This window comes from Chiloscyllium punctatum, chromosome 3 (genome assembly GCF_047496795.1).
Source record: "Chiloscyllium punctatum isolate Juve2018m chromosome 3, sChiPun1.3, whole genome shotgun sequence".
In the NCBI taxonomy this organism is placed as follows: domain Eukaryota; kingdom Metazoa; phylum Chordata; class Chondrichthyes; order Orectolobiformes; family Hemiscylliidae; genus Chiloscyllium; species Chiloscyllium punctatum.
The window spans coordinates 126,125,171-126,197,259 of NC_092741.1; the positions used below are offsets into that span (position 1 = coordinate 126,125,171).

The 72,089-nt window shown below is 43.0% G+C and overlaps 1 protein-coding gene across 5 annotated transcripts; it reads right to left on the minus strand.

Moving 5' to 3' along the window:
* Positions 1–26,719: 26,719 nt before the first annotated feature.
* Positions 26,720–56,741, minus strand: LOC140464892 (uncharacterized). Of its 5 annotated transcripts, none has more exons than XM_072560498.1 (3): positions 55,722–56,741; positions 34,076–34,144; positions 26,720–29,261 (listed from the first exon to the last, which is right to left on the minus strand). In XM_072560498.1, the coding sequence occupies exon 3, from the start codon at positions 28,109–28,111 to the stop codon at positions 26,720–26,722; it is 1,392 nt and encodes a 463-aa protein (XP_072416599.1). In that variant the 5' UTR covers positions 28,112–29,261; positions 34,076–34,144; positions 55,722–56,741. The 5 variants fall into 5 exon arrangements, with proteins under 5 accessions (XP_072416599.1, XP_072416582.1, XP_072416608.1 ...); XM_072560481.1 differs by having other exon boundaries at positions 55,710–56,741; XM_072560507.1 differs by lacking the exon at positions 34,076–34,144.
* Between the last annotated feature and the right edge of the window lie 15,348 nt (positions 56,742–72,089).

Consider the following 72,089-nt stretch of genomic DNA (forward strand, 5'->3'; position numbering starts at 1 on the left):
TGGGGGCAGTTATACAGTTGCTGATGCTAAAGGGTTGTAGATTTGTGCAAAATACGATTATAATACACGTTGTAAGGCGAACCGTGTGAACAGGACACCATTTTTAGTTTCATTCAACTGGATCCTTAGAATTGACCAAAGTTTCACGATATTTCCAAGTTTTATGGCACTTTTTTATACTTTGATATGAAGATTAAATTTATTCTATTGATATTGTATGTCCTGGGGAAAAATACTGACTATATTTGTACAAAAACAAAATATGTTGGATACTGGACATTTGAAATAAAAATAGGAAGTGCTGGAGAAACTCAGCAGGTCTGGAAGCCTGTGGTGAGAGAAACAGAGATAGTGATGAAGCTCAATAACAAACCTGACATGCTGATTTTTTTTTCTCTCACCACTGATGCTGCCAGAACTGTTGAGTTTCTCCAGCACTTTCTATTTGTACACCATCTTTGTATGCCTCACAGAAGTGATCATTTATCCCAGAAATAATTGAATAACTTTTATTTGTTCAAACAAATGTGGGCATTGCTCACTGGGACAACATTTACTGCCCATTATTAATTGTCCTGGAGAAGGTGGGTGAGTTATCTTCTTGAAGTGTTTAGATGTAGGAGCACCAATAGTGTTTTTAGGAGAGTTCCAGGATTTTGACCAATGTAGAAGCAGAAATATAGTTTCAGTTGAGGATGGTGCATGACTTCAAGGCAACTTGCAGGTTGTGATGTTTCCATGTATGTGCTGCCCTTGTCTTTTGAAGTGGTAGAGGTTCCTGGTTTGGCAGGTGCTGACCTAAGGACCCTTGGTGAGGTATTGCAATGCAGCTCATGGACACTGCTGCCACTCTGCATCTTTGGTGAAGGAAGTGAATGCTCAAGTAGTTGGATGGAGTGCAAATCAAGTGAGCTGTTTTGGCCTGGGTGGTGTCAATATCTTGAATGTTATTGGAGCTGTAACACCTCCAGAAAGTGGCACGTATCCCATCACACTTCTGAATTGCTTTGTGTAGGCTTGTCCAGTTCAGTTTCTGGCCAATGGTATCTGACAGGATATTGTTAGTGGGGGTTTCAATGATGGTTATATTCGTGAACATCAAAGAGTGATGTTTAGATTCTCTTTTGTTGGAGTTGGTCATTACCTGACACTTGTGTGGGATAAATGTTACTTGCCACATTAGATTTTTTCCAGATCTTGCTGCAACTGGATAAAGTGCTGCACCTTGCTTAAGTAACTAAGGAGTTTTGAATGGTGCCAAACACCATGAAGTCATCAATGAGCATTCCCTCTTCTGATGTTATGATTGAGGCAGGACATTGATGAAGCAGCAGAAGATGGCTAGTGCTAGGACACTACACTGTGGAACTCCTGCAGAGATGTGCTAGAGCTGAGATGACTGATCTCCAACAACAATGACCATTTTCTTATGTGCCATTTTCCCTGAAATGTCAGAGGCTGAGGGGTGACCTTATAGAGGATTATAAAATCACGAGGGGCATGGATAGGATAAATAGACAAAGTCTTTTCCCTGGGGTGGGAGAGTCAAGAACTAAAGGACATAGGTTTAGGTTGAAAGGGGAAAGATATAAAAGGGACCTAAGGGGCAACTTATTCACGCAGAGGATGGTGCGTGCATGGATTGAGCGGCCAGAGGAAGTGGTAGAGGCTGGTATAACTGTAGCATTTAAAAGGCATCTGGAGAGGTATATGAATAGGAAAGGTTTAGAGGCAAATGGGCCTAGTGTTGGCAAATTGGACTAGATTAGGTTAAGATACCTGGTCAGCATGGAAAAGTTGAACTGAAGGGACTGTTTCCATGCTGAACATCTCTATGACTCTATGACTCCAACCAGTGAAGAGTTTTTTTTCCCTCAGATTCTCATTGACTCCAAATTTGCTCAGGCACCTTGATGATACACTTGGTCAAAATGGCCTTAATGTCAAGACTAATGATTCTGCCTCACCTTTGGAGTTCAACTTGTCACAACACAAAGACAGAGAGCAAAACCAAATCAGCCTTTCTGCCTCTGTATTCACAACACGGTAGAAATAAACCATCGAAGACCCCCAAATAGTCACTCCAATAGTTTCTAATCAGACTTTTGAATAACTGATCCCAGACTCTATGAATAATTAATTTCCACATCCTGGTTTTGTATCTTAAACAAAAGATTTATTAAACAAAACAATTTATGAAATGCACAATAATTTTAGGAGAGAGAAAATGAAAGAACATGATGAGCTGATTGACATCCATACTTTCAATCAAAATCTTTGTTTTCAGCCCCATTCACACAGAAGACAGGCAGACAAATAAATACAGTTAAGGGATAAATACAAGAAAATAACAAAACTGGCCAGGTTACTTAAAGTGTTTTCATGATGTGTTGTTTCACAGGCAAAGACATGAACTCCTAGAGTGTTCTTCTAAAAAAGGACTGCTTTCGTAACAAGGAGTAGATCAGGGTCATCTTCTCAATTCAACCAATCAATGACAGCAATGCTTTTAACTCAGCTTTCTACTCTTTGGATTTCTGGAAGCTGATGTATCAGATTCAATAGGGAGCTTTCAAATCTTCCTGCTGTCTCAGCAGCAACCCAGAACAATCTCTCAGATAACATAGTTAAAAAAAAACTTTAATTTTGATTTCACCCTGACAGACCGATTGACTCTTCCCAAAACTTCATTTAATGTTTACCACATGAACATTGGTTCCATAGGTCAACACAACATTGAGGGCCGAAGGACCTGTACTGCGCTGTAATGTTCTATGTTCTAATGTTCTATGTTCTATGTCTGCTTCAGACTTGCTCGAACCAATTCTCAGGTATTGGCCTCCTTAATGGCCAACTTCTGCTATCTATTTAAACAGATAACCCCTTTCTTTTAAGGGTTTCTGTGTCTATTTGAACCTTTTTAATCAAGGCTTACCCTATATTTAGGCCCTAGGCCTGGCCTCACAAATGAAAAAAAGTTTATTTGGTCTGTTTTCCTCTTTTTAACACAAACCGTCCCAAAGTCCACCAGCCATTTTGAGTTTACAATTAAAAACTCACAATAAAATAAAAATAAAAATAATGGAAAATCAGCAAGAATTTTGATAAGCTTTTTGATCTACATTTGGTCTAAGGTTATATTACATCAGAAGCTGAGTGACTTTGGCAGGAACTAAATTAACCATCAGTTATTTTGTTTGTAAGTACTGCTTTTCAGCATCATTGATGACACATTCCACCACATTACTGATGACTGAGAGTAGGTAGATACGGTGATATTTGTCCAGGTTTGATTTGTCCTGGTTTTGTGGTTTGGGAAATTTACATATTGCCGTGTAGATGCTAGTGTTGTAGCTGCACCAGAACAACTTGGCTTGGGTGCAGCTAGTTCTGGAGACCATGTTGTCAGTACCACTGTTGGAAAATTATCAGAGTCTACAGCCACTGCAGTATCCAGTGTCTTCTACAATCTTTAAATTGGCTTAAGACTGACGTCTGGGGTGTGGAGAATCTCAGGAGGAAATGGGATGACAGTATAATTCAGTTTAAAATAATACTATTTCCATTATGTAGCAATCTGATTTTTAAGTTTCAATGAAATTGGTATTCCTTATTGAACATTATAATATGTCAGCAGAATGATTAGCTTCTTCATTTTCTTGCATTTTATTTCTTTAATATGTGTCACCTATGCAAAATACAATTTTACAATGCTTTATCATGACCACCGCCCATTTAATATGAATTAAATTGTCACCTTGTACAGCTGGTTAGGACTACAATTAAACTTGTTTATGAGATTGATACAGTAAAACACATTTGTTAAAATTATGCTCTGTTCTACACCGTAAGCTCTTAATACCCATTAGCACAATCCCACTAAACATATTTGGATCGTTATTCTTTTTTCCACAGATAGATCTTTTAAGCTTGTGTCTAGGATGATTTGTGGAGCCATTGTCATTCCAGACAATTTATAACTATTGAGATTTATGTAGTTGCATTGTTGCCAACCTAGAAAACAACTAACCTTAATTGGACGAGAACCATCAGTAGTAGTTCCTCATTATTCATCCGCATAATTCTGTCCCAGTTTGGGTGTTACTGTGAACGAGCTGCTTTTCTTTTTTTTAATTCATTCCTGGGAAATGTCCATCATTGACAGAGTAAACATTTATTGTACATCTCTAATTGCCCTTGGGGAGGTGATAACCTAATGGTATTATAACCAGACTATTAATCCAGAAATGTAATTAATATTCTGGGGACCTGAGTTGGAATTCTCCCAGGGCAGAGAGTGGAATTTTAATTCAATAAAAATTATCTGGAATTAAGAATCTACTGATGGCCATGAAACCATTGCTGATTGTCAGAAAAACCCATCTGGCTCACTAATGTCCTTCAGGGAAGGAAATCTGACATCGGCACCAGGTATACATGTGACTCCAGATCCATAGCAATATGGTTAACACTCAACTGTCCCCTGAAATGGCCTAGCAAGCCACTCAGTTGTATCAATTGCTACAAAGTCTTAAGAAAGAAACGAAACCAGCTGTCACCATTCCTGGATATGTCCTATCCACCCGGCAGGACAGGCCCAGCAGAGGTGGTGCAACAGTGGTATGCAGTTGGGAGGGAGTTGACCTGGCAGTCCTCAACATTGACACAGAACTCTATCAAGTCTCATCAATTCAAGTTAAACAGGGAGGAGGAAGCCTCCTGCTGCTTGCCATGTACAGATGATGCATGAGTACCCCTCTACGTGGAACAATATTTGGAGGAAGCAAGGAGGCTGGTATGGGAGCAAAAGTGGGGGATTTCAATGCTCACCATCAAGAGTGACTTGGCAGCTGTGCTACTGATCGAGGTCGTCAGGTCCAAAAGGAATAGCAGCTCACCTGGGTCTACGGCATGTGGTGAGGGAACCAACAAGAGGGAAAGACATAATTGACCTCATCCTCACCAATCTGCCAGTTACAGGTAGACCTGTCCAGGACCCTATCAGTAGGAGGGACCACTGCACAGTCCTTGTGGAGACAAAGTTCTGTCTTCACATTGAATACATCCTCTACTTGTTGTGTGGCATTATCATCGTGCTAAATGGGAGAGACTTTGAACAGTTCCAGCAACTCAAGAAAGGACATTCATCAACAGAAGGAGAACTGTATTCCCCAGCACAATCTCCAACCTCACTTTCCGGCAAATCCCCTATTCGACCATTGTCATCAAGCCGGGGATCAACCCTGCATTAGCAGCAAGTGACAGACGGAGCTAAGTGATCCCACAATTAATGGATCAGATCTAAGCTCTGCAGTCCTGTAACATCCAGTTGTGAATGGTGATGGACAATTAATAAACTCACTGGAGGAAAAGGCTCCACAAATATCCCCATCCTCAATGATGGATGATTCCAGCACATCAGTGCAAACAATAAAGCTGAAGCAACCACGGCAATCTTCAGCCAGAAGTTCCAAGTGGATGATATATCTCAGGTTCCTCCAATTGATCCCAGAATTACAGATACTAGCCTTCAGTTAATTCAAATCACTTCGCACGAGCGACCGGATACTGCAAGGTTTATGGGCCCTGACAACACTCTGGCAATAGTACTGAGGACTTGTGCTCCAGAACCTGCTGCTCCCCCAGCCAAACTCTTCCTGTGCAGTTATAACACTGGCATCTACCCAGCAATGTGGAAAATAGCCCAGGTTATGCCATGTACATAAAAAGCAGGACAAATCCAATCCAGCCAATTACCACCCCATCAATCTACTCTCGATCACCAATAAAGCGATGGAAGGTGACATCAATAGTGCTTTCAAGCTCATTGTGAATCAGGTTCACCTAATTCCAGGACAGCAACTATAACCCATAAAATAAAAAGTTAACACTACAAACAAGAATGCCAGACAGCATCAATAATGCATGCAGCAATCAATTACACCTTCAATTATGTCATCATCATGAGCTCTGGAATAATGAATCATCATAGAATTCCAATAGTGTGGAAGCAGATCATTTGGCCCAGACCTTCCTCCAAACAGCATCCCACCCACTCCCACCCTTTACCCTATCCCTGTAACCCTGCATTTCCCAGGGCTAATACACCTAGCCTGCACATCCTTGGACTGTGGGAGGAAACTGGAACACCCAGAGGAAATCCACACAGATGTGGGGAGAATGTTCAAACACCACACAGATTGTCATTGAGTCAGAGAGTCATAGAGATGTACAGCACAGAAACAGATCCTTCAGTCCATGCCGATCAGATATCCCAACCCAATCTAGTCCCACCTGCCAGCACCTAGCCCATATCCCTCCAAACCCTTCCTATTCATATACCCATCCAGATACATTTTAAATGTTGCAATTGCACCAGCCTCCACTACTTCCACTGTGTGAAAGAGTTGCCGCTTAGGTCTCTTTGATGTCTTTTCCCTCTCACCTTAAACCTAGACCTCTAATTCTGGACTCCCCCAACCCAGAGAAAAAACTTTGTCTATTGATCCTATCCATGCCCCTCATGATTTTATAAACCTCTATAAGGTCACCCCTCAGCCTCCAACGCTCCAGGGAAAACAGCCCCAGCCTAATCAACCTCTCCCTATAGCTCTAATCCTCCAACCTTGGCAACATCCTTGTAAATCTTTTCTGAACCCTTTCAAGTTTCACAACATCTTTCCAATAGGAAGGAGACCAGAATTGCACGCTTAATCAATGTCCTGTACAGTGGCAACATGACCTCCCAACTCCTGTACTCAATACTCTGACCAATAAAGGAAAGCATAACAAATGCCTTCTTCCCTATCATATCTACCTGTGACTCTACTTTCAAGGATATATGAACCTGCATGCCAAGGTCTCTTTGTTCAGCCACACTCCCCAGGACCTTCCCATTAAGTGTATAAGTCCTGCTAAGATTTGCTTTCACAAAATGCAGCACCTCGCATTTATCTAAATTGAACTCCATCTGCCACTCCTCAGCCCATTGGCTCACCTGATCAAGATCCCGTTTTACTCTGAGATACTCGTCTTCACTGTCCACTACATCTCCAATTTTGGTTTCATCTGCAAACTTACTAACTATACCTCTTAAACTTTCATCCAAATCATTTATGTAAATGATGAAAAATAGTGGATCCAGCACTGATCCCCATGGCACTCCACTGGTCACAGGCGTCAAATCTGAAAAACAACCCTCCACCACCATCCTCTGTCTTCTACCTTTGAGCCAATTCTGTGTCCACAACCCAAGACTGGATTCAAACCTGGATCCCTGGTGCTGTGAGGCAGTGTTGCTTACCGCTAAACCACCGTACTGCAACAGAAATTATGTTACATTATCTACATTATATGGATTCATAGGCTCTCTTGTTATTATATATATAGTTAAACATCTTTGGAAAAGGGGTTGTTGCATGTGTACCATGTCTTTCAGAGAGTTAAACTTTAAGGATTCCACGTGTTATGTATATACAGCATTACGAGGGTTCTTTTGGTGCACTGGATGTGTATCTACTACTGAGGTAGAAAGGCTAGGTTGAAGTCTGATCCTGGACCATCCCATATATCATAACATCTCTGAACAGGTAGTTGTGAAATTTTGTGATTCTACCTGGCAGTCTGCAAAGTTTGCACACAAAACTTATCTGGCAGCTGTAATGTCTGCTTCATGACTTGTATTGTGTTTTACTATTTTTTCTTTAAAAATCCACATGGTTAATCAATTTCTGATGAGTGATTGTTTATTAGATTTGTTATTATTGATGTGACAAAACTGGTCCTCAGCATTAGGGCGAAATTGGTAATAGTGAATGGTCAGCTCAGTTTTGAGTTAGTATAGTGGAAAATAAAACGATCTACAGATCAATTCATCTCTCTAATTATCAGTGCTCAATGTACGTAATATAATAACAATTCCATCTTCACCTGTACTGGAGGGAAAATTGAATGGGTATAACAGCAGGAGTATTTTGAAATAGAAAAATGGAGTAGCTCATTGCCACAAGGACAGCATCATGACAAGTGCTACTATGCCCTGCTTGCTGCCTCCCCACTCTACACAGGCAGCACTAGTATTGACCACAATACTGGCAGCGCTCCCCTTCTCTTTTTTCAAATGTGTCATGGGATTTTATTCCAATTGAAGTATTTCTACAATGTCATCAGAAATTCAGACAATGGACATATTTTTTATTTCCAGTGAAATCATGCTATGAACTACTAGAAGAGCTTCAAATAATGTTATGTAAGTGATAAAAATGGACGATCAATCTTCAGCTTCTATGATTTGATTTCTGATAGTTAGGACCTTTTATGTCCTTAAAATGGTTCTAGAAAAGGAAAAAGACATCATTAATTCAGAAAAACTGCAGTGATCAACTGACTGGGTTGGGCCAAGCTTCATGAAATCCATGGATAAAAAAGTCCCACAGTGAACTGAAATTAAAATGACATCCGCTTGACTGAATCTAGTCACTCAGATCTGTATCTCCTGTTTGATTTATACTCTTTTGGGAGTTTCACACATTGAGCTGCAAGTTTCTTGCAGTTCATCCAGCTTGGGAGAAAAACAACAATTAAACCAGATATGGGGATACTTAAGTGAACTTTATTTCAGGCAACCACTTTCAGGCAGACCAGAGAGATGAATGGTGAATGGTATCCTAGGATTATGTGGGAAGCAAGAGAGGAAATTGCAGTACCGTTGGCAATGATCTTCTCGTCTTCACTGGCAACGGGGGTGGTACCAGGGGACTGGAGAGTAGCGAATGTTGTGCCCCTATTCAAAAAAGGGAATAGGGATAACCCCGGGAATTACAGGCCAGTTAGTCTTACTTCTGTGGTAGGCAAAGTAATGGAAAGGGTACTGAGGGATAGGATTTACGAGTATCTGGAACGGCACTGCTTGATTAGGGACAGCCAGCACGGATTTGTGAAGGGTAGGTCTTGCCTTACAAGTCTTATTGAATTCTTCGAGGAGGTGACCAAGCATGTGGATGAGGGTAGAGCAGTGGATGTAGTGTACATGGATTTTAGTAAGGCATTTGATAAGGTTCCCCATGGTAGGCTTATGCGGAAAGTCAGGAGGCATGGGATAGAGGGAAATTTGGCCAATTGGATAGAAAACTGGCTAACCGGTCGAAGTCAGAGAGTGGTAGTAGATGGTAAATATTCAGCATGGAGTCCAGTTACAAGTGGAGTTCCGCAGGGATCAGTTCTGGGTCCTCTGCTGTTTGTAATTTTTATTAATGACTTAGATGAGGGAGTCGAAGGGTGGGTCAGTAAATTTGCAGATGATACAAAGATAGGTGGAGTTGTGGACAGTGAGGAGGGCTGTTGTCGGCTGCAGAGGGACTTAGATATGATGCAGAGCTGGGCTGAGGAGTGGCAGATGGAGTTCAACCCTGCCAAGTGTGAAGTTGTCCATTTTGGAAGAACAAATAAGAATGCGGAATACAGGGTTAATGGTAGGGTTCTTGGTCAGGTGGAGGAACAGAGGGATCTTGGGGTCTATGTACATAGATCTTTGAAGGTTGCCACTCAGGTGGATAGAGTTTGTAAGAAGGCCTATGGAGTATTATCGTTCATTAGCAGAGGGATTGAATTCAAGAGTCGTGAGGTGATGTTGCAGCTGTACAGGACTTTGGTTAGGCCACATTTGGAGTACTGTGTGCAGTTCTGGTCGCCTCACTTTAGGAAAGATGTGGAAGCTTTGGAGAGGGTGCAGAGAAGATTTACCAGGATGTTGCCTGGAATGGAGAGTAGGTCGTACGAGGATAGGTTGAGAGTTCTCGGCCTTTTCTCGTTGGAACGGCGAAGGATGAGGGGTGACTTGATAGAGGTTTATAAGATGATCAGAGGAATAGATAGAGTAGACAGTCAGAAACTTTTTCCCCGGGTACAACAGAGTGTTACAAGGGGACATAAATTTAAGGTGAAGGGTGGAAGGTATAGGGGAGATGTCAGGGGTGGGTTCTTCACCCAGAGAGTGGTGGGGGCATGGAATGCGCTGCCCGTGGGAGTGGTAGAGTCAGATTCATTGGCGACCTTTAAGCGGCATTTGGATAGGTACATGGATGGGTGCTTAATCTAGGATAGAAGTTCGGCACAACATCGTGGGCCGAAGGGCCTGTTCTGTGCTGTATTGTTCTATATGTTCTATGTTCTATTACGACAGCAGAACTGGAAACCTTGCTTTTTTTCATTCCTTCTATTCTCTCAGCCTCTCAAAAGACAACATCTGTTGATGGACCAAACTGGGGAGATATCTGTTCTCCAAGAAGTCATAATATCTACAAATATTGATGCTGCCTTGGATGTAAGTCAGCAATGAAATTGTTGTGGTCTTAGATTAAATCTAACATTTGAATGACACTAGGCTGCACATTCTTGATCTTCCTTTACGTATTTTACACTCTTGTTTTTAACCTTTGTACTTGTGTTTATGTGCATGTTTGATGTTATTTTGTTTTCTTGAGATTATTAAGTAATAATGTTCCTTGTCCTTCTACTCAAGAAAACCCTGTAATTGGAGCCAGTGAACTACATTTTAATCGAAGAGGAGGAGTTGTGTTCAAAACCAAGAAATAAAAATCTTTGTTGTGGCCCACCAACAATTCTTTCAGCATGTGGACTTTGTGTCGAGAGTGGAGAACATGCAGGATCTGGTTTATACAAACATCCCCAACGCATACGGGGCAGCACCCCGGCCCCACCTCGGATCCTCAGACCACATCTCTGTTATGCTAATCCCAGCATACAGACCGTTCATCAGACGTGTCCAACTGGTTCAGAAGCAGGTGAAAACTGGCTGCAGGAGCCATTTCTGCTTTGAGCACACAGACTGGCATGTGTTCATGGAGGTGGCAACCGATGGGCGACTCCATTAACTTAGAGGAGTACACGGCATCGGTGATTTGCTACATTAGCAAGAGTATTGATGACATCACTGTGTCTAAGGCCATCAATTCTCACCCCAACCAGAAGCTGTTGATGACCACAAAGGTGTGTAAGCTGCTGCAGATTCATGATTCTGCCTTCAGATCAGATGACAAGATGACAGCAAGGGCCAACCTGACCCGGGTCATCAAAGAGGCGAAGCGTGTATACACACAGAGAATACACAGCCACTTTCGGGACAGCGGTGATACGCAGAGCATGTGGAAGGGCATCCAGGCCATCACTAACCACAGAACAGCATTGCCTGCTTGTGCTGGTAATGCCTCCCTCTCGGATGAGTTGAACAACTTCTATGCACAGTTTGAGCACAAAATGATGTGACAACGAGGAAGTCCACGCCCCCTCCCACTAGGTGCTGTGTCTTACCATGGCTGACGTGAGCAAAACTTTATGTAGAGTCAACCCAGGTAAGGCTGCTGACCAGATAATATTCCTGGCAGAGTGCTCAGAGGATGCTCTGATGTACTGGCAGATGTTCTCACTAACATCATCAACATCTCCCTGAACTGCGTCATCGTTCTAATGTGCTTCAAGGTCACTACCATCGTCCCTGTGCCAAAGAAGTCTTCAGCGTCCTGTCTCAATGACTACCACCCCGTTGCGCCAACAACCATCAACATGAAGTGCTTCGAGAGGCTCGTGATGAGGCATATTAAGACCCTGCTGCCCCCCTCACTGGGCACCCTGCAGTTTGCATATTGTCCCAACCACTCAACAGATGATGTCATCTCCACCACCCTCCACCTGGCCCTCACCCGCCTGGACAAGTGGTAAACCTATGTCACATTACTGTTCATTGACTTCAGTTCTGCATTTAACATTATCATTCCTCAGCATCTGATTGGAAAGCTGAGTATGATGGGCTTGAATACCTCCCTCCGTTACTGAATCCTGGATGTCCTGGCTGGGAGACCTCAGTCTGTCCGGACTGGGAACAGCGTCTACAACACCATCACACTGAGCACGGGGTCCCCCGACAGATGTCTGCTCAGTTCACTGCTGTTCACCCTGCTGACACACAGAGGTACAGCAATGTGCAGGTCGAATCACATCATCATGTTCGCTGATGACTCGACTGTAGTGGGTTTCATCAGCACGAATGATGAGTCAGCATACAGAGAGGAGGTGCAGTGGCTAACGGACTGGTGCAGAGCTAACATCCTGTCTCTGAACATGGACAAAATGAAAGAGATAGTTGTTGACTTCAGGAGGGCACATTGATGGCTCCCCCGTGGAGATTGTGAAGAGTGTCAAATTTCTTGACGTCCACCTGGTGGAGAATCTCACCTGGACCCTCAACACCAGCTCCATAGCCAAGAAAGCCCAGCAGTGTCTCTACTGTCTGTGTAAGTTGAGAAAAGCTCACCTCCCACCCACCCCCCATCCTCACCACATTCTATAGAGGGTTCCCCGAGCTGCTGCATCACTGCCTGGTTTGGGAATTGCATCATCTCAGATTGTAAGACCCTACAATGGATTGTGAGGACAACTGTGAAGATCATTGGGGTCTCTCTCCCCTCCATTACAGACATTTACACCACATGCTGCTTCCGAAAGGCTAAGAGCTTTGTGGAAGACCCCACACACCCTTCACTCAAACTCTTCTCCCACCTGCCATCTGGCAGAAGATACTGGCGCATTCGGTCTCTCACAGCCAGACTGTGCAACAGTTTCCTCTCTCAAACCATCAAGCTCCTTAACACAGTATGATTGGACTCTTTTCCATCTAAAATTCATTGCATGACTTCGAATCGCTGCTTCAAATGTACATACTCACCACTTTTGCAGTCATTGCTTGCCTGAACCCGGCATCTGAGAAGTGATATACCAATTACTCAAAAACGACAGACACAAGACTATTTTTCTTTACTGCAGGAGAATGTCATGGAAACTTTGTGCAGAAGGCTGCTGGCAGGAGATGCAAAGACTTCCCACATAACCTTAAAGAAAGTGTGTTGGCTGTAATAGGGCAGAATCAATGTCTATTAATTGTCATTCTTTTATTAAACTGTTATTTGCGTGTTCTGCACTTCTTATGCACTTTATGTCGTTCTTTATATGATCATGTGGTTTGTGCTGTCCATGTAGAACCTCAGTCCTGGAGGAATGCTGTTTCATTTTTTACTGTATCAGTGTAAATGGTAGAAATGGCAAATAAAAGCTACTATCTACACTCCCTCTCAAAGAGTGGCACTTATTCATCCTGCCTGACCTGGGCATAACAAGAACACTATGGTTTTCCTTCAGGCCAGCATTCTGATTTGCTTTGCTCAGCCCCAGGAACTTAAGTCAAAAATAATCCTTTGGTTTTCTCAAGCCAATTTATGAGATAATAGGCAAGGAGCAGATCAATATTTTCAGGGTCTCCATAAATATAGAAAATGGTGAATCGAATCTGAGTATTCACAAAATACTTGAAGCAGGAAATTGTAGCTGTGAAATTTTAATGCCAGTGGCAAGGGTATTGCTTTGATTGGATGTTATTGATGTTCACCTCAAGAAGTGAAGAGGCACAAGGAGCAGTGTGCTGTTTTGGAAGCAATAGGTCACAACTCATGAATTGTTTCAGAAGGTAATTGAATCTTGGATGAAGGCTGTTTTTTGAATAAAATTTACTCAGATTTTTGAAATTTTTCCACATCTGTTAGCAACATTATGGACAGACATGGATTGAATAACAAATTACCTAACAAAGTGGAAAATATTATAGGCTCTGAAAATCTGGTGCCTGCAATATTTAGCAGTTGCCCACCTCCTGTGGCAGGGGGAAAATTGTATGTATCTGTGTCACCACGTTAAAACAGTCAGCTTAAAGGTGAAGTAACATCTCACTACAGAGTCTCCACTATAATGGATTATACCTCCATCTCTCAAATGTACACGCTCACCACTTTTGCAGTCCTTGCTTGCCTGAACCCGGCATCTGAGAAGTGATATACCAATTACTCAAAAACGACAGACACAAGGCTATTTTTCTTTACTGCAGGAGAATGTCATGGAAACTTTGTGCAGAAGGCTGCTGGCAGGAGATGCAAAGACTTCCCACATAACCTTAAAGAAAGTGTGTTGGCTGTCATAGGGCAGAATCACAGTGTTAGTGAATGGCAATACTGCAGGAAATATCATAGGAGGCTTCTTCTCATCCAGCCATTTGTTTTTCCTCTTTGTTCTATCTCCCTCTACACATTCTCATTACCCACTTCTCTCCTGATTTCCTTTGATTGAAACCTTTGCTTTCATTTAAGATGCTAAATTCTTCAATGTACTTGTGCCATTTTAGAAGGAGCAGGGCAGTTTCCTCCTGATACAGTGTGACTTGATCTCACTTTCACAAGCACCAGCTCAAGCGTTGGCACCAAGAATGTTTTACAGCAAAAGCTACTGAAGAGCTCTTGGTTTAGGAAATCACCAGGGACATGTCTACATCAGATAAGGCAGGGGCTAGGATGCCACGTTGGTTTCAGGTGCCAATTTGAAGGGCCTGACCCACTGAAAAATCCTGACAGGCACTATACAGGAACCAGCAGTTATTACTAGGCAACCTGCCAGTGAACCTGTGCATAATACATCGAACTCAAAGTCAATAATGGCCAGCTGTCCTCCTGTCACATCCACCATTTCCCAACACCAAATCAAGCAATGCTTCTTAGCTTCTTGGACTGAAGAAATAGTTGTAAACTTCTATTTGTCTTAGTTCAAGTTAAGCATGCTTCTTTAGTATATATTGCACATGTTCCACAGTCCACACCAATGCTTCAATAACTTTACCATTCATCCTACACTAGTCTGGGTGCCTTGTCTGCTATTTGCTCATGGCTTAACAGGTCTGAACATTGTACAGGAAGCAATCTGAGATGGACTTGCAGTTTGTCCACAAACCCCTTGAGCAGGACCTCAAACAGACTTCAAAACAAATTATTGATGTTAACAAAAGCACAAATTTTCACTAACCTCCCTTCAATTCCTAGACCATCTGCCCATGACATCCATCCTCTTGATATGAAAGGGACATATTACTCAGAACCCCAGATCATAGCCCATTACTAGTTTTCTTTACTGGCTGCTACTATCCCTGTAAGTCAATCTATCTCCCAATGCATTGGCAAATATGACATTGGCTCATTGGTGGCCACATGTCCTCTGGTGTCAAAAAGTGATGTGTTTGAAATCCACCTCCTCCCTGGCCCATGCAGAAATTGTGTAAATAATCTATACTGTAATTTTAGTGTTACACTGAAGAAATGCTACATTTTAAAAGTGTACACAATTTTGGATGAGATGTTGAACTGAGGTTACATTGTGCTTGCTCACTTGTAAATTCTATTGTACTATCTGATAAGGCAGGTTACCCCTTGATCAATGATTCGGATCTCACAGCGATTTCAAGTCGGAGTTTGTCTAAAAAGCTGCGCCAACATTTGGAAATCGATCCATTATTTTTTCGGAACTTTAAGATATAGGGGTGATACAGTAATTCATTGCTGCCTCATAATGCCAGCGACCGTGGTTTGATTCCACCCTCAGGTGACTATCTGGATGAAGTTTGCACATTCTCCCCAGGTGTACATGGGTTGCCTTCGGGTGCTCCAGTTTTCTTCCACAGTCCAAAGATGTGCAAGATAGGTGGATTAGCCATGGGAAATGCAGGGATACGATAGGGGGATGGTTTGGATGGGATGCTCTTCTTCGGAGGGTCAGTGTGACCCGAAGGGCCAACCGGCTTGCTTCCATACTGTAGGAATTCTATGATATCCTAAGGCCGTGAAAATTGCTGTATAAATACTGGTCCTTTCTCCATGGTATTGTAGTGTTGCTCAGGTTGACCTTCCCTGAGTGTTCTTTGTTTATGTAAACAACACATTAAATATTTCTACATGATTTACATATTGAAAGAAAAAAGTTACCTGAAACAGCTAGATGTTATGGCTGCCTGACAGCAGCTCCCTGTGGAAACTGCAGCTTGCTAATTAACAGGGTTAACAAAGTGTTAAGGCTTACGAAATGTCACTGCTTCAACAGTGCCAACTCTGATAGGCTCAAAATCAGCCATAACGTCTGTATATGTATTAGCTTCCACTCAAACAATTGCAGAATTCTGATTAGATTTGCTTAATTTTTATTCATCCTCCCAATGATTTATTTCAATGATTCCATTCAAATTCACCACAAACTGCTATCACTTTTACATTAATTTTGTTGGATGCATTATGAAGTTTGAATGTGAATTGTCATTTACAATTACATTTGAAACACTCTGTGCTGGCTTATAATTTAATCATAATTGGTTCAATATGTTCATTCCCTGGATTCTAGTGTTCCATAGAACCATACAAATATCAAACTAACCATCCATTATAATCCCACTTTTTTTTAGATTAGATTACTTCCAGTGTGGAAACAGGCCCTTCGGCCCAACAAGTCCACACCGACCCGCCGAAGCGCACCCACCCAGACCCATTCCCCTATATTTACCCCTGCAACTAATACTACAGGCAATTTAGCATGGCCAATTCACCTAACCTACAGATTTTTGGACTGTGGGAGGAAACCGGACCACCCGGAGGAAACCCACGCAGACACGGGGAGAATGTGCAACCTCCATACAGTCAGTAGCCTGAGGCAGGAATTGAACCCAGGTCTCTGGCGCTGTGAGGCAGCAGTGCTAACCACTTTCTAGCATCAGATCTGTAGGGTTGAGGATTGCAACACTTCAGGTGTAGGTCCAGGTTCTGTTTAAATGATTTAAAGTTTTCAGAATTAACCACAAAACTGAGCAAATGTTTTTACCCCATGTTCCCTCTAAACACCAGTCACCTTTAATCTGTGTTCCTGTTAATTGACCTCTCTGCTCAGGGAAACAGGCCTTCTCTGTCTGCTCTATCCCAACCCACATTGTTTTTAATAAAGTCACCCCTTAGCCTCCTCTGTTCTAAGGAAAATAACCCTAGCCTATCCAGCCTCTCTCTATACATGCAATTTTCAAGTTCTTGCAACATTCTTGTGAATTTCCTCTGTGTTCTCTCTAAAGCAGTAATGACCTTTCTGAATTGTGGAGACCAGTGGTGCACAAAAGACTCCAGCTATCACCTAACCAATATCTAATATAGTCTCAGTATTATGTCTCAGGTCTTGTATTCAATACTTCGCCCAATGAAGCAGAGCATCTCAAATGTGTTCCTTACCACCTTATCCTACCTGTCAGTTAGCTATAGACCTGTGGACAAGCATAGCAAGGCCTCTCACGTCTTCTATCCTTCTCAATACCTTCCTGTATATTATTGAATTCCCTTGTTTTGCCTTCCTAAAATGCATAACCTTCTCTGGATTGAATTCCATTTTCCACTTTTCTCTCCAGTCAACTGTTGATATCTTCCTGAAGTTGACAGTCATTCTCTTCATTGTCAGGTGCTTTTCCAATTTTTGTGTTGTCTGCAAATTGTCCATGCTTCCTACTTAAATTATTAATGTACACCCCCAAAAAAGATCCAAAACTGAGCCAGTGGAACACCACTGAAAACTACTTTCCATTCACAAAGGCAACCATTGACTATTACCCGTTGTTTCCGACCACTGAGCCAGTTTTCGATCCAGCTCACTACATTCTCCTGAGGATCTTGGGTTTTAAATTTTCTTAACAGTCTGCCATGTGGGGTCTTGCTAAATCTACGTAGACAACATCCACTGCATGACCATCATGAATGCTCTCTGGCTTGTACTCTACTGTTTTTGCTCTGCAGTTCAATGTCCTATTAGATATTTTTCATTCCATTTTTGTTTGGATTCCAGTTATAATATTGGTTACCAATCTTGTTTCTTAAACAAGGATTCTGTCATGGAATAATAAGAAAGGGAGTTAGAAGCAATTTCCACATTAAACTGCTGAAATATAACTGTTGAAAATAAGAGTACTTATTCCTCAGATAATATTGACCCGATGAAATATAAATCTGCCTCAAGAGAAAACAGTTCCTAATTAGACTTCCATTTTCTATGATTATTAACAAGTCACACGACTTGACTTGACAAAATTTGCATTTATATTCCTAGTTCTGTTTTTACCCATGAATAGCTTAAAGTCACTTTATCGAGAGGTTTGGATTTTCTAAGGTCTTTGGTAATTGGATATCCTGTATTTAAAGAAGTGATGTTAAACAAATGTTCTAATTTAGTTGCAAATGTTTAGTTATTAATGATTTAGTCAGAAGGGTTTGTATCTTTTCATATAGTTCACTATTGCATCAGCTGCATTCCATAGCAGAAATGCCCCATGATCTGGGAATGATGTTACTACTAAACTATGAAAATATACAAGGAGCTGCTTTCTGTATTTCCACTAATAGCACTTCAAAGGGAAGTTCAGTGTTAACTTTAAAATTACAAAGGAAACTACAGAACAGGAGAATTGTTTTGACTAGATGGAAAGGCATCAAAAGAAAATAAATTTGGAGAAGCCACATAACCTGGTCGTAAATGATAACCTATTTTAGAGTTAAAACTAAAATTCTCCTTGATAATATAAATTTATTTCAAATGTTAATGGATTGTGTGGGGTTTAAAGGAGAAGAAGGAAAATGGGAATGGTTATTTTTCAACATCTCTAAATGTGATGATACTTGCATTTTGTTCACCTGAAAATTTAAGATTGGCTCCAAATCAAGAGGGCATCCAGATGGGCTACACCTGCCTCTTTGTTAGCTATATCGAACATTTCCTCTTCAGTAGCTACACAGCCACTGTGCCCCATCTCTTCCACCATTACATCGATGACTGCATTGGTGCAGCATCCTGCACCCAGGCTGAACTGGACCAGTTCATTGACCTTGCCCTCAAATTCACTTGGTCCATCTCGGACACACCCCTCCTCTTTCTTGGCTTCACCACTTCCATCTCTGGTGACAGTCTCCAGATGGACTTTTACTCCAAACTCACAGATTCCCATAACTACTTAGACTGCACCTCCTCCCACCAAGTATCCTGCAAGACCTCCATCCCATTCTCCCAATTCCTCCGCCTTCCTCGCATCTGCTTGAGCGAGGAGACATTCCACTTTCTAGTATCCCAGATGTCCACCTAGTTCGAGCAACATGCTTTTTCTCCCTCTGTCATCCAGAGAGCTTTCTGCTGCACCACCTCCATTCCCCATTCCACTGCTCTAAACTCCCTCTAAAGCAATAACGATGGAGTCCCCTTTGTCTTCACCAGTCACCCACATCCCACGCATCATGCTTAAATACTTCCGCTAACTCCAACTAAACCCCACCACCAAGAACATCATGTCCTCCCAACCTATCTCTGCCTTCCACAAGGACCATTCCCTTCGAGAGTCCTTGGCTTGCGTCACTCTCCACTCGACCCCCCTAACCCCAGGTATCTTTTCCTGCAATCGGAAAAGTTGAGAAACTGGCCAACACGATACCCCCCCTTACCTCCATTTAGGACCCAAACAGTCCTTCCGGGTGAGACAGAGGTTCACCTGCCTCTCGTCCAATGTAGTTTACTGTGTCAGGTGCTCCCGATGTGGTCTTCTCTACATCAGGGAGCCCAAATGTAAACTTAGGGAAAGGTTCACAGATCACAGATGGGCTCACAGAGGCCGACTGGACCTCCCAGTCACTACCCATTTCAATTCCCCTAACCACTCCCTTTCCAGCATGATCATCCTTGGACTCTACCATTGCCATAATGAACCACACTGCAAATTGGAGGAACACTTCATTCTCTGCCTGGGCATCCTACAGACTGGAGGACTCAACATTGCGTTCTCCAATTGCAGATAACCACCCTCTCCATCCCCCAAATCATATCCCAGCCCCTCCCCCTCTCTTCCATTGCTCCCTGCCACCAACCAGATTCATTCGTCCCATTGACCAACCAAGTCTTACCCTCTGGATTAGTGGTGCTGGAAGAGCACAGCAGTTCAGGCAGCATCCAAGGAGCAGCAAAATCGACGTTTCGGGCAAAAGCCCTTCATCAGGAATAAAGGCAGAGAGCCTGAAGCGTGGAGAGATAAACTAGAGGAGGGTGGGGTGGGGAGAAAGTAGCATAGAGTACAATGGGTGAGTGGGGGAGGGGATGAAGGGGATAGGTCAGGGAGGAGAGGGTGGAGTGGATAGGTGGAAAAGGAGATAGGAAGGTAGGATAAATCCAGACAAGTCATGGGGACAGTGCTGAGCTGGAAGTTTGGAACTAGGGTGAGGTGGGGGAAGGGAAATGAGGAAACTGTTGAAGTCCACATTGATGCCCTGGGGTTGAAGTGTTCCGAGGCGGAAGATGAGGCGTTATTCCTCCAGGCGTCTGGTGGTGAGAGAGCGGCAGTGAAGGAGGCCCAGGAGGGGGTGGGGGAGTTGAAATGTTGGGCTACGGGGCAGTGTGGTTGATTGGTGTGGGTGTCCTGGAGATGTTCCTTAAAGCGCTCTGCTAGGAGGCGCCCAGTCTCCCCAATGTAGAGGAGACTGCATCGGGAACAACGGATACAATAAATGATATTAGTGGATGTGCAGGTAAAACTTTGATGGATGTGGAAGACTCCTTTACCCTCTGCCTGTCTTCACCTATCCCCACTTCACCACCCTGCCCCCTTCCACCCCCTTTTTCTGCAGCTCCCACTCCCAGTCCTGAGGAAGGGTTACACCCAAAACATTGACGTCTCCACCTCCTGATGCTGCCTGGCTTGTTGTGGCCTTCCAGCCTCCTGCTTGTCTATTTTGTATTCCAGCATCTCCGGACTTTTTTTCTACCTATGCTTTTCTGACATGAAATACTATAACTTGTAGGTACTGTTGAAAAAGGATGTTGATGTGGTTCAAAAATAACTGATATAACAAAATGTTAGTGTTGAGGGTACTGAATAGTCAAAAAGAAACATATGTGACTACAGAGATGGAAAAGATGAGTGAGAAAATGATAGAAAGAACAAAAAAGGAGATACCAAGAGAGAAACTAGCCAAGATAGTAAAAGGTTAATTTCTTTGTTGATTATTAGCTCCTCTATTTTAAATTAACATATTTAAGTGTGTTATAGAGGGACACACACATACACACTTATGCACACATTTGGGCACCAAGTATTAATTTTTTTTTGGTCAAGAGTATCAACAGAATTAATAATGTCTTTATTTAAGACTATGAAGAAATAGATGGTGGCTATTAATTATCTGAGCACATATATGGAACACTGTAACACTAGGGGGAATAAAAGGAGCTGTGAGAATGAGTATTCAATAAACTCTATCCACAAAAGAAGGTATCTCCATTTTCTTTTGCTTTAGCTGATTAGCTTGGATTCAGATTAAAACTAACTTTTTCCTCATTCATCACAAAAAGATAAGACATGAAAATTTTGTTAACTCAAATGTCAAATGTTTCATTTTCTGAAAGTGACTTATTGTGTTACAGGTCAAGTATTCCTTTTTACCGTCTGGTCACTGCCTGTGCCTGTGAGATTTTCTTGGTCCACAGAATTGATAAAAACCTTTAATATCCGGTACAAAATCAGAAGTTGTTGGAGAAACTCAGGAGATCTGGCAGCGTTTGTGGAGAGTACGCACAATCAGTATACAAGATGGCAGAGGCGGAGTCAGCAGCATCCAGGCACCTCAGCCTGGGATTTGGTCATCCATCCATTTTATTTTCCCTTTTTGATCCCCCTTCTCTTTTCCTAAGATCTTAAAGTTTTTTTTTGGAAAGAAAAGTTAAGTTGGAGCAGCTGTGGGCTGGAGTGGAGTGGGCTAGAGGCATGGAGCGAAGCAGGGATGGCTATTGGACTGGGGACCTGTGTGGGTGGGCAGTGGCTTGGGAGGCCAGTCAGATTTTAGTGGAAGCCCCTGCACTGTATTGTTGATTGGTAATCTGTCTAGCTGACAGTAATGTGTATCCTTGTAACTTTATGTCTTATTTTCTAATGTATATTATGAATCACTGGAAAGTAATGTAACTTATTTTTCTTTATTTTCCCAATCTTATCTCAGACCTGTGCCTAGATACTTTGTACCTAAGATGGCACCATGAGGGGCAACAATGTAAACTTTCCACTGCACTCCTGTACTTCTGTACCAGAGTACATGTGACAATAAACCTAATTCTAATTCAATGCTTTAGATTTGGTGACCCTGCTTCAGAACCTTCTCCAATTCTGAAGCAGGGTTACTGGGCCCAAACCATTAGCTCTGCTTTCTCTCTGCAGAAGCTGCCAGGCCTGCTGAGTTTCTCCAGCAATTTCTGTTCTTGTTTCAGACTTCCAACTTCTGAACCACCACAGTCCATCTTTCCACTAATCTGTAGAGACCATAAGAAATATGAAGAGGAATAGGCCATGTAGCCCCTCAATAGGCTTATGACTGATTGAACGTTCCTCATGTTCACTTTGCTGCCTCTCCCTATAATTCTTGATTTCCCTCCTGATCCCATAGAGATCATTGATGTAAATATCTATGGCTTCCCATTGATACTGAACTCTTCTATCTATTCTTGCTATTTTCAGAATTGCATTTATTCCATGTTAAAGTAATTGTCAAAGACTTTGAATATTTTTTCAAAAGCAACCATTGCTTCTTTTATGCCGTGACAGGTTATAATATCATTGACTATGTTTCTAATTGTATACAAACGTATATGAACTTGTTCAGCTTCTGATTTACTGAATATACCTGAGTAACAGTTGACCCCCTGTTTTGCTCACAAAGTCTTGAAATTTCCACATGTAAAAGTTGACCCTAGTTTTTCACAGATAACAGATCAACATTTGTGATTGTCAAGGTTTTACCATGTGTATAAATGTTACAATGAGGAAATTAATTTCCTCCCTTTGTGTCCAGCTTAGCAGAGCTCAATTTCCCTGTTCCACTCATGGAATACTCATATTACCATAATTTGTTGTGTTTTTTTTCTTTATGTGTTTAGAGATCAATTGGGCTTCTGCTAATTATATGGTATTTTGGACTGTGGCATGAATTTCAGCCCCTTAAAAGTCATATTCGTGTAATAGTCGCCCCCATAAAGTTAATCTAAAAAATAATCTAAAAAATGTGACTTTTACATGAGTATATACAGTTTTATCTACTTTGAAATCTATTCTATGTCTTAAGAATTGTTTTCTCCAAGAAACCTAATTTAGTTTTACTTTGCACACCCCCATCACTGAAATTAACTCTTCTTGCCAATGTTATTGCGAATGCCATGTCTTCTTAATATGATTCTTTATTTTACTTGCTTAATAGGTTTTAAATTCCTTAGGAATAGTGATGTTGCTGTTCTGCACTGCTAATGGAGGGTATTTCAATATTATTACAGTCGAAATGGAAGATCCCCATAGTCTTTGGTTGAAATGGAGGATTTTTGCCTTTCGCAGACATAAAAGAAGACTCATGTGTTTTCACAGTTTTGCAGGATGAATGTGACCTAAATAAATGATTCCCATTTCCTTAACAGCTTTACTTCATTCATGTCCCTGCCTGTGCCTTTAATTGTAACACCCACTTTAATTACAGTTTTCTCTGGCTAATTCTCTGGCTGAAATAGTTATCTTCATGTCTTTCACAGTATTTTCTAAATATTTCTCGATGTCTGTGGCTTCAATAAATGCTTCCTACCTTTGACAGGAGTTTTAGGTAGTATCTGCTGACATCCATAAATGTGTACATATGTGTAAACATGGTTCCAGACCCAATATATCATTGCATCCAATTTATGTATGATGTCATGCACTGTGAGATGCCCATTTTTGAAATGGGTTCAATGGTAGGGAGTGAGAACACGGGACACGGGAGACCCCTCCCTTCCCCCTCCTTTAGATAACGTTTAGATGAGATTTGTCTTTATTTAATGTTAAATATATATATGGGTTATTTATATGGTAGGGTAAAGTGTTTAAAGAATAGAAGAAAAAAGAAGCCATCTTTTCATGATGATGGTTCATTTTCTTCTGAAGGGGGGAGGTGTTACGAAGGTGTAGAAGTGTACTGTACATTTAAGAGAGCGAAGGAGTTGGCAAGCACACTGAGTGCTGGCGAACTTACAAAATAATATTTGGTTGAGAACAGATAGCACTGGCTGAGTTGCTGTGAAACAAAAACATATTTTATCGCACTAGTATTATAGAAGGGAAGGTAAAAGATAGGTTAGTGGAAGGAGTTGTAAAAATTTAGTTAATTATTTCCTCTTTTACTTTAAGAAATAAAGTTGTTAGTTTTTACTTTAACTAGTTCTTGGCCTCTCGAATTTTCACAGACAACTGCACGGGATAAATCTTTTCTGTGTTGCTGGTTTTAAGTTAACCAGGAGAGTTTACCTCATGTCAAAACACTGCCTTGAAATACTAATTGTTTGGCTCCAGAGTGTTCGTAACTCACCTACTTTTCTTACCAGGTCTGAAATACTTTTACCGTAGACTGTAGATTCTACATTATTGAAAATTGCCACAAATGTTTCTTCTGTTCTCTTCTTTCTGGTGCTGACTGTTAATGTAGGACTATCAAGCTGTGCCTGTAAAAACATTTGGGGTCTGGAAATCACTGCCTCAAAGGGTAGAAGAGGCAGAAACACTCACCTCATTTAAAAGGTGTCTGTACAGCTCAATCTCCTGAGCTGTGGACCACTGAAAAGTGGGATTAAGCTTGGTAACTCATTTAGGTAAAAACAATGACTGCAGATGCTGGAAACCAGATTCTGGATTAGTGGTGCTGGAAGAGCACAGCAGTTCAGGCAGCATCCAAGTAGCTTCGAAATCGACGTTTCGGGCAAAAGCCCTTCATCAGGAATAAAGGCAGTGAGCCTGAAGCTTGGAGAGATAAGCTAGAGGAGGGTGGGGGTGGGGAGAAAGTAGAGTACAATGGGTGAGTGGGGGAGGGGATGAAGGTGATAGGTCAAGGAGGAGAGGGTGGAGTGGATAGGTGGAAAAGAAGATAGGCAGGTAGGACAAGTCCGGACAAGTTATGGGGACAGTTACTGAGCTGGAAGTTTAGAAATAGAGTGAGGTGGGGGAAGGGGAAATGAGGAAACTGTTGAAGTCCACATTGATGCCCTGGGGTTGAAGTGTTCCGAGGCGGAAGATGAGGCGTTCTTCCTCCAGGTGTCTGGTGGTGAGAGAGCGGCGGTGAAGGAGGCCCAGGACCTCCATGTCCTCGGCAGAGTGGGAGGGGGAGTTGAAATGTTGGGCCACGGGGCGGTGTGGTTGATTGGTGCGGGTGTCCGGAGATGTTCCCTAAAGCGCTCTGCTAGGAGGCGCCCAGTCTCCCCAATGTAGAGGAGACCGCATCGGGAGCAACAGATACAATAAATGATTTAGTGGGTGTGCAAGTAGAACTTTGATGGATGTGGAAGGCTCCTTTAGGGCCTTGGACAGAGGTGAGGGAGGAGGTGTGGGTGCAGGTTTTATAGTTCCTATGGCGGCAGGGGAAGGTGCCAGGATTGGACGGTGGGTTGTTTGGGGGCGTGGACCTGACTAGGTAGTCGCGGAGGGAACGGTCTTTGCGGAAGGCGGAAAGGGGTGGGGAGGGAAATGTATCCCTGGTAGTGGGGTCTGTTTGGAGGTGGCGGAAATGTCGGCGGAAATGTCGGCGGATGATTTGGTTTATGCGAAGGTTGGTAGGGTGGAAGGTGAGCACCAGGGGCGTTCTGTCTTTGTTACGGTTGGAGGGGTGGGGTCTGAGGGCGGACGTGCGGGATGTAGACGAGATGCGTTGGAGGGCATCTTTAACCAAGTGGGAAGGGAAATTGCGGTCTCTAAAGAAGGAGGCCATCTGGTGTGTTCTGTGGTGGAACTGGTCCTCCTGGGAGCAGATCCGGCGGAGGCGGAGGAATTGGGAATACGGGATGGCATTTTTGCAAGAGATAGGGTGGGAAGAGGTGTAATCCAGGTAGCTGTGGGAGTCGGTGGGTTTGTGAAAAATGTCAGTGTCAAGTTGGTCATCATTAATGGAGATGGAGAGGTCCAAGAAGGGGAGGGAGGTATCAGAGATGGTCCAGGTAAATTTAAGGTCAGGGTGGCATGTGTTGGGGAAGTTGATGAATTGCTCAACCTCCTCGCGGGAGCACGAGGTGGCGCCAATGCAGTCATCGATGTAGCGGAGGAAGAGGTAGGGAGTGGTGCCAGTGTAATTACGGAAGATCAACTGCTCTACGTAGCCAACAAAGAGACAGGCATAGCTGGGGCCCATATGTGTGCCCATGGCTACCCCTTTGGTCTGGAGGAAGTGGGAGGATTCAAAGGAGAAATTGTTTAGGGTGAGGACCAGTTCGGCCAAACGGATGAGAGTGTCGGTGGAAGGGTATTGTTGGGGATGTCTGGAGAGGAAAAAACGGAGGGCTTGGAGGCCCTGGTCATGGCGGATGGAGGTGTAGAGGGATTGGATATCCATGGTGAAGATGAGGCATTGGGGGCCAGGGAAACGGAAGTCTTGGAGGGTGGAGGGCATTGGTGGTGTCTCGAACGTATGTGGGGAGTTCCTGGACTGGGGGGATAGGACAGTGTCGAGGTAGGTAGAGATGAGTTCAGTGGGGCAGGAGCATGCTGAGACAATGGGTCGGCCAGGGTGGTCAGGCTTGTGGATCTTGGGAAGGAGGTAGAACCGGGCAGTGCGGGGTTCTCGGACTATGAGGTTGGAAGCTGTGGGTGGGAGATCTCCTGAGGTGATGAGGTTCTGTATGGTCTGGGAGATGATGGTTTGGTGATGGGGGATGGGGTCATGGTCGAGGGGGCAGTAGGAAGAGGTGTCCTCGAGTTGACGTTTGGCTTCAGCGGTGTAGAGGTCAGTGTGCCAGACTACCACTGCGCCCCCTTTATCCGTTGGCTTGATGGTGAGGTTGGGATTGGAGCAGAGGGATGGGAGGTCTGCGTGTTGTGAGGGTGAGAGGTTGGAGTGGGGGAGGGAGGTAGACAGGTTGAGGCGGTTAATGTCCCAGCAGCAGTTGGAAATGAAGAGGTCAAGGGCAGGTAATAGGCCAGCGCGGGGAGTCCAGGTGGATGCAGTGTGTTGGAGGTGGGCGAAGGGGTCCTCGGAAGGTGGGCGGGAGTCCTGATTGTGAAAGTAAGCTCGGAGGCGGAGGTGACGGAAGAATTGTTCGACATCACGGCGTGTATTAAATTCATTGCTGCGTGGACGGAGGGGGATGAAGGTGAGTCCTTTGCTGAGGACTGATCGTTCGTCCTCAGTGAGGGTGAGGTCTGGGGCGATGGTGAAAACTCGGCAGAGCTGGGAGCTGGGATCTGGTGTGGGTGTAGAGCTGGGAGTGGGGGCGGAACCTGTAACTGGAGTGGGTATGATGGTGGGGGGAATGGGGGTGGAGTCATGAGCAGGGGTAGTGTTCCCCTTGGGGTTCTGGGGGGTGGTGATAGTGCAGTGGGATCTGTGGGGGGCATGTCAGCAGAATGCAGGTGAGTGGCGCTGGTGGGGGCGGAAGTGGTGGTGACCACGGCAGTAGGGGTGGCGGAAGTCACTGAGCATGTGGCATCAGCGATGATGTGAGGGGCAGAAGTGATGTCAGGTGTGATGCATGAGGAATTGTGAGGGGTGAAAGTGGTTATGGGAGTGGCCATGATGAGGGCAGAAGTGACATCATCAATCAGCGTGGGGGTGGCAGCTGCATCAGCCGCATGGTTAATGGTGGAATAGGTTCCAAGGCCAGGGGAATCTTCTGGAATGTTTGAGGAGCGCTGGTTATGGAGGTGGGTGGATAAAAGTTTGTTGTACTTACAGTTTTTGATGTTTGAGATGGAATTGAAATACTGTTTGTTGAGAGTATGAATTCTCCTGAGGATGTAGTGCAGAGTGGGTCCTTTGCAATTCTGAGAGAGTGTGGCCCTCAGCTGAGGCAGGGCTGACTGTAGAGAGGTTAGGTGCCGGCGCATTGCTGCAAGCGTGGAGCGGAGGATCTTGAAGGAGAACTGTTGCTGGTGTTTTTGAATCCGTAGTCTGTACTGTTTGTCCTGTTCGGGTCCGAACTCTGCTGGTTTAAAGGTGGTCTGGAGTCCATGTGGGATGGGTTGGTTATGGAGGCAGGCACTGAGGAAGCAAATGTGGCTGTGGTAGCGAGTTTGTTTCACGACATGGTTGAAGAGCTTCAGGGCAGAGGAAATGACCTGGGAGTTGCAGTGGGAGAGGGACTCCCTGAGATTCTTGTAGAGAGAGGAGGAAAACTTCTTCAAGGCAGACATCCTTGCAAGAGGATTCGCAGTAGGGTTAAAATCAACAAGGTAAAAACAATGACTGCAGATGCTGGAAACCAGATTCTGGATTAGTGGTGCTGGAAGAGCACAGCAGTTCAGGCAGCATCCAAGTAGCTTCGAAATCGACGTTTCGGGCAAAAGTCCTTCATCATGAATAAAGGCAGTGAGCCTGAAGCGTGGAGAGATAAACTAGAGGAGGGTGGGGGTGGGGAGAAAGTAGCATAGAGTACAATGGGTGAGTGGGGGAGGGGATGAAGGTGATAGGTCAAGGAGGAGAGGGTGGAGTGGATAGGTGGAAAAGAAGATAGGCAGGTAGGACAAATCTGGACAAGTTATGGGGACAGTTACTGAGCTGGAAGTTTAGAACTAGGGTGAGGTGGGGGAAGGGGAAATGAGGAAACTGTTGAAGTCCACATTGATCCCTGGGGTTGAAGTGTTCCGAGGCGGAAGATGAAGCGTTCTTCCTCCAGGCGTTTGGTGGTGAGGGACTCATTTGTCAACCAACACAGAAAAGTGCTCTCTGTGCTGTGAAGCTTCTGAGATTCGATGATATGTGGAGGACTTTCATTAAAATAAATAGTCAATTGAGTCTTTGATATAATTAAATAATTGCATAAATATCTAATGGATCTATTCTTCTAAAGATATGAAGTGAACTAGGGCATCAACTTCTCTGAGATATTTGTAGCACCTATGCCGATTGCTATGTTATTATATCATCCAAGAACAGGAAAAAAATTACATAGAATTGTAAGGAAATTACAGTGTAGAAACAGTGGCAACTGCTCTTCCCAAAACTGCAAGAAACTACAGAGATTTGTTAATACATCTCAGTCCATCATGCAAATTGCCTCCCATCTATTGACTCTATCTGCCTTGGGAGAGCAACCACCATAACCAAAAACTGCCCCCCAGCCCAGTTATACTCTCCTCCACCCTCTTCCATCAGGCAGAAGATATAAAGGTTTATATACATATATGAACAGATTCAATAACAGCTTCCTCCCTGCTGTTATCAGACTTTTGAATGGACCTCTTTAATGTTAATGTTGATCTCTCTTGCACCTTCTCGGCAGCTGTAACATTGCATCCTGCACTCTGTTCTGTTGTCCTGATGCACTTGTATCAAACGATCTGCCTGTAAAACACAAAAAACATGTGACAATAATAAATCAAATCAAATCAAACCAAGTTATTTGGCCATTCCAGTAAAAGCCAGTGTTAATGCTCATGTAAGCCTTCTCATACTCTTATACACCTTAACCTGTCAGTATCTATCTTCCTGTTCCATACTCCCTCATGTACTTATTTCATTTTCCCTTCAACTCATCCATATCTCTCACCTCAACTATGCCCATGTAGTGTAACCATATTCTAACCAGAATGTTAAGAAGTTTCTCATGGATTCCTCATGGATTTATTAGTGATTATGTTATATTTATGAACCCTGGTTTTGTACTACCCACACAAGCAGAAACATCACAGCACAGACTGCAATCATTGATTGATATCTTATAATTGTTTCAGTAGTTGGACTGGATATACACTGCTGCAGATTTTGCATGACCTATTGGAGATAATTGGCCTAATGGGATAATCAACTTCACTCCCCCCACGTTTCAAATGGCTATTTTCAAATTGCCCATTCATTCTTTAACTTCCAAGACAAATCTTCCAGATGAAAAGGCACCTTTGAAATTCTAAATCACTTTCCCGTTCACTGTCACTTAATATTCCAACTCACCTCCCTTATAACTTGTATTACCATCTTCACTGATGACTTTCTGTCTTAAAATAATTTTTTTGTGCCTTTGGTATATGAGAGCACATACAGGAAATTAAAATGAAGTAAAGAACTGTGAGTGCTGGAAATCTGAAACAAAAACAAAAGTTGCTGCAGCAGAATGTTCTAAGAAGGGTCACAGGTCTCAAAACATTAACTTTGCTTTCCTCTCCAGAGATTTTGTTAAACCAATTGAGCTTCTCCAACAATTTCTGTTTTGGGTGCAGGAAATTAATGTTTTTTTATCACATTTTTAGTTTCTCTACTATTTTGCCTTATGACACTCCATTAAGATAATAACTAGTAAATAACGTTCTGTACACTTTTTCCATCTTTTCTACAGCAAAAAATTATTGTTGCTTCTTTGTTTGATTTAATTTCCTCTGAGCTACATTCCCTGTTCTGGTTAAATCCAATAAAACTCGTTTTGCCTTTCCTACTCTCTGCAGATTCTCACTCACTTTCCTTCCAGCCTTCATCATGCCCACCTGAGTGAGAGCCATGACAGCTGTTTTTCAATTTCCTGTCTTCCAGCTGATAATTATCCAACTTTACCTCTTTTGTGTTTAGGAGTCTATTGTTGTGTTAACCTGAAACTGTGTTGGTAATACTGTGTCAGGAAATTCTGGGTTCAATTCCCACTCCAGGAAGTGAATACATTAGAATTGGTGCTCTTTTACATTACTGAGGGACTGTTGTACAGTCGAAGATGTTAACTTTAGATATGGTATTAACCTGAAACTGAGCCTACCCTCTCAGGCAGCTGTAAAAAAAAACTCATGGTAATGTATGGAGAACAGCACCAGAGCTATCCCTGGTGTATGAGCCAATATTTAGAACTAAATCAACTTTGCAAACATATATTATCTGGCCACTGTCACATTGTTGCTTGTGGAAGATTCTATTATGCAAATTGGCAGCTTTGTTTCCTACATTGTAATAGTTTTTTAAAAAAAAACACTTTAATGGCTGTAAAGGTCTTTGATATGTGCAGTGGTCAGGAGAGACATTGCATAAATACAAGCCATCCCTTCTTTTACCCAGCAACACTGTATCTGTCTCCTTCCATACGGCTGTCGTCACTAGCTGCTCCATGCAGGCCAATTATTATTATTCCATTTCTTTTACTGGTTGTCATGCTTCATTTTTATTTTCAAAATTTGCATAATGTGACATGGAATATGCTGAAAATACTCAGCAGGTCTGGCAGCCTCTGCAGAGAGAGAAAAACAGACAGAAATGTGCCACATTAATGACCCTTCACCAGATGTAATCAGCCTGTTGTATATTGCAGCATTTTCTGCTTTTGTTTCAGATTTACACTATCTGTAGTATTTTGCTTTTGTATTTCTGCATTGCTTTGTTCCTGCATGATTAGAGAGAGAGGGAGTCCTATAACATGGAAACATCTTTCCTGAACATAATCCCAAACTAAACTAGTTCTACCTGCCTGCTCCTGGTCCATATCCCTCTAAACCTTTCCTATTCATGTATCTATCCAAATGTCTTTTAAATGTTGTAATTGTACCCACAGCCACCGTGTCCTCAGGAAGTTCATTTTGAAGTAAGACAGTAACTTGCAGTGCTAATGGAAGAAACGAATGTCACACAATTCAATTCTGCAGCTACATCTTTAATTTTTTTCAGTTTTAAGGGACAACAAGCCAATCTTTCTTTAGTCTGGTCGCTAGTGAGTTTGGCAAACTACACGTGGGCCACACTCTGTGTGAAAAATTTGCCTTGCTTGTCTTTTTAAAATCTCTCTCCTCTCACCTTAAAATGTGCCCCCTAGTCTTGAAATCCCCGATCCTGGGGGAAAGACAACTACCACTAACACTATCCACACCTCTCATTATCGTATGAACTTCTGTCAAGTTGCCCCTCAAACCTCCTACACTCCAGTGAAAAAAGTCCCAGCCTATCTAATCTTTCTCCACAACTCAAACCTTTCATATCTGGCAACATCCTGTTAAATCTATTCTGAACATTCTTCAGCTTGATAATGTCCTTCCTATCACTGGGCGACCAGAACTGGACATAGTATTCTAGAAGAAGCCTCACCAAAATCCTGTACAACCTCAACATGACTTCCCAACTCCTATACTGAAAGGACAGAGCAATGAAAACAAGCTTGTCAAATGCTTCTTTAACCACCCTGTCCATATGGGATGCAAACCTCAAAGAATTATGTACCTGCATCCCTCCAGGAGCTTCTGTTCTGCAACACTACCCACGGCCCTACCATTAATTATATAAGCCCTACTCTTGTTTGTTGTATCAAAATGCAATACCTTGCATTTATTCAGCTTGAACTCCATCTGTCATTTTTCAGCCCATTGACCCATTTGATCAAGATCCCTCTATAATCCTAGAAAACCTACACTGTATACCATGCCACCAATTTTGGTGTTAAGTCAGAGTGGGAAGAATATACTTCAGTTTAGACATTGTTGTGAAATTACGTCAAAATGCTTTTCACAGCTTTCTTTCCTAATGTCCGCTGAAGAAAGCCCAAACTCACTAACTGCCAGACTAAAGCAAGATTGGCTTGTTGTCCCATAAAACTGAAAAATAATAAAGAAGTAGCTGCAGAATTCAGTTGTGTGACATTTGTTTCTTCCCTTAGAACTGCAAGTTGCTGTTTTGGTTCAAAATGACATTCACATCCATGTGCACGCTCTGGTATGGGCTGTGCCAGACACGATTTTGGTGAAGGTGATAGCACAAATAGAGAGAGCATCAGCTGAGAGCTTGAAGTGTAGTGATATTTTATAACTTTCACTTGACTGCTTTGCAGCTAATATCTCCTTCTTAATCTCATATAGCTAAACACTGAGCAGCAGGTGGGATTTGAACCCAGGCCTCCTGGTCTAGAGGTAGGGACAATAGCATTGTATCACAAGAGCTTTACTTAACAGTAGGAAGGACCTACTGTTAATCATATGCAGGTGGTGGGCATTAACTGGAATTTACTTCAACGCAAATGGAGAGACTCTTCCTGAAACTGAGATTTAATCTTTAATCAACCTATTCAAACATGTTGAATTATAGAATCTCTACAGTGCAGAAGCAGGCCATTTGGCCCATAAAAATCAGCACCAACCCTCTGAAGAACACCTCAGCCAGATCCACCCCCCTACCCTCACCTCATAACCCTCTATTTCCCATTGGCTAATCCACCTAATCTGCACATCCCTGAACACTATGGACAATTTTAGCATGGCCAATCCACACAAACTTTGGACTGCAGGAGAAAACAGAGCACCTGGATGAAAATCACCCAGACATAGGGCAAATGTGCAAACCCCGTACAGACTGCCATCTGAGGGTGGAATTGAACCTGGGACCCTGGCACTGAGATGCAACAGTGCTAACCTTTGAGCCACTGTGCTGCTCATATATCATGATACAACCCTGGAAAAGGGAAGACTTGTACGAAGGTCTCCATGCCACACAGTCTTGAAAATGTGGTATGCTTGAGTTAAGAATATGTTTACAATGTTTAACTCTATAATAAATGAAAGACTGTGTAAAGCTAACTGGCTTCAGTACTACCCTGCACCAACTAGCTTTCTGGAGAATAACACTCCCAACCAAGACTATATTAAAAATCACATAACACCAGGTTATAGCGCCACAGGTTTATTTGGAAGCCCTAGCTTTCAAAGAGCTGCTGAAGAAGCAGTGCTTCGAAAACTAGTGCTTCCAACTAAACCAGTTGGACTATAACCTGCTGTTGTGTGATTTTTTAAAACTTTGTCCAACCCAGTCCAACACCGGCACCTCCAAGTCATGGCTACCAAGACCATGTCAGCAGAAAGGGAGAGGAGTTGGTGGAAAAAAGGTTCTGAAGAATATTATGTGCTACCTGACAAGCATGATTGGTCAAGTGGAAATGATATGGAGATGAATGATATGCAAAGGGAAAATTAGTTACCCTCAGGTTAGTTCTTTTTAGTTTCTCATTGGACTTGCTAAAATTATACTAAACGTTTCTGAAGTCTTTGGAGAGTGTTGTGGCCTGTGCTGAAGGACTGTGGAGAGATTTCAAGAATTTCTGCACAATCCACTTGCCCTGGAACATCGGTGCTATAGTTTGAATCCTCCTCGCCTTGCTGCTTGAGAGGGAAAATGTACGAAAATGCCACAGAATTGCAGAAAATACTCACCAGATCTTGCAGAATTGAGCAGATGCTTCAGGTTATTGACCTTGTACAAGAGCAGAGGAGGATATACTGCTGAAAGAGGGAGAAATAGGGGGAAAATTGTTTTTGAAAATCTTTATGCTAACTGATCAGCAATGACAGCACAGTTGATTAATTAAGTGGAAATGATCTGAGGATCAATGCTGTCTTATAGTGAAAAGTCAGTATATTTGTACTTCATTAGAACCTAAGCAATCCTAGCAATCTATTTGGGGACAGATTGCTAAACTGCTCAAATACCCTGCAGACCCATTTTTGAACAACGGTTCTGCAGCAATCCTGTTAATAGTTTGGGTTCCTAAGCTTCTGTTACAGCCTCCATTGCAGCCTTGGACATTTGGGTATCATCCTCAATAGTTTTACACCAGGGAATTTCCATAGGGCACACACAATGCATTTGTTTTTAAAGAAATCCCTTCATGGGATGCGGGCATTGCATTTATTAACCATTCCTGGTTGCCCATGAGAACGTGAATCGAACTGCTGCAATCCATATGTGTAGACCCATAACGTTGTTAGGGAAGGAATTCAAGGATTTTGACCCAGCAACAGAGATATATTTTCATATCAGAATGATGAGTGGTTTGAAAGGCAAACTGCAAGGTGGAAATAATCTGAAGATCCTTCCACATCTGGCAGAGACTTTCCTGCACATCGAAATGCCTCATCTACTGTGTCTGTTGCTCTCAATGTTGTCTCCTCTATATTGGGGAGACAGGACGCCAACCCGCGGAATGTTTCAGGGAACATCTCTGAGATACATGCACCATATGACCCCGCTGCTTTGTAGCTGAACACTTAAACTCCCCCTACTGGATTAGTGGTGCTGGAAGAGCACAGCAGTTCAGACAGCATGCAAGTAGCTTCAAAATCGACATTTCGGGCAAATGCACTTCATCAGGAATAAAGGCAGTGAGCCTGAAGCGTGGAGAGATAAGCTAGAGGAGGGTGGGGGTGGGGAGAAAGTAGCATAGAGTACAATGGGTGAGTGGGGGAGGAGATGAAGGTGATAGGTCAAGGAGGAGAGGGTGGAGTGGATAGGTGGAAAAGAAGATAGGCAGGTTGGACAAGTCAAGGAGACAGTTACTGAGCTGGAAGTTTGAAACTAGGATGAGGTGGGGGAAGGGGAAATGAGGAAACTGTTGAAGTCCATATTGATGCCCTGGGATTGAAGTGTTCCGAGGCGGAAGATGAGGCGTTCTTCCTCCAGGCATCTGGTGGTGAGGGAGCGGCGGTGAAAGAGGCCCAGGACCTCCATGTCCTCGGCAGAGTGGGAGGGGGAGTTGAAATGTTGGGCCACGGGGCGGTGTGGTTGATTGGTGCGGGTGTCTCGGAGATGTTCCCTAAAGCGCTCTGTTAGGAGGCGCCCAGTCTCCCCAATGTAGAGGAGACCACATCGGGAGCAACGGATACAATAAATGATATTAGTGGATGTGCAGGTGAAACTTTGGATGTGGAAGGCTCCTTTAGGGCCTTGGATAGAGGTGAGGGAGGAGGTGTGGGCACAGGTTTTACAGTTCCTGCGGTGGCAGGGGAAAGTGCCAGAATGGGAGGGTGGGTCGTAGGGGGGTGTGGACCTGACCAGGTAGTCACGGAGGGAACGGTCTTTGCGGAAGGCAGAAAGGGGTGGGGAGGAAATATATCCCTGGTGGTGGGGTCTTTTTGGAGGTGGTGGAAATGTCGGCGGATGATTTGGTTGATGCGAAGGTTGGTAGGGTGGAAGGTGAGCACCAGGGGCGTTCTGTCCTTGTTACGGTTGGAGGGGTGGGGTCTGAGAGTGGAGGTGCGGGATGTGGACGAGATGTGTTGGAGGGCATCTTTAACCACGTGGGAAGGGAAATTGTGGTCTCTAAAGAAGGAGGCCATCTGGTGTGTTCTATGGTCGAACTGGTCCTCCTGGGAGCAGATACGGCGGAGGCGGAGAAATTGGGAATACGGGATAGCATTTTTGCAAGAGATAGGGTGGGAAGAGGTGTAATCCAGGTAGCTATGGGAGTCGGTGGGTTTGTAAAAAATGTCAGTGTCAAGTCGGTCGTCACTAATAGAGATGGAGAGGTCCAGGAATGCGAGCGAGGTGTCAGAGATAGTCCAGGTAAATTTAAGGTCAGGGTGGAATGTGTTGGTGAAGTTGATGAATTGCTCAACCTCCTCACGGGAGCACGAGGTGGCGCCAATGCAGTCATCAATGTAGCGGAGGAAGAGGTGGGGAGTGGTGCTGGTGTAATTACGGAAGATCAACTGTTCTACATAGCCAACGCAACTCCCCCTCCCACTCTACCAAGGACATGCAATTCGTGGGCTTCCTCCACTGCCAAATCCTAGCCACCTGACAGCTGGAGGAAGAATGCCTCATCTTTCGCCTTGGGACCCTCCAACCACATGGCATCAACATCAATTTCACCAGTTTCTTCATTTCCCCTCCCCCCCACCGCACCCAGATCCAACCCTCCAACTCAGCACTGCCCGCTTGAACTGTCCTACTTATCCATCTTCCTTCCCATCTATCTACTCCACCTCTCCTCATACCTATCACCATCAGCCTCCCCCCCCCGCCCGCGCATCTACCTATCACCTTCCTGGCTACCTCCCCAACAGCCCCACCCGAATGCTCCTTTTTATTTCTCGGCCCCCTTCCCCCACCCCCTCCCCGTCACATTCCTGATGAAGGGCTTATGCCTGAAATGTCAACTCTCCTGCTCCTTTGATGCTGCCTAACTGGCTGTGCTTTTCCAAACACCACACTTTTCGATGGGTGGGTGTACTACCAACTATCTGCTACTCTCTGGAAGTGGGTTTGAAAGATGTTGCCTAAGGAGCATTGGAAAATTTCTGCCACAAACATAGTCAGTAGTAACATCAACTTTTAAAAGCCAGATGGACTTTCCTTAAGTGAGTTCTCAGATAACATGGAGATAAAGATTTACAGATGGTTGTGTCAGTCCTTAATTGTTTTTGAGCAAAAAGAAGTTATCTAAAAAACTGGGGTATGTAGTTGGAGCTGTTGGTAACAAACTCTCTGGCCTCGCTCTCTTCGTACTTCTTTAGAAAACATTAAATGTCCACTCAAATCTTCTACAGTAATGTCAATCTGTGGGCATTTCTTCAATTCAGCTTGTGATTTCAATAGAAACTGAGTGTTTGGCCATCTGATTCTGTATCATGATCGGTTGCACAAAACGCTGTACACAGTTGACCAACAAGCCCATGCTAGGAAGGATGGGTTCCAAGATCCTTACAAGATTCCCTACATTAGCCTCCTACAGTATACAGCTCCATCAAAGATCTCACCTGTTCCCTGTTGATAAACTCTCACGTGGTGTCATTCTATAGTGTGCTAACATCTATGCTAACCTTGTCCATGCCCTTGATGTATGCATGTACCTTTCCTTCCCATTTCGAGACCCTGAGGTAAGCACGCTGCCAATGTCTTAGCTGGTATCTGCGAATTTGAGAGCATATGATGGCGTTTCCTCATCGTGGTTTCCTGCCACCCTTTGCTGGCCAAGCCACAATTCCTAGCAATCTGAAACCAGAAAGGTGGAGGATTGGATGCTATAAAGAGTACTGTGCTTACACCATGGTCAGCATGGCAATCTAAACAGCATGTGGCATCTGGAAAGGAAGATTAAGAAAGCATATACATAAGGTAAAAACAATGACTGCAGATGCTGGAAACCAGATTCTGGATTAGTGGTGCTGGATGAGCACAGCAGTTCAGGCAGCATCCAAGGAGCAGTAAAATTTGCTTTAAAGGTAACAGGTAAAAGAGGCAAGTGGAAGATCTGAAAGCAAAAACAGCAGAACTTCAAGGTAGGCACTACGGAAGAAAATTTGAAATGAATTGGACACTAACAGAAAAGCAAAACACAACGCTGCAAATTTGAAATACAATTCAAGATATTCACTGGTATTTATCCTTTGTCAGTTCAAGCTGTATGCTACATGTTATTCAAACATTGTAGACCTAAGTTGATGTAAATTTGCAATCCTTAATTGATTTGGATATGCATGTCCAATCATGTTTAAATCAGATTTACTTAATGTTAAGTCAATTAAAACTGGCATATCATAGAGGCTTTAAGAAGAAAAGCTAATGGTGACCTTGAAATAGGTTAAAGGGACCATTGTTTTAGTAATTTTAAGAGCCAAGGAAAAGTAGAGGACTGGTGCAGGAATTGCAATATATGAGTAACTTTTACACAGATTTTGAGTTGCACACACTTAAATGATTGCAGCATGCAACCATGATGAATACACAGTTACTTAACTGACAGAACAAGGGGCAGGGGCTCTCAAGGGGCACAAATTCAAGAAATATGATCACGTATTCAAGAAAACCTGCATGACTTAAAAACAGACTTCTCAACTGGAAAGTGCGATATGTTTCATGTCTGAAGCACTGATTGGAGGCCACAGTAAAAGAAAACAAGTGAACCTGATCTGGAAAAGGCACAAGAATGTAAACCGGTCAAATAGTGGCCTCAGGGTATCAAATGCACTGGATGCTGCAGAAGAAGTGCACAGCAAGACAGCTGGGAAACTCATCAGAAAAACCAGAACAGGACCAGATAACAGTGGCAGTCAACAGTACGGGTGAAGTCTGATGATACACTGTCGCACAAAAAAAGGATTCATTGACTTCACTCAAGGGATCAAAGTCAGTGAGAGTAGCTTCAAATCTCATATTTGGCCAATGCACCAGTACTATCAACCACTGCTCCATGTCGCACACCTTTCATCATTCACTGACCAACAATCTCCATCACATTACACATTCACATTTATAGCTTCACCACATGCTGACAAATGTAACACTGCTCAATGCCTCAACCTGCACACCAATCAAAACTGATAGGCACATTGCCCAAACATGTTCACTGATAAACTTCCCACTCTCTTACAAGTGAACATTACATGTAACAGCAGCAGTAGCCAATGCATGTAAAAGTAAACTAACATAGCTGAACATCTTTACCACCATGGTGGAACCAGGAATGGTGTTCACTGGCGTAGTTATGACTGGGGTTATGTATACTCTTCTGGATTAGTGTTGCTGGAAGAGCACAACAGTTCAGGCAACATCTGAGGAGCAGTAAAATCGACGTTTGGGGCAAAAGCCCTTCATCAAGAATAAAGGCAGAGAGCCTTAAGGGTGGAGAAATAAGCTAGAGGAGGGTGGGGGTGGGGAGAAAATAGCATAGAGTACAATAGGTGAGTGGGGAAGGGGATGAAGGTGATAGGTCAGGGAGGAGGGTGGAGTGGATAGGTGGAAAAGAAGATAGGCAGGTAGGACAAGTCATGGGGACAGTGCTGAGCTGAAAGTTTAAACTAGGGTGAGGTGGGGGAAGGGGAAATGAGGAAACTGTTGAAGTCCACATTGATGTCCTGGGGTTGAAGTGTTCCGAGGTGGAAGATGAGGCATTCTTCCTCCAGGCATCTGGTGGTGAGGGAGCGGCGGTGAAGGAGGCCCAGGACCTCCATGTCCTCGGCAGAGTGGGAGGGGGAGTTGAAATGTTGGGCCACGGGGCGGTTTGGTTGATTGGTGCGTGTGTCGCGGAGATGTTCCCTAAAGTGCTCTGCTAGGAGGCGTCCAGTCTCCCCAATGTAGAGGAGGCAACGGATACAATAAATGATATCGGTGGATGTGCAGGTAAAACTTTGGATGTGAAAGGCTCTTTTAGGGCCTTGGATGGAGGTGAGGGAGGAGGTGTGGGCGCAGGATTTGCAATTCCTGCGGTGGCAGGGGAAGGTGCCAGGATGGGAGTGTGGGTTGTAGGGGGGCGTGGATCTAACCAGGTAGTCACGGAGGGAACGGTCTTTGCGGAAGGCGGAAAGGGGTAGGGAGGGAAATATATCCCTGGTGGTGGGTTTTTTTTTGGAGGTGGCGGAAATGTCTGCGGATGATTTGGTTTATGCGAAGGTTGGTAGGATGGAAGGTGTACACCAGGGGCGTTCTGTCCTTGTTACGGTTGGAGGGGTGGGGTCTGAGGGCGGAGGTGCAGGATGTGGACGAGATGCGTTGGAGGGCATCTTTAACCACATGGGAAGGGAAATTGCAGTCTCTAAAGAAGGAGGCCATCTGGTGTGTTCTGTGGTGAAACTGGTCCTCCTGGGAGCAGATACAGCAGATGCAGAGGAATTGGGAATACAGGATGGCATTTTTGCAAGAGGTAAGGTGGAAAGAGGTGTAATCCAGGTAGCTGTGGGAGTCGGTGGGTTTGTAAAAAATGTCAGTGTCAAGTCGGTCATCATTAATGGAGATGGAGAGGTCCAGGAAAGGGAGAGACGTGTCAGAGATGGTCCAGGTAAACTTAAGGTCAGGGTGGAATGTGTTGGTGAAGTTGATGAATATCTCAACCTCATCGTGGGAGCATGAGGTGGCACCAATGCAGTCATCAATGTAATGAAGGAAGAGATGGGAATGGTGCTCCCACAGCTACTTGGATTACACCTCTTTCCACCTTATCTCTTGCAAAAATGCCATCCTGTATTCCCAATTCCTCTGCCTCTGCTGTATCTGCTCCCAGGAGGACCAGTTTCACCACAGAACACACCAGATGGCCTCCTTCTTTAGAGACTGCAATTTCCCTTCCCACGTGGTTAAAGATGCCCTCCAACGCATCTCGTCCACATCCTGCACCTCCACCCTCAGACCCCACCCCTCCAACCGTAACAAGGACAGAATGCCCCTGGGGCTCACCTTCCACCCTACCAACCTTCGCATAAACAAATCATCCGCAGACATTTCCGCCACCTCCAAAAAAAACCCACCACCAGGGATATATTTCCCTCCCCACCCCGTTCCACCTTCCGCAAAGACAGTTCCCTCCGTGACTACCTGGTTAGGTCCTCGCTCCCCTAAAACCTACCCTTCCATCCTCGCACCTTCCCCTGCCACCACAGGAATTGCAAAACCTGCGCCCACACCTCCTCCCTCACCTCCATCCAAGGCCCTAAAAGAGCCTTTCACATCCATCAAAGTTTTACCTGCACATGCACCAATATCATTTATTATTTCCATTGCCTCATCCACATTGGGGAGACTGGACGCCTCCTAGCAGAGCACTTTAGGGAACATCTCCGGGACACCCGCACCAATCAACCACACCGCTTTGTGGCCCAACATTTCAACGCCGCCTCCCACTCTGCCGAGGACATGGAGGTCCTGGGCCTCCTTCACTGCCGCTCCCTTACTACCAGACGCCTGGAGGAAGAATGCCTCATCTTCCACCTTGGAACACTTCAACCCCAGGGCATCAATGTGGATTTCAACAGTTTCCTCATTTCCCCTTCCCCTACCTCACCCTAGTTCCAAACTTTCAGCTCAGCACTGTCCCCATGACTTGTCTTACCTGCCTATCTTCTTTCCAACCAATCCACTCCACCCTCCTCCCTGACCTATCACCTTCATCCCCTTCCCCACTCACCTGTTTTACTCTATGCTACTTTCTCCCCACCCCCACCCTCCTCTAGTTTATCTCTCTACGCTTCAGACTCACTGCCTTTATTCCTGATGAAGGGCTTTTGCCCCAAACATCGATTTTACTGCTCCTCAGATGCTGCCTGAACATCATTCTGCCTGAACAATGCTCTTCCAGCAACACTAATCCAGAAGAGTATACATAACCCCAGTCATAACTACGCCAGTGAACACCATTCCTGGTTCCACCATGGTGGTAAAGATGTTCAGCTATGTTAGTTTACTTTTACATGCATTGGCTACTGCTGCTGTTACATGTAATGTTCACTTGTAAGAGAGTGGGAAGTTTATCAGTGAACATGTTTGGGCAATGTGCCTATCAGTTTTGATTGGTGTGCAGGTTGAGGCATTGAGCAGTGTTACATTTGTCAGCATGTGGTGAAGCTATAAGTGTGAATGTGTAATGTGATGGAGATTGTTGGTCAGTGAATGATGAAAGGTGTGCGACATGGAGCAGTGGTTGATGGTACTGTTGCATTGGCCAAATATGAGATTTGAAGCTACTCTCACTGACTTTGATCCCTTGAGTGAAGTCAATGAATCCTTTTTTTGTGCGACAGTGTATCATCAGACTTCACCCGTACTGTTGACTGCCACTGTTATCTGGTCCTGTTCTGGTTTTTCTGATGAGTTTCCCAGCTGTCTTGCTGTGCACTTCTTCTGCAGCATCCAGTGCATTTGATACCCTGAGGCCACTGTTTGACCGGTTTACATTCTTGTGCCTTTTCCAGATCAGGTTCACTTGTTTTCTTTTACTGTGGCCTCCAATCAGTGCTTCAGACATGAAACATATCGCACTTTCCAGTTGAGCAGTCTGTTTTTAAGTCATGCAGGTTTTCTTGAATACGTGATCATATTTCTTGAATTTGTGCCCCTTGAGAGCCCCTGCCCCTTGTTCTGTCAGTTAAGTAACTGTGTATTCATCATGGTTGCATGCTGCGATCATTTAAGTGTGTGCAACTCAAAATCTGTGTAAAAGTTACTCATATATTGCAATTCCTGCACCAGTCCTCTACTTTTCCTTGGCTCTTAAAATTACTAAAACAATGGTCCCTTTAACCTATTTCAAGGTCACGATTAGCTTTTCTTCTTAAAGCCTCTATGATATGCCAGTTTTAATTGACTTAACATTAAGTAAATCTGATTTAAACATGATTGGACATGCATATCCAAATCAATTAAGGATTGCAAACTTACATCAACTTCGGTCTACAATGTTTGAATAACATGTAGCATACAGTTTGAACTGACAAGGGATAAATACCAGTGAATATCTCGAATTGTATTTCAAATTTGCAGCGTTGTGTTTTGCTTTTCTGTTAGTGTCCAATTCATTTCAAATTTTCTTCCATAGTGCCTACCTTGAAGTTCTGCTGTTTTTGCTTTTAGATTTTGCACTTGCCTCTTTTACCTGTTACCTTTAAATCTAATGAATTTTGGTCTCCATACATGCTTCCTGTTCTGCTGTCTTTTTGCAGTATTTTCTGCAATTGCTTTTTATTGTTGGTGTAGAAGCGTTTTTTATATCCTCTTTTATATCCATAGGAAAATAAAAGACAGAAGTTCTGTTAAACATCTCTGAAAGAAGCAGCTCTACAATACAACACTACCGTAGTACACACTGAACTGAATTAGACACTTCCAGTGGTTTTTAAATCTGGCACAAGGTAGTGTCACTATCTGTAGAGCCGCAATTCTGTTATTCCATTAGTCCCTGATGTGAATCATACCATTTTCAAAAGTGTTAATTAAAAATAATTTCTCTTGAATGCGGAACTTGTTGCTACTATTTCAAAAAAGATACCACATAAACATGGTGTTTTAACTTGCAGTGTAATAGCTGAGAGAATTTAAATAAGCAGTGACCTGTGTGTGGATCTGGAGCCAAAACACATGAAGCGTTAACATTTGTGCCTGTGGGCAGGAGCTGTGGACTGTGGTTAATAGCCATTTGCTGCATGGTTGGTCTTTCACTCTGGCTCCCAGTTCCCACTGCAGCGACGTATCAATCTGCACACTCTGATCAAGCTGTTACCTCAGTCAATATTGCTGATGTTGCTATGTGGGTTCTGTGGTAAACCTAATCATTTATATTTTTATTCCATAATTTCCATTATCCCTACCTTGATCTGGAGATGCTTCAAAATAATAAGATTGAACTCATTTGTTGAACTAATAATAAGATTGAACTAATTATTTTGAAGTAAAATGAATTACTTTAAATTTCAATATGCAAAAAATTTGGCAATAATACATGTTGTATAAAGCAGTCAAGACTTGAGTGAATATCAATAATTGTTCCCGAAAATATGAGGGTAAACTAGCCGGTAATATTATGAAACATTGCAAGAGTTTCTCTTGATATATAAAGGAGAAAAGAGAGGCAAAAGTGGAGATTGGGCTGCTGGAAAATTATGCTGCAGAAGTAGTAACAGAGAACAAAGACATGGCTGAGGAACTGAATAAGTACTTTGTATCACTCTTCACAGTGAGAGGTATGAGTAATATCCCAGAAGTCCAAGAGAGTCAGAGGGCAGAGGTGAGTATGGTGGCCATCACCAAGGAGAAGGCTTGAGATTGCATAAATCACCTGGACCAGATGGGCTACACCCTAGAGTTCTGAAGGAGCTAGCTGAAGAAAGAGTGGAAGCTTTAGTAGTGATCTTTCAGGTTTCACTGAAGTCAGAATGGGTCAGAGATATTGGAAACTTGCTAATGTAACCCCCTGTTTAAGAAGGGAGTAAGGTAAAAGATGGGAAATTGTAGGCCGATTAGCCTGGCCTCATTTGTTGGCAAGTTTTGGAGTCGATTGTGAAGAATGAGATTCTTGAATACTTAAAGGTGCATGGTAAAATAGGGCAAAGTCAGCATGGTTTCATCAATGGGAAGTCATGCCTGACAAATCTGCTAGGATTCTTTGAGGAAGTAACAAGCAGGTTAGACCAAGGAGAGCTAATGGATGTGATCTATCTGGACTTCCAGAATGCCTTTGATAAGGTGCCCTACAGGAGGCTGCTGAGTAAGATAAGAACCATGATGTTAAAAGCAATGTGCTAACGTAGATAAAATATTGGTTGTCTGGCAGAAAGCAGAGCGGGTATAAAAGGTCCTTCTCAGAATGGAAGCTGGTGACTGGTCCACAAGGGTCAGTGCTGAGACCCCAACTTTTCACTTTATAGACTATTGATCTATATGAAAGAACTGAGGGTACTCTGGCTACATTTGTGGATGATGTAAAGATAGGTGGGGGGGGGGGGGGGGGGGGAGGAGGAGGGGTAGTAATGATAAGGTGGGCAGACTGCAGAAAGATATAGATAGGTTAGGAGAGTGGGCAAAGAAGTGGCAGATGGACTAGGGAGGAAGGTTAGAGGCATGAACTATATTCTAAATGGGGAGAAAATTCATAAATCTGAAGTGTAAAGGGACTTGGGAGTCCTAGTTCAGGTTCCTCTTAAGGTAAACTTGCAGACTGAGTCAGTAGTTAGGAAGGCAAATACATTGTTGATATTCATCTCAAAATGACTAGAATATAACATCAGGTATGTACTTCTGAGGCATTATAAAGCTCTGGTCAGACCACATTGAGTGTATTGTGAGCAATTTTGGGCCCCATACCTCAGAAAGGATACATTGGCCCTGGAGTGGGTTCAGAGGGGATTCACAAGAATGATCCCAGGAATGAAAGTTTTAACATGTGATGAACATTTGAGGATTCTGAAACTAAACATGATGTAGTTCAAAAGGATGAAGGAAGATCTGATTGAAACTTAGAGCATACTGAATGTCCTGGACAGAGTGGACATTGGAAAGATGTTTGCATTGACAGGAGAGATGAGGACCCAAGGGTACAGACTTAAGAGTAAAAGGGAAAATCCTTTATAATGGAGATAAGGAAAAACGTCTTCAGCCAGAGAGTGGTGAATCTGTGAAATTCATTGCCATAGAAGGCTGTGGAGACCAGGTCATTGAGTATATTTAAAAGAGAAATAGGTAAGTTCATGATTGCTAAACGGATTCTCTTTTATCTAAGACAAAGTATGAGTTGTTATGTGGGCATCTTTCCACTCTTGGTATCAGTTGCCTTAACATCAGGAAGGATTGATGAATTTAGCCTAGGCATCCCAGATGAGACAATAACATAAGAATACACAACTTTTGATTGGACAAATTCTGTAATTTACAACTTTACAAGGTTGATTTGAATCATAATGATCAGATTTGAACACGAATGGTCATTCAGCCCATCAAACATGACCTAACATTCAATACAATCATGGTTTATTGACTACTTCAATGCTTTTAACCACCTCATCTCCATAACCCTGAAATCCATCCACTTCTAACTTAAACATACTCAAAGATTGAGCCTCCACAGCCTCTGTGGTAAAAATTACAAATGTTCACAACTTTCTGAGTAAAATAAGAATGCTCTCTTTTCCAGTCCTAAATGGAATCCCAATTTATTTTTCATTTGTGCCCCTAGTTTTAGACTCCCTAAGTAGAGGAACAATCTACCTCAGTCTGTCCTGTTTGTCTCTTTTAAGTAATTTGTAATTTTCAATGAGATCACCTCTAGTTCATTGAAACTGTTGAAAATGCAGGATCAGTTTGTACAATCTCTTTTAATATAGTTCTGTTGTCTGAGAAACCAGTATAGTGAACCTTCACTGCACACCCTCTACGGCAATAATATTTTCCCTATGATAGAGGCCAAATCTGCACATAGTACTCCAGACGTGAACTAACCAAGATCTGATACGATTGCAGCAAGACCTCACTACTCCTGTACTCAAATCCTCTTGCAATAAATGCTAATGTTCAATTAGCCTTCCCAATAGTTTGCTACACCTGCATGTTAGCCTTTAGTGACTTATTGTCAAGAACACCTACATCCTTTTGCACATCTACACTTTCAAACTCTTATCATTTGTGAAATACTCTGCATATTTGTTTCTCCTATCACAATTGATAACATAATACTTTTCCACATTGTATTCCATCAACCATGTTCTTGCTCATTCACTAATCCTGTCCAGATCCTGCTGAAGTTGCTTTACATCTTCTTCATAAAGCACATTCACATTTAGCTTTGTATCATTTGCAAATTTGACAATATTATAATGGGCCCTCATCTCTAAATCATGAATATATATTGTAAACAGCTGGGCACTAAATATTCATCCTTGCAACCTCACTAGTCACAGCTTGCTAACATGGGAATGCCCTAATTTATCTGACTGTCTTCTGTCTGTTAACCAATCCTTAATGCATGCCAACACACGACCTCCTACCCCATTTTATCTTTACTTTATTTTTTCTAACCAGCTTTTCTGGGGGAGCTTATCAAAAGTCTTCTGAAAATCTAAGTAAATTACGTTCTTCATCTGTCTATTATCAATTTTGTTAGCAATGTCTTCGAAAACTTTCAAGTTTGACAAACATGATTTTCCATTTGCAAATCCATGCTGAGTTTGTCCAATCAGATCATTATCAATCAGGTGAGTATTTATCCCATCCTAGAATTCTAAACTTTTCTCTGCTTTTGATGTAAGGCCAGCAGGACTGTAGTTCCCTTGATTCTCTGTCTGTCTGCCTGCCTGTCTATCTATCTCCCCCCTCACCTTCTTTAATAGTAAGCTGATATTTACGACCTTCCTATCAACAGGAATCACAGCAGAATTTGGTATTTCAAGATGGCAGCGCTGCATGCTTCAGCCCGGCTCTCATCCGCTTCTGCCTGCTTTACTTTTATTTTCACTTCTGCTCTTTTTCTTTTCTTTCTCTTTTATTTTCTCGTTCATTTTCTTTTCTTTAACGTCTTTTGCAGTGGGTGAATTGACAGCATTGGCACAGCAGCCGAGAGCGGCCCATGTGTGGATTGACAGCAGCCTCCCGGCAATTGGAGATGGTGATGGTGGATGTGGCAGCAGCATCAGCAGCAGCAAGGACGTCCTCAGGGCAGTGCTAATGGCGGCAAAACTCCAGTGATTGGAGGCGGCAGCGGATTTTCAAGATGGCAGTGTTGGCAAGGTGACATCTCAGAGGAGGGTGGCTGGAGCAACAGTCTTGGCCAGGCAGCAATGGCCTGGCCTGGCAGCAGAACAGAGGGCTCTTTGTTACAGTCAGCCCAGAGTAGGGTGTCTTGGCATTTGGCAAGGTATGCATGGAATGCCTAAAGCAGGGACTCTTGGCACCATCAAGGCAGCAGTGGAGCCAGGGATTCCTGGTTGTGGTTGTGGTAGGCCAGGAGTGAGAACTCCAGGTTATTGATGAGGCAGCAAAGGTATCAGCTCCTGGTTAAAGTAGACCTAGAGCTAGGGACTTCTGTTTTATCAGCAAGGCAGTAGCAGCAGTAGAGTGGGGGGCGTCTGGTAGCTGGGTGGGTGAGGGTTCAGTATGGGACCCAGCATCGGCGTCAATGAGGTGGGCCCAGTGGTGAAGAGATGGTGCCTGAAGTGGGGTGCCTCCTACATTGGTGGGTCCTGCCCAGGCAGCAGCGAGGTAATGGAGGAGAATTGGAAGCGCAGGTGGTGTTGGTGAGCCAATTCAAGGCTCAGGACTCATGGTGGAGGCAGTGGAATGAAGGTAGACTGTCTTTCAGTTATACTTTATTTTCATAAACTATTCAAAATTGTGCTGGGTTGTGGCAACAGCTGCAGCTTTTCACTGTAATTTACTGTATTATTCACTGTGAAATCATTCAATTCAACTTTTAATCTATAGAATTTTGGAAGACAATCACCAATGCATTGACTATCTCTATAGACAGCTCCTTCAACCTTAGAAATATACTAGGTGCCACCTGTAAAATTACATTAAATAAATGTAGTTATTGATGAGGCAGGTTATTGATGAGGCAGCAAAGGTATCAGCTCCTGGTTAAAGTAGACCTAGAGCTAGGGACTTCTGTTTTATCAGCAAGGCGGTAGCAGCAGTAGAATGGGGGGCGTCTGGTAGCTGGGTGGGTGAGGGTTCAGATGGGACCCAGCATCGGCGTCAATGAGGTGGGCCCAGTGGTGAAGAGATGGTGCCTGAAGTGGGGTGCCTCCTACATTGGTGGGTCCTGCCCAGGCAGCAGCAAGGTAATGGAGGAGAATTGGAAGTTACAAGTGGAGTTCCGCAGGGATCAGTTCTGGGTCCTCTGCTGTTTGTAATTTTTATTAATGACTTAGATGAGGGAGTCAAAGGGTGGGTCAGTAAATTTGCAGATGATACAAAGATAGGTGGAGTTGTGGACAGTGAGGAGGGCTGTTATCGGCTGCAGAGGGACTTAGATATGATGCAGAGCTGGGCTGAGGAGTGGCAGATGGAGTTCAACCCTGCCAAGTGTGAGGTTGTCCATTTTGGAAGGACAAATAAGAATGCGGAATACAGGGTTAATGGTAGGGTTCTTGGTCAGGTGGAGGAACAGAGGGATCTTGGGGTCTATGTACATAGATCTTTGAAGATTGCCACTCAGGTGGATAGAGTTTGTAAGAAGGCCTATGGAGTATTATTGTTCATTAGCAGAGGGATTGAATTCAAGAGTCGTAAGGTGATGTTGCAGCTGTACAGGACTTTGGTTAGGCCATATTTGGAGTACTGTGTGCAGTTCTGGTCGCCTCACTTTAGGAAAGATGTGGAAGCTTTGGAGAGGGTGCAGAGAAGATTTACCAGGATGTTGCCTGGAAAGGAGAGTAGGTCGTACGAGGATAGGTTGAGAGTTCTCGGCCTTTTCTCGTTGGAACGGTGAAGGATGAGGGGTGACTTGATAGAGGTTTATAAGATGATCAGAGGAATAGATAGAGTAGACAGTCAGAAACTTTTTCCCTGGGTACAACAGAGTGTTACAAGGGGACATAAATTTAAGGTGAAGGGTGGAAGGTATAGGGGAGATGTCAGGGGTGGGTTCTTTACCCAGAGAGCGGTGGGGGCATGGAATGCGCTGCCCGTGGGAGTGGTAGAGTCAGATTCATTGGCGACCTTTAAGCGGCATTTGGATAGGTACATGGATGGGTGCTTAATCTAGGATAGAAGTTCGGCACAACATCGTGGGCCGAAGGGCCTGTTCTGTGCTGTATTGTTCTATGTTCTATGTTCTATGTTCTAAAATAAAACAAACTCACCAACAATCAAAGCATCAATTTAAACCAGAATTATGCAAATTTTAGAGTTACGTGTAGTAAGCTACATCCTTTTGTAATTGAAATAAACTAGAGAGAGACTGTAATATTGCAAATTCTATATGTGGACAAGTTTGTTGTATTGACTCTGGTTAGATGGATAACTAATCAGAAAATCACTAACAGATTTCAACACTTTTTACAAACTTTATGTGAGGACACAATTATTCTGTGAATGAAATTGTTGAGTCAGAAGCATTAAACCTTACATTTACCCAGGTTCTATTTAAAGGAGAAATCCAAATTGAACTTTGTATGTCGCAAAGTTTTTGATCATTGTACCAACTGTACATGCATTTATACAGCACCTCTTTATATCAAAATCTCTTGGAACTTCACAAATATGTTGAGATGAATGCAGTATTATATCCTGCTATTTGTTGAATTCCTTAAATATCACATGGTTTTCAAGATCTGTGACATTGTTTGGCATATATTTTTATCGAACTCTGTTCTGCTATATCATTGAGATACAAACTGATTTGTTTTAAAGAGCTATTGGCCCACACCTTTTCCGAATACTAACAACTCTATTAGGGTCACTGATGTTTTTAACTATAGCATTACTGACAATAATACCTGCTGTTTATTGACACTTTGATTTACGAGCTTCATTTCACTACTTTATTCACCTATATTTAGATTTAGGTCAGACATTAATTCAAAGCCAAATAGCCGAATGTTTAGCAGTTTATACTAATTGCAGTCAACAATCACCAGTTCCTGGTGATTGAACTGAAGCTTTACTTCCAATAAGAACCATGAATTTATTTTAGTTCTGTCTGTTATGATTGCTTTCCATTCGGATTCAGTTACTTATGGGTATTTTAATCAACCTGTTTAGCTATGTTAAGACACACCTCTGGGTGCAGGGTGGGATTTGAACTTGGATCTTCCTGCCAGAGGTAGGGATATTATGACTAATAAGAGTACTACCTGTAATAGGATTTGAACACATGCCTCTAAAATGTCTGGAGCCATAATCCAGTGCTGTAGACTACTCAACCACACTACAATTATAGGCAGTTGCATTATTTATTTAATAAATATTTTTATTGAGACAAAAGGATTTTAGATTTTTTACAAAGTTACAAAACTAGTACAAAATATTATGACAACTTTATAATATAATAGCACCAATAGAAAAAAAACAAAATACTACCAAAACACAGAAAAAAAGAAATAAAACTGTAAAAACTACAGTTCAATAAATAACCAAGGAGTAAGAAGAAAAATAAATAAACAGACAAAATAAAATTATACAAGTTATAGCAAGATAGCTTAAGTTACATTCAATTAAATTACTACACTCAGCACAATCTCATCACAGTTCCCCAACACTGGGAGCAGTAGTGAACAGACTTGTATTTATATGGGATTCTTCCTCCCAGGGGTCCCCAAACCGACAGGCACAGCCTTCACAGCTAAACAAAGGCCCTGGATAGTATAGCCGATGTGTCTACATTGATATAATTCAGAGCGGACTGCCATGTTCTGTGAAACAATTCTATTTTCTGGTGCACCATACTCGTAAGGAAGTTCAGGGGGATGTGTTCCATGACTATCCTACACCAATTCAAGAGTCCTGAGGGATCTTCCATCACCCAGCTCATTAGAATGTTCTTCCTCGCTCAGAAAGAAAGGATATTCAACAATTTCTTCCCATGTGCATCCAGGGAGGGAAGATTTGGAAGACCCAGAAGGAGGGATACCGGAACCAACTCAACCTCAGTTCCCAAAACCTTTGCCAAAGCACTCGCTATGTCATCCCAATACCTGCGGATCTTGTGGCATGACCACAAGCAATAAGTAAGAGTTACAACCTCCATTTTGCACTTGGGACACCTATGAAGTACTTTCAGTTGAGTCCTATTACAAATCAAGATCTTCCTAACATTTTCCCAGATGTCCTCCTGCATCTCTAAGGAGATTTTCATCTCTAATTCTTGAATCCAGGTTTTATATAGCCGCTCCATGTCTTTTGACACATTACTAGGCAAAAGTGAGGACTGCAGATGCTGGAAACTAGAGTTTAGATCACAGTGGTGCTGGAAAAGCATAACAGGTCAGGCAGCATCCAAGAAGCAGGAAAATCGACGATGAAGGGCTTTTGCCCGAAGTGCAATTTTCCTGCTCCTCAGATGCTGCCTGATCTGCTGTGCTTTTCTAGCACCACTCTGATCTAAACTTCGACACATTACGACCTAGCTAGTGATAAAGAGTGCTAACTGAGGGGGTGCCTGCTGACCGGAGCACTCTCCTCTCCATGGTTGATTTATAAGGATTGACCATCAATATGGTCTTTTTTTTGTACGAAATCTCTAACTTGGAAATAGTGAAAGAGATCCTTCCTAGGTAGCTCGAACTTCCAACTCAGCTATTCAAAGGGCATCATGACCTCCCCATTAAATAGATCTCCCAAATAGGAGATTCCTCTGGACTCCCAAAGCTTAAATCCAGAGTCCATTAAACCCGGCTGAAATCCCAACATTCCCACTACAGGAGTGAAGGGGGAGGTTTTTAAAATTGCCCTCGCCCTGCCGCATCATTCTCCATGCTTTAACTGTCTTTAGGACAATCGGGTTTTACAATGATCCATAACAGTTCTCATCTTGTCCATAAACAATAAGCTAATGAGGAGACATTTTGTCTGGGAGGCCTCAATGTCTAACCAAATTGATTGCGGATCCCGATAGGCCCATTCAGCCACATAGGATAGTAAGGAACTCAGTTGGTACTTTCTAAAGTCCAGAAAATCTAGACCCCTCTTTCTTTTGAAAGCTGCAATTTATCCAGCTTAATAAGAGATCGTCGATGATGCCAAATAAAAGATCTGAGCCAGCTATAAAGCCTGCGCAGTGTTTGCCTTGGCAGCATCAAAGGGAGCAGTCTCATGTGGTATAATAAGCAAGTAAGAACATACATCTTAACCAAATCTATTCTGCCCAACCAAGATATCGGAAGACCCTCCCAGCACCGAAGGTCCTGCCTAATTTTCTCCAGCAGCTGCATGTAATTGGCTTTATATAATTGATTGAAAACCAGGGTAATAAAAATGCCTAAGTACAAAAAAAACCTCCTTGTGACCACCAAAAGGGGAAACAGGTTCCATCCCCAAAGTTGGACGTACTGGTAAGACTCCTCACAACAGGCATGGCCTCTGATTTCATAAAATTAATTTTGTACCTTGAAAACAAGCCAACTAGGTTAATCACTTGTATTAAATGTGGCACAGATATCATTGGACTGCTTAGAAAGAGAAGGACATCATCCGCATAAAGAGTAATTTTATGCCTGCCTGACCTACCTCCGGGGCAGTTATATTGGGATCCGTCCGAATGGCTTCTGCCCGTGGCTCGATCACCAATGTAAGTAATAGTGGCGAGAGAGGGCACCCCTGATGGCAGCCTCTGCTGACACTATAACTGTCTGATCTTATACCATTAGTGAGCACCGCTGCTTTCGGGTCACTATACAGCACTGCCACCCATTTGGTAAAAACCTCTCCAAGGCCAAATCGATCCATGATGTAAAAGTGGTATGGCCACTCCACCTGACCAAATGCTTTCTCTGCGTCTAAGGAGACTACAAACCCGGTATCGCTCTTTGCTGACATTTTTGGACAATATTTAATATTCTTCTAATATCGTTGATAGACCTACGACCCTTAATAAAACCTGTCTGGTCCTCCTTTACAATAAAAGGCAATACCCTCTCCAGCCTTAATGCCAGCATTTTTGAAAGGATTTTAAAATCCACTTTCAGTAATGATATAGGCATGTACAAAGTGCAATCTTCTGGGGCTTTGCCTTTCTAAGGATAGGAGAGATATTTGCTTCTCTCAAAGAGGATGGGAGGCAGCCCTGCCTGAATGAGTAATTATACATATCGAAGAGTGGCCCAGCCATCTTGTCTATAAACTCCTTATAAAACTCACATTGAAATCCATCTGGCCCGGGCGCTTTATCACTCTGGAGCAGCCTTACTGCCTCCTGTACTTCCTGAATTGTCAAGGGGGCACTCAAAAAGGACACCTGTTCTGAGGTTACACCCGAAAGGTCCAGGGTCTTAAAAAGGGCCTCAATTTTCCTCATTCTATTCTCACAGCCTATCTGACTGATACAGCTCAGAATAAAACTTTCTAATCATTAATCTCAATTTAATCTTTTTGGCACTGCAAGTCAGATTACTAGCACCCTCTCTGATGGATGTAATAGATTGGGGAGCATTCTTCTTTCTGGCCAAGAACGCTGAATATCTACCCGGCTCATCACCGTACTCAAATAATCTCTGTTTTGCAAAAGAGATTGCCCTCTTTTCTGTTTGGGTAAGTGCGGCATTCAAAGTGGCCCTAAGGGTTGTAATCCGCTGTAATTTAGTTGTGGAAGGCCTATCAAAGTATGCTAACTCAGCTGTCTTCAGGTGAGCCTCAAGCAGACGTTGCTGTTTTCCCCTCTGTCGTTTCCGGGTCACAGAGTAAGAAATAATCAGACCCCGTGCATAGGCCTCGGCAGTCTCCCACATCACTGATGGGTTGCTGGCTGTACCTGAATTGATATCCCCAAAAAATTTTAAACTCCTGCAAAAAAATTCTATAAACTTACTATCTTTCAGGAGGAAAAGGTCCAAATGCCAGTGACCGGAATCCGCCTCACCACCACCAGCCTTAATCTCCATATGATCAGACACGGCTATAGTCCCTATTCTGTAAGACAGTACCGAGTTCAAGAAGGCCAAAGAGACAATTCTGGTATGACATTATGTGGATTAGAACAAAAGGTGAAGTCCCTATCTTGGGGGATCCATATATCAACCAACCCCGACTTTCTGTTCAGGTGCACCAACTGCCTAGATTGTGGAGACATACCTGCAAGACCCCTTGGCATCCTATCCACTTCGGGGTCAATAATACGGTTAAAGTCACCCCCTATGATTGTATGGTACGCCCCAAAGGCCATCAATCTAGACAGTGTGTCCATTATGAATTTAAAGGGATGCGCCAGGGGCAGTATACATTCAGAATCCCATACTCCTCTCCATGTATTAAAGCTTTAGGTATTATGAACCGCCCAGACTCATCCTTTATTTAGCCTAGCATTTGAAACAGGAGGTTCTTCCAGATGAGAATAGCCACTCCTCTACTTTTCGAGTTCAAAGATGAGAAAAACACCTGGCTAAATCCTCCCTGTTGCAACTTCAAATACTCTTGTAAAAAGGCTACATCGATATTCTCTTTTCTAAGGCTTGACAGTATCTATTTTCTCTTGATTGGTGAGTGACTCCCCTTAACATTCCAGGTGCACCGTTTCAATGAATGGCTTGCCATGATCGCCTGAAACAGTCCCACACCCCCCAGGAGGAAGAACCCCACTCATAGCGCCAAGTTGAGAAGCATAAACAGTTCATATAGGTTTAAAAATGCAACTTCTAAGACTACGAAATTAAAACTGTTAACAACTACTTCTACAGCATAACAGCATAAAACATAACTGAAAGGAAACTTTCCCACTTGCCCACAGGGAGTGCTCATACTACCCATTAATCCCACCATGACTCCTTCTAGCTGAAGCCATGCCCCCACCCCAGACACCACCAAGTAAGAAAAACAAACACCAGTAACTTATGACAAACAGTAAAAAGTGGGTCCCTTACGTACCCTAGGTACCCCTGGCAGAGCAACAATATAAAAAGAACATTATATAAAATTGTCATCCCGACACATATTAAAAGGGAAACTATGATCACCCCCCAACAGCCAGGTAAAGCAGGCAAATTTACAGACAAAAGGGGCAGAATAAAATAATTGTCCATATAATTCAGACCAATCAGTCTATTTTAGAGCATCCAAGAAGCCCTTTGCCTTTTCCGGCAAATCAAAGTTGAACACGGACCCTCTGTGACTAAAATTCAGCATCCCAGGATATCTCAGGGAATACTGAATATTCAGGACCCTCACCTGCTTTTTTACCTCATCAACGGCCTTCCTTTTGCGAATCATGACTGAGGAGAAGTCCAAAAAAGCATAATTCTTGATCCTTTATGTACATTAGCCTGGGGATCCTTTCCCAGTGCTCTAGAGGCTTCCAGCATCATTTGCTTGTCTTTGTAATGCTGGAGTCACACTACGACCGGGCAAGAGCGCTGGTCCCATCCGGCCCCGTGCACTGTGACCCGGGTGGGCCCGCTCAATCCGCACCCGGGTTACCTCAACCTCCAGCCTTAGAAACTGTGGGAGCCGTTGTACCAGAAAGTTGACAAGGTGGCCTTCTTCCTCCTGTTCGGGAAGCCCCAGCAACCGGATAGTCTTCTGGCGACCTCTATCTGTGAGGTTGTCGACCTGCTCCTCCAAGGCCCGCACTCGACATTCCAGGGCCTGAACCTGGCCCGATGAGGATTCGGCCACGGTATTGGAAGCCATGGCTCGTTGCTTCACCCCTCTGACGCACTGCCCCAGACTCTGAATCTCCAAGTCATGCCTCTGCAGCATGACCGACATTGATTCCCACCTGGCACGGGTCTCCTCCATTGACGCATCGATCTTCTCTCGGAGTTTTATAAACTCCAAGATCAAACTCTGCTCTGCAGGTGAGTCCTCTGGGGCAGCTGTGGGTGCGTCCATTGCTGCAAGGTGGGGGTGGGGTAGGGGGGGGTCCCTGCCTGATGCGAGCTCCATGGTCCTTTCCCCTTTGTCATTTCTAGACTGTACCAAACTGTTCAGAATTGATGCAAGATAGGTCTAAGAGTCGGGAAAAAAAACGGTCTTTAACAAATTAAACAATGAAGGGAGAGTGAATGGTCCACTTTGTCTGGGTTCTGGGGCAGAGCAGACCTACTGGGTCGCCACCATCTTGAATCCCTCGCTTAATTAAACTTTTATTGTTTGGTTAACACAAGATCTTTAAACCTTACCGAGGCTGTGTGTTAAATTTGACATAATTCCTGCCCAACTGGAGGTTAAAATTCAGCAATAGCGTAAAATGCAGATCCACTGTGTTTAAATAAAACTTAAAATCAAGAATAACGAAAAAATTCAATGACTATGAGCATTTAGTTTCTGTACTTGACTAAGTTGGGAGAAACTGAGACTGCAGATGCTGGAGATCAGAGTCGACGAGTGTGGCGCTGGTAAAGCACAGCCAGTCAGACACCATCCGAAAAGCAGGAGAATCGACGTTGTGAGCATAAGCTCTTCATCGGGAAATAGTATAGTTGTACAGATCAACTGTGTTAAAATAAAACTTAATATCAAGAATGAAGGAAAAATCCCGATGAAGAGCTTACGCTTGATACGTCGATTCTCCTGCCTGACCGGCTGTGCTTTTCCAGCACCACACTCTTCAACAGTAAATTAGTTGATTGTTAGCTGAATTGAAAAGAAGTGAAGTTCAGATCACAGTATTTCAATGTTCATGCATCATTTTGTTACTGTCACACAAAGAAATGTGATTTAGTTACCAGTAGTCTAACCTATTAGAATTTCAAATGGCTCGTTGCATTCTGCACAGTAACAGATAGTAGTGGCAATAGGAAAGCATTGCTTTTTCAATTCTATTTGCTACCTGCAATGAAAATGATCAAAAGCACTTTTTATCGATTGCATGTCAAGACTGAAACAGAAAGCTCAGCAATTCAGCTCCAATTCAGAAAGATACTGAAAACATAATTAGCAAGAGTAAACGGCAATACCCAACAGTGGTACTTCAGAAGTAAATTCCTGGTTGTCAAAGAATTGTCCATGTTTAGTGGTTACACAATATTCTGAGAAACTTGAGGGTGGGCTTGCGGGAAATGGTTTGTGATTTTGACAGTTGAAAGTGGTAAATAGTGAGTTGACAACCTGTCGATGGCAATAAGGACCGGAGAGATACTAAAATTGACTGCCAATCATTTCGTGACTGCTTGACACTGTTGTGCAAAGTTAAGTTCTTGATAGTATAAGTTGCTTCATTAAAATCACCTTAGTGTTGGGCAGTATCTATGCAGATTGCAATTTATCTTCTGAATAACAAATTTAATAATCCTTGATCTGATGTCTGCTGGTCAGGAGGAAAATTTCTTTTTGAATCTGGCTCTTGATTTCCTCCTCATATTCACATTTTGAGTTGGAAATTGAAAGCCTGCAGGAAGAGGACCGGGTTGGAACGAAGCAGTCCGGTAGAAATCAATACCTGGCAGCAAATTCACTTAATGCCTAGTTACTTTCCCTGAGAAAATGAGAAAGTGAACGACGTCATTATTGGGATTGAATTGATAGAAATGAGGACAAATCACATACCTTGCAGGATCACCTCATTCCAGCAGAAACAATGTTGTGACTAAGAAGGAAAGGTAATTTATTTTTGTTACATAACAGGGCCGCCAGCACCTCAGCAGTAAGGGAATATCTTAGTTAGCATTTTCCATGGTTTTGTTTTCAACAGAATTTACAATGGCATTAATGGGCATCATGCATGTTGTATAAGCAATTTTCACAGCGAAACACCATGTTGAATGAGGCTTTCTGTGCAATTGCTCACTATGGGGCAAGTTTGCTGGCACCACATGGTTTTATTGTTTAAAGGCAGGCACTACTTTGTCTGGTGTAGTAGAGGAAAACTACTTTATAGTCTAATGAGAATTGGTTCTTGTCTTAAAATGAGATTTAGTTTATTTTATATTAGCATCTAAGCACAAGTTACAATGATACAATAGCCTCTCCCAACATCTCCTGAGGAGGATCTGGATGGTAGGTCTTACTCATATAGCCTTAGAGTCATATAGCCTGTGAGGCAGCAGTGCTAACCATTGAGCCATCATGCTGCCCTTCTGCCTCTTTGGGCTCTACCTCCACTGATCGTTTATGCTTTACCCCTATCTCCACCCTATCTTCTGCATAAAACTTAACATTTTCCTAGCTGCCATCCATGCTGATGAAGGGGCACTCTGATTTTTCTCCACAGACACTGCCAGACCTGCTGAGTTTTTTCAGCAATTTCTGTTTTGATGTGAGTATGCTCAGAGTGGCTGAAAAGAGTTCTGAAATTTGAAACTGGAGTCAAAGGAATGCTGTTGCAGTTTTCCCCGAGGAGTTCAGTGGAGTTTGACAGCTTATCACCTGCCATTACTCATAGGGGTGCAGCCACAGTCCCTCCTGGGCTATAGCTAATCAAGGGGCATGGAGCTCAGACAAAAGTAGAAAAAAGGAAGAGATGGAGAACTTTCAGCTGTACTCTCTAAAAGTGTTCCCTACCTGCACCCCAGGCAGCAGAAGCTGCTATGATTCATCAGGAAGTGGTGCTCAAACAATAACCTACCGGTTACACAGTAGAGAAAGGAGGGTGTTTTCAGTGTCTTTGATGACCATTGCAGCCCTCCAATTCTGTGCTAATGCTATACTTCCAGGCTGCAGCAAACAACGCTAATAGTAGCTCAGTTCGCCATAAAGACCCTCTACACGAGCAAGACAGGATATCAATATCATCTTGCTCAAAGGAGCCAGCATGTGGCGCAGGATCTGGGAGACAATCAGACAGTGTTTGAACTCTGGTGAATCTCTCCCCTTCACTCTGCAGAATCAAATCAGGGGGTTGTTGCAGAACCACAAGGGATACCATTCCTTTGAATAATATAAGTGCGGGGGTTGCATATGTATGTGTATAAGAGAGAGCTTATGTATGAGAGAGAATGTGTGTGTGTGTGTGTTTAAGAAAGAGAATGTACAGCATTACATGTGGGGACACCACCCACCATGTATTCGGCAGGTATTCATGTGATTCAGCCAACGTTGTCTATCTCATACGTTGCAGGCAAGAATACCCTGGAGCATTGTATATTGGCAAAATTGAGCAGACGCTATGACAATGGATGAATAGACATTGCACAACCATCACCAGGCAGCAGTGTTCCCTCCCACTCAAGGAACACTTCGGCGGTTCGGGACATTTGGCCTTGGATCTTCAAGTTACCATTCTCCAAGGCGAACTTCGGGACAAGCAACAACGCAAAATTGGCTGAGCAGAGGCTGATAGCCAAGTTCAGTACCCATGAGAACAGCCTCAAACAGGATCTTGGGTTCATGTCACACTACAGGTGACCCCACTGCACTACACACACACACACACACACACACCACACACACACACTCTTACATACTCACCCCAACACACTCACACACAGACTTGACCAATCAATACACACACTCTTTCACATGCACTCACACCCACATGCACACACTCACATGCACATACTTGTTCTGTCTCTCCTACATACGCGCAATTATACGTTTGTGGGCTGAACTTGTCCTTGCAGAATTACATTTTATTTTGCTCAAAAACTGCATAAATCCATGTAAGATTCTATAAGTCCCACTTTAGAAATAGAACCAGTCTGATTCAACACTGGGACACAGACAGACTTTAACCTCACACCTTTAATACATTATCAGAGCTGAGATGGCACCTATTGTTAGAAAAGCTGAACACGTCTTGAGAATGTAACTTAAAAGGAGTTCTGGGAATTACCTATTAAAGAAGCTTATGCCATTCTAAAAGATAAAAGACATAATCTAAATTTGTTTAATATATTATTACAGCTCCATGACACTGTAACCCTTTTGCTATAAGTTCTGTGTCTTATGGTCCTGTTCCACAACCACCTGATAAAGAGGCAGTGCCTTGGAAGCCAGTGCTTCCAGATAAACCTGTTGGATTATAACTGGTGTTGTGTGATTTTTAACTTTGTCCACCCCAGTCCAACACCAGCACCTCCAAATCGAGAAGATGATGGTGTCCCTTAAAATCAAACACTACTTTGACAATTGACCAGCTATTTCAGCCTCTATTAATGTCCTCTCAAGTATGAGACTGTCAAATGAGATCTCTATGACTTGCCTTAATGGCTGCAAAGTTAGTGCATTGCTTGAGCACCTCGCACATGTACAGTAGTTGAAATTAGAAGGGAATGGTGCTGGACATATGTATGTAACATGTGACCTGAGGTCTAGGTTCAAGTTTCTCCTGCTCCAGAGGCGTGTCCAGGCAACTAGGGAGTATTCCATCCTGACTATCCAGGACAAAGCAACCTACATGATTGGCACCATATCCTCAAATATTCACTCCTCCCACCACCAAGTGGTGCTCAGTAGCAGCAGTGTATACCATCTACACATTGGCAGCACCAGGTCACCAAAGCTCCATGAACAGTACCTCCCAAATCCATGATCTCTTCCATCGGGAAGGAAAAAAATGTAAACATCATCAACTACAGGTTCACCTTGAAAATATATTATCATTTCCTCAGTATTCTGGTGTCATAATTCTGGAACTCCTTCCCTAAGAACACTGGGAGTCTATCTGCACGCAGTAGACTACATCTATTCAAGAAGGCAGCCACCCTCCCCCCCCCCACCCCACCACATTCTCAAGGGTAAATAATAATGGATAATAAAGCCAGAGATGCCCACATTCCATGAAAGGAACAGTGTATAGAGATAAGGAATTCTCGCTTAAACTATTTATACCATTCATGAGATCACACCTTGCATATTGTGAACAGTTTTAGTACCTTGATGTAAGGAAAGGCATACTGGTGTTCAAGGCAGTCAAGAGAGGATTCATCAGGTTGATCTTAGGTGTGGAAGAGCTTCCTTGTGAAGTATGTTGACCTGTACACGTTGAAATTTAGAAAAAGGAGAGGAGAATTTCTAAAATGTACAAAGCGCTTCGGGTTCTTGACAGGGCAGATGTGGAAAGGGTGTTTTCCCCTACGGGGAAGTGTAGGACCAGAAGGCATAACCTCAGAATAAGGAGTCATCCATTTGAAAAAGAGGCGAGGAAGATTTTTTTCTATCAAAGGGGAGCATCTGTGGAATTTTCTTATTGCAGAAGGTTGTAGAGGCTGGGTCAGTAAATTATTCAAGACTGAGACAGACAGATTTCTAATTACGAGAATTAAGGGTTATGGTGAAAAGGAAGGAAATTGGAGTTGAAGGGTAATCAGATCAACTATAATCTCATTGAATGCTGGATCAGATGGGCCGAATGCATAATTCTGCTCCTAACTCTTATAGTCTACGGTCCAAGGATGGATGAAAGCATGAGGCCATAGTAGCAGGCCAAACAACAATTACACGCTTTTGGTGCAGCTAACATCATTACAACAGCAATAAAGTGCATTAAACCAACCAGATCTGTCACCGACGCAGATTGTGAAATCTACTCAAAAGCTATCCAAATGTCCGAGATATTTGGAAAGCATGTGGCACTAAGGGACACTGGGCAGGAAATCAGATTCCAAAGGCCAAGCCAGAGGAGAGAAAAAAACACACAAGTGACCGATGAGACGACGCAGCACTATAACACTGGTAGCAAGGAAATGTTAAGGTGATATACAAATGCAAACCAAATGAGATTCAATCAAGCAAATAAAAGGAAAATGACAGAGGATGACCAAGCTTTCCATTGTTAACCTCACAGGCTAGACTTATTTGATCAGAAGCTGTTGCAGCCATAATTATCATATGTCTTGAAAAGAAGGACAACACACACTAAAAACTTAAATCAACACGGCAGCTAGTGCCAAAGTATTGCCACTATACATCTCAGCAAACAGTTACCTCAGCAAGTGGTCTCCATGGTATAGTCTATGAAAAACTGTCTCTCACTGTATAATGGATCACCAACTTTGTACGTTGGCAGAATCACTCTGCGGTGCCAATGTACAATGTCATTTTGACTCCCCGAGGTTTATCTCGTAAATACCGATGGTCCAGCAGTGACCGCACTATATCTGTACGCACAAATGTCAGTCACAATTCATGATATGCAAACCATATCTCATTGGCAGAAGAGACCATACATGAACCACATTGAATCAGTTAACTATCCTGTACCCTTGCGCGTAACGTTTCAGAGAACACCTCTGGGACACCAGGACCAACCAACCCAACCACCCCGTAGCTCAACACTTCAACTCCCCCTCCCACTCCACCAAGGACATGCGGGTCCTTGGACTCCTGCATCGCCAGACCATAGCAACACGACGGTTGGAGGAAGAGTACCTCATTTTCTGCCTAGGAACCCTCCAACCACAAGGGATGAACTCAGATTTCTCCAGTTTCCTCATTTCCCCTCCCCCCACCTTGTCTCAGTCAAATCCCTCGAACTCAGCACCGCTTTCCTAACCTGCAATCTTCTTCCTGACCTCTCCGCCCCCACCCCACTCCGGCCTAGCACCCTCACCTTGACCTCCTTCCACCTATTGCATTTCCAACGCCCCTCCCCCAAGTCCCTCCTCCCTACCTTTTATCTTAGCCTGCTGGACACACTTTCCTCATTCCTGAAGAAGGGCTTATGCCCGAAACATTGATTCTCCTGTTCCTTGGATGCAGCCTGACCTGCTGCGCTTTTCCAGCAACACATTTTCAGTTCTATCCTGTACCCTGATCAATTAGCACAATCAGCAATTTTGTGTTGATGCAGTATTCCATCTTAAGGATGATACAGCTCCATTTAAATCAAGCTTCTGAGGTATTGCAGTGTTCACATGCAAGAAGCTTCAAGTGAAACTGAACGAGACCAAACAAACTGATATGATTCAGAAGGTAGGTGCCTCATGTGTATTGGAAAGAAAGATAGTAACATGCCTAGATTAAAGTCACCTCAACCTCGAACTTAAAAAAAATGCTGAGCATGTAAAATACCAAAGCTGGACGAATTAGATCTTATATCTAAATGAAACAAAGAACTGCAGATATCAGAGGTTTGAATCAAAAACAGAAATTGCTGGAGAGGTTCAGCAGGGAGAAAACAGAATTAACATTCTGGTGCAGTGAAGAAGAGTCAAGATATCTCTGCTGTGAGATTTTCTTAAGAAAAAAACATACATTGTAGGGCAAGTTGATCACCACTATGTCTTTGATTCTCATAAGCAGGTTCTGTGGGCCAAATCAGGGAACACAAGACTCACAAAGAGAATGCAGCGCAGGGACTCAGTGGTTAGCATTGCTGCTTCTCAGCACCAAAGACCTGGGTTTGCTTCCAGCCTCGGGTGACTGTCTGTGTGGAGTTTGCACAATGTCCCTGTGTCTGTGTGGGTTTCCTCCCACAGTCCAAAGATGAGCAGGTTAGGTGGATTGGCCATGCTAAATTGCCCATAGAGTCCAGGGGTGTGCAGGCTGGATGGATTAGCCATGGGAAATATAGGGATTAGATTAGATTAGATTCCCTACAGTGTGGAAACAGGCCCTTCAGCCCAACAAGTCCATTCCGACCCCCTGAAGAGCAACCCACCCAGTCCCATTCCCCTATGTTTACCCCTGAATAATGTACCTAATACTTCGGGCAACTTAGCATGGCCAATTCACCAAACTGCACATCTTTGGAATGTAGGAGGAAATTGGAGTGCCCGGAAGAAACCCACACAGACATGGGGAGAATATGCAAGCTCCATACAGACAGTTGCCTGAGGCAGGAATTTAACCTGGGTCCCTGGCATTGTGAGGCAGCAGTGCTAAACACTGAGCCACCGTGCCACCCCCGGGATTAGGTGGGATGTTCTTTGGAGGGTTGGTGTGTGGTCTAGGACTGAATGGCCTGCCTCCACATTGTAGAGATTCTATTCGATGGTGAATGCTAAGCATGTGTCTTTTGCAAGACAAGAAGCCTCATCAGAACTCCTTATATGCAGTAGAACTCATCAGTTATAAAGCACTCCAGTGAACATGTTCAGCATGAAAATAAGGACCCTCACTTATTTTTACAGATGAGCTATACAAAACATGCTACCTAGATGCATCACAGCCTGATACAGTAACTACTCTGCTAGGACTGTAAGGAACTAACGAGAGTTCTGTACATAGCCCAGACCATCATGGAAGCCAACCTCCCATCCAAGGACTCCATCTATACCTCACATTGCTGCAGAAAGGCTGCCAATATGATTCAAGACCCCTCCCACCCTGGAAATGCTCTCCTACAACTTCTTCCATCAGGCAGTAGATACAGAAGCATGAACATAGGCACCAACAGGTCCAAGAACAGAATTTTCCATGCTCTTAATGGACTGCTGAATGGACTTCTCTAATTTTGATCTCATGCTGACCTTGCTTTTGTGCACCTCCTGTACAGTTGTAACCTATATGCCTCACTCTGTCTAAGCACCCTATGATCTGTTTGTCCTTGTTTGCTATGATCTGCCTGTGCTGTTTGCAAAACAAAACTTTTCATTGTATTTAGCTACATGTGACAACAATAAAGCAAATCAAATCAAAAACTGATTATAAGTTATGTTTTCCAGGCCTTACTGCTCCACTCTTACTTAGTGGCTCTGCTCCTCCTACATCCTTCTGTATACAACCCTGTTTGGCATATGCAGAACCTATAGGCAAGTATTTGATCAATTCACCGCTTCCATAGGCATGTGCTCCTGCCTTTTATTGCTAGGTTTCCCGAGTTAATCAGTCTTTGGCATCTGAAAGCATAAATGGAGAAGGGGTGGGGTAGGGTAATGAAAGGAGTACTGATTGGAAAGAAGAAGTTCTTTGGTCACACCATCCACACCTCGTGTTTCATACCAGACCGAAGGATAAGGATGAGGTGGGACTTGAGGTAGTGTAAAAGGCAACAACATCCCAAAATCTTGAACACACTCACTGATACCATTCACAATGGCCTCGGTGACTGCAGGCTCAAGGATTCACGGTACAGTCTCCTTCAACTGGTTACAAAGGTTGAGCAATATTTAGCCTCTATTGATTCTTCACTGCTGCTTTGGTTCCAAACAACCCTGACTTACAAGAATAAGGTGCGGGTGGGCTTTATACATCATTGGTAAAAACAAGTAGTCACTGTGAGATGCATGTGGAAGGCTGGCAGTATTGGGAACTGTTAGAGAAGTGCACTGGTAGGCTGGAATGCAGATTGTGAATGGACATGCGATATTGAGGTGGAACATTGAGCTGTGCGTGGGTTGACTTTGGAAAACAGATTCCATAAGACCATAGGAATAGGAACAGGAGTAGGCTGTTTGGCTCCTTAATCCTGGCCTGTCATTCAATAGGATCATGCCTGATCCAACATTCCTCATGTCCAATTTCCTGCCCTTTTCCCATATCACTTGATTCTCCACTGACCAAACATCAATCTACGTCAACATTAAATGTACACAAAGATTTATTGACTTTGAACACTTACAGAAGGTCATAGAATTATTTGCTGGGTTATAGCCAAGTCCTTGGGGTCAGACTGCTTGAATTAGAGCCAGAGAGTCATGGAGATATACAGCATGGAAAGAAACCCTTCGGTCCAACTTGTCCATGCCGACCAGATATCCTAAATTAATCTAATCCCATTTGCCAGTACTTGGCCCTTATCCCTCTAAACCCTTCCTATTCAAAAACCCATCCAGATGCATGTTCAATGTTGTAATTGTACCAGCTCCACCACTTCCTCTGGCAGCTCATTCCACATATGCACCACCTTCTGTGTGAAAACGTTGCCCCTTAGGATCCTTTTACATGTTTCCCCCTCACCCTAAACATATGACCTCTAGTTTTGAACTTCCCCATCCCAAAGAAAAGACTTTGTCTATTTATCCTATCCATCCCCCTCATGATTTTATGCACCTCTATAAGGTCACCCCTCAGCCTTCAATGCTCCATGGAAAATCTGCCCTAGCCTATTCAGCCTCTCTTGATCTTTTATTGCTAGGTTTCCCGAGTTAATCAGTCTTTGGCATCTGAAAGCATAAATGGAGAAGGGGTGGGGTAGGGTAATGAAAGGAGTACTGATTGGAAAGAAGAAGTTCTTTGGTCACACCATCCACACCTCGTGTTTCATACCAGACCGAAGGATAAGGATGAGGTGGGATTTGAGGTAGTGTAAAAGGCAACAACATCCCATCTGTTCCCATTGCTTATACGCAGACGTTCCCCTAAATACTTAGAGAAACAAGGCCACTCTCTGCCATTCGACCTTTTGGACTGAGGGCTGTGAAAGGCCTATTGATCTATTAGAACATGTATTCCTTCCCTAAAATAAAAATCTGCCTCACTAGTTACTGCATCTCCCCTCTCAGAAGGGCATTTTGTCTCTCAGGAGTGCAGGCAAGCAGGACTTATACTAGCATAAACCTGGGCCTCTGGTTAGTGTGCAGTCAGCAACACAATTACTGCTGGGATGTCCATGACACTCATGCTGAATCACAACACATAACCCTGGATGGGCATGGGAGGTAATGTCCCATTGTGATGCTTAAACCTAAAAGTAGTCTTACCAAACCTTTAAGCCCAGTATGCCCAGGTCCCAATCCATTTGTTTTAGTCATTCCAACTTATTTCTCAAAGTTAATGCATGCTTTGCCTCCTCTCCTTTCAAATACCTTTCAAATTGCTTGGATAGCCCTTTGCTATCAGTCTTTCTACATAGATAATTTCACATTTCTTTCCTCTAGCAATAATCAATATCCCATTACTGGAGGAAAATAAGTTTTAAAACTAGCAAAGAGGACGGTAATCCAATTTGGATTCTGTTGCTGGCCATTGCTGTCTGTCAATTCTCATTTTCCATTAAAAGATGTTAATTTATTCCATGCATATTCACTGGGAATTTCCTCAGGACATCTGCTGTTTCACAGATCTCTGCAAAATTTTGTCAAATCTCCAGTGGTAGGCTAACAGAAGCTCTGAGGAAACAAACCTCAAATGTTTAAAAGTATGCAAAAGCAACCAATTTATAATGAATTAATTCAAACGTTAAGCAGGAAAATGGGCCTTTAGTAAATTTGTACTTTGAGCAAAATAATGAAGATAAATAATCCAGATTTACAGTCAGTACCAAAGAAAGGGTATGCATTATTAACCTTGAAGAAAGTCTCAGAGAACTAATGATGTCCTATCATGTGACAGTTTGTACTGGATATTCCCAGCCTGCGTCTGTAGTGATGTCATCACGCTGGCCAGGCAACAAATCACATGAAAGAATTCTCACCAACAGCCAATCAGGAAAGGAAAATCATGAAATTCAAACCACAGCTTCAATATTTTGTACTAAATGAGAAAAGGCTTTGAGCATACAGATGGCATTAAGGTAGATGCTGAAAGACAGCTTATTTTCAATTATTCAGAAAACCAGTTTGAAAAATTAGTGAATTAATTAAAACAAATTTTAAAAAATTTTAAGGCCAGGTTAGTTGTTCAGCAATGTTGTTACTCAGATCATTGTTGAAAATTCAATTGCATCTCACAGAACAAGATTTAAATTTTGTGGGGGTTTCTAACACTGATGGGAACAGAAGAGAAAATAATTTAATTTTTGACCCAGCTGACAATTAGGTGCTATTTCCTCTTGAAGGCAGCCAAAGAGCCATGTATTCCTGAGTTCTTTGCTTAGACACTGAGATAGATGTACCTTCTTCAAATAGACATACACCTCACTTATATCTGAATTTTCACAGGTCCGGCCCGAGAGGCACATTCTGTTGTTCTGGTATTCAGAATGCCAGGTAACCTGATGGCTGGAAAGAGCTTGGAATGAGCAACAATATATCAGTGGGAGATTTTGCACTTCAAACAATTTTACTTTTATTCATTCGCTGCGCCCAACTCATTTAATTCAACTCATGTTTGTTCCTTTGTTGAATCAAGTTTTATTTTTTTAAAAGCAGCACTGTATTGCCATCAATGGGAATCCCTAATTTAACACATCTAAACAGATAGGAGACAGTGAGGTGACAGCAGGGCACAGTGTGGAGTTTGCACATTCTCCCAGTGTCTGCATTGGTTTCCTCCCACAATCCAAAAGATGTGCAGGTTAGATGAATTGGCTAGATTAAATTGCCCACAGTGTTAGGTGCATCGGTCAGGGGTAAAAGTAGGGTAGGGGAATGGGTCCGAGTGGGTTAGTCTTTGGAGGGTCAGTGTGGATTTGTTGGGCCAAAGGGCCTATTTCCATACTGTAAGGAATCTAATCTAAAAGGACATTTGGTCAGTCAAAGGATTGGTTACTTCCATACACTCTACAGTAGTTGTAGTTAAAAAGTGAAAATTGTTTCACTTGAAAGTCTAACAATGAATCATTTTAAAAACAGTGACTCTTTGGATGTCTGGGTGGGTATCCAATGTTAGATGTGCTTCTTTTACTTGAAGAATTTGAAAGGGATTTACAGGGGCTATGATGTCCAAAAATGGTACATTGGGTGTCATATGTACCAACCATTCCTAGCTACCATCAGTTCTGAAGAAGAGTCATTGGATCTGAAATGTTAACTCTGCTTTATCCCTATAGATGTTCCTAGATCTGCTGAGATTTTCCTTAAGTTTTTGTTGTTTTCCAATTGATTATTGTTTCCCTCGCTAATGACCAAGCTCGAAACAAATATTCCCTTGCAATGCCAATCCTGGGATCACAGAGGGTCAGCTGATTGTGACATTACTCAGCATCTGATCCTGAGTGGATTCAAAACACAAAGGATGCAACTTTTGTTGGAATCCATGTAGGGTGAGTCTGAGCAGGAGCAGTTACTGAAGAATGTAACGTGGCTGTGGAAGCAAGTTTTGGCAAATGCCCTGTCAAACACCAGAAGTGACAATGAAAGTAATGATGGTGAACAACAAAAAAAGATTACAATGGAAATCCTGTCAGAGAGGGGAGCAGTACGTCTTCAAGGTCGGCACACCTGAAAGTGGCAGTGAGTTAAACAAAAAAGCCCACCAGGATCACAGGTATTTCTGCGATGTACAATGTACCTCAGACAGCTGTTCTGGCCGCATCCTGAGATCCACACTCAGTGACGTGCATCGCCATATACACTCTCTGGACCTCTGTCTCCAACAGCGCTGTCTCATTCTGGCCCAGAGCTATCATGACCCCTCCCACACCCCCAGTTCCACTTCATCCTCTGGCTCAGTTGATATTCTAACAAGAAACCTTTTATTTTCCTTTTAGGCTTTGAGGAACGCAGGATGCAACAGCTAACATCCACGTTCTGGCTGCAAAAATGACACTGAGCTTCCAGTTGCCTGTCACTTCAACACCCCACCATGTTCCCTGGCCAACACCTCTGTCTCAGGCTTGCTGCAGTGCTCCAGTGAAGCTCAGCGCAAGCTGGAAGAACATCACCTCATTTTCTGCCTGTCAACCTTGCAGTCTTCTGGACTCAATATCAGGTTCAATAATTTAATGGCTTGAGCACCTTCTCCCATGTCATTACCTGCCAGCCCTACTTGTACCTTGTCATCACATCAATTGCTACCACACACAACCCATTGCCAGCAACTAACGGTCCCTATTAGCGGCCAATGATTCTCCCAGGCTCACCTTCCCCATCCATTTTGTGCAACAGTGTTTCTCTCTCTTTAGGCTCCATCTCCACTTATTGTTTACTCCTCACTCCCTCACCTTCAACATATATATCAACTTTTTCTTACCTACAATCACTTATGAAGAAAGGTCATTGGACTTGAAATGTTAACTCCGTTTTCTTTCCACAGATGTGCTGGGCTTTTGCAGCAAATTCTGTTTTAATTTTTGATTTCCAGCATCCATAGTTCTTTTGGTTCTTGTACAATCTTTTGTTGTCTGAGCATTTGAGATTTACAATTAGCAGAATTGTACTGTAAATCTAGTTTTATTAGCAAAGAGCTTTAAATGTAATGATACGCAAAGCAATGAAAACAAAGAGATACCCCTGAGGTAGTTAGTCCAAGTTGATTGCCGATCAACTGAATTTGATCTTACTAATTTTTTTATCAGCGAGACTTCTCTGTTGAGACATGGTCCTCCTCCTGATGCTTATGAGGATGCTTTCAAAACCCCCATTTGCTAAGTATGGTGGACGGTCACTTTAAGAGCCTGATCACATGATGTAGCAATTCATCAGCTGTTTTTGGCAGACAAACAGCTTTCTCTAACCTTGCTCCCTGTAAAATGATCATCTCCATAATAAAGCTCCTGCTGTTTAATACTTCAGTCTTCTGGTCCTTCCTAACACTCATGTTAATTCTTCTCTCTCCCTTAATTGATTTCTGGGGTATGTGATCAGTCTCTGATTGACCAATGGTCCACATCGAATGGAACGTAGTTCAATATATCACATGTAATAGGTTTTGCTTACACGCTCTTTCTGCGACACAAGGCATCTGCTGTTCTTGTCTTTCAAGTGCAATCATCCCTCAGGTGATTATACAACCACCTCCAAGCTCATCCCAGTTATGGGTCATTTGTCTGTACTATCAGCTGCTTGGGATAACAACACAACCATAGCAGTTCTTTAAGAAAAGAAAAGATTTTGCAAGCCACAATGTGCTTCTGGTAATTGTGGCGTGCGTTGTAGCAAATTGCCAAGGCTGCTGCTGTGAGGCAGCATCTCTTAAACTCACAACCTCCACCATCAAGAAATGTTTTAAAAGCTAATGTTGCAAAGTGTGTCATACAAATTCTGAAAAAAAATAAGTTTGAATGTTTGGATTGTACATTGCTAAAGACTGACATAAGTAACACATTAGATGATTGGACGAACAAAATATTTTCTAAAGCATTAAGCACCTGAGACATTTTGTCCTCAAGTTAAGGTATAATTCACAGCACATGGTAAAAGGAACAGATGGTGAAAAAAATGTAACATTCTTTGGGGAGAAAGGTAATATACCTTTTGAAGAATGCAGATACATTTTAGAAACCAGTGTGTACTAGCTTGATAGAAAATGGAGAACGATTAATAAAAGAAACATGTTAGTTTGTTTACAAATATGATGAGGCAGAAACATTCATCAACTGCAACAAAATAACCATAATAAATAAAAGTATGCATAGAATCATAGACTAAATCTATATTTAATCAAAGAACATTGACATATTCTATCCATTATTTATATTATTAATAAACTTCACATTAAAGAATAATGCCCATTAAGTATTTATTATTGACAGAAGCACGGCTTTTGTGATGAATCATACTTAGGCGCTGAAAGGCTAACAATCCTTGGTATCTGAAATCAGAAATAGAAACTGGATTTAATTGAAATTTGCTCACTCTTATATTCCAGAAATTTGGCAAATCCTAAAATTTAATTTCTGACGAGGACGGGAGTAGAATATCAGTTATTCAAAATGTACCTTCAAAAGTAAACCCTTTCATAGCTAACAGCTAGTTAATAAATTAAAGAACAGATACATCTACAGGAGAGTTTCTTCATTCGATATGGAGTGTACAGTTACTCACAAATTATTGCTTTTGTGCTGGACAGCAACGACTGCTTTGATTTCCTACTCAAGAACTGTTTTTTTAAAAATGCTAATTACTGAGGTGGACAAGCAGAAATCTCAGACGTGGATGAAACTGGCACGGCATCCTTTGTTGCATA

Excerpts from the sequence above, each read along its gene's own strand:
- LOC140464892 (XM_072560507.1), bottom strand. The coding sequence starts at position 28,111 with ATGTCTGCCTTGAAGAAGTTTTCCTCCTCTCTCTACAAGAATCTCAGG.